The sequence below is a fragment of the Eretmochelys imbricata genome, chromosome 14 (assembly GCF_965152235.1).
Source record: "Eretmochelys imbricata isolate rEreImb1 chromosome 14, rEreImb1.hap1, whole genome shotgun sequence".
NCBI classification, from domain to species: Eukaryota; Metazoa; Chordata; order Testudines; family Cheloniidae; genus Eretmochelys; species Eretmochelys imbricata.
Genome location: NC_135585.1, coordinates 10,760,463 through 10,830,904, shown reverse-complemented (window position 1 = coordinate 10,830,904; position 70,442 = coordinate 10,760,463). Strand labels below are relative to the sequence as shown.

General features: G+C 42.3%; 1 protein-coding gene across 1 annotated transcript; it reads right to left on the bottom strand.

Annotated features, from left to right (window-relative positions):
- Positions 1-24,653: 24,653 nt before the first annotated feature.
- On the bottom strand, positions 24,654-55,012 carry MMD (monocyte to macrophage differentiation associated). The gene is made up of 8 exons (XM_077834008.1): positions 54,530-55,012; positions 53,328-53,392; positions 37,894-37,975; positions 32,621-32,781; positions 31,226-31,300; positions 30,322-30,423; positions 28,815-28,884; positions 24,654-27,132 (listed from the first exon to the last, which is right to left on the bottom strand). The coding sequence occupies exons 1-8, from the start codon at positions 55,010-55,012 to the stop codon at positions 26,932-26,934; spliced, it is 1,239 nt and encodes a 412-aa protein (XP_077690134.1). The 3' UTR covers positions 24,654-26,931.
- Between the last annotated feature and the right edge of the window lie 15,430 nt (positions 55,013-70,442).

Here is a 70,442-nt window from a genome sequence, read left to right as displayed (position 1 = left end):
TGGCAGCAGCCGATAACCCTACACAAGAGGCTCAGCCGGAGCCTGAATCCCAACATAGTGCACCAGCGGAGAGCGGTTCACAGTCAACAGAAACAGCTCCATCCCCTATATCGCTTCCAGAGGGACCAAGCCTAGGTCCACAATCCAATGAGGAACTGATGTCCCCAGCATCAAGGGCACAGTTCCAGACCGAACAGGAAGCAGATGAAAGCCTCCAGAGAGCTTGGACGGCGGCACGGAGCAACCCACCGCCTCTCAGCTCTTCTAATCGAATGCTGCAGTTTCCACGATATGCATCTGATGAAGTGAGCTGTAGCTCACGAAAGCTCATGCTCAAATAAATTGGTTAGTCTCTAAGGTGCCACAAGTACTCCTTTTCTTTTTGCCAATTTTTACAGGGGACTGAAAGTTACTTAAATAAAGCTATCAGTTCTTGAGCGCTTTAAAGAAGTAGATACACATCCTAAGCTCTTTGTGTTCCTCAGTAGGGCTCCTAACACCCGCTTCCTGCTGCCCCCGGGGGAAAAACAAGCAGCCATGGTAGACTGCAAATTGTTTATACTTTCCACTGTTCTAGTAGGACTACAACCAACAAATAAAAAAAATGTCCCGCTTGCCATGACAGACTGAGAAAAAGCTAAGGGAACCTAGTTTTCTTCCTTACCTTAAAAAGAAAAGGAGGACTTGTGGCACCTTAGAGACTAACCAATTTACTTGAGCATGAGCTTTCGTGAGCTACAGCTCACTTCATCGGATGCATAAAGTGGGAAGAAGTGAGCTGTAGCTCACGAAAGCTTATGCTCAAGTAAATTGGTTAGTCTCTAAGGTGCCACAAGTCCTCCTTTTCTTTTTGCGGATACAGACTAACATGGCAGCTACTCTGAAACCTTCCTTACCTTAGTGTCTCTGCTCTTTCTTACAGTAGTGACCAAATTACCCAGACTTGCGGGCCTAGGGGCCTAAGGAGACAGCTTCTCAGATGACCAGTAACTTACGGATTGAGCAACAGACACGAGGTTTAGGGTCAGAACTTAACACATCCCCTGTGCTTATCCTTTACAAAAGAGAGGGCTTGATATGCAACCTACTGTCCATTGGCAACATGGCATAGTCACATCAGCGCTGGTTCGCTTTAGCTGGCAGTAGATACATGGGACCTGCACTGGTTTTCAGACTAGTTTAAATGCATTGCTTTCACCCTGCTGTACATTCTGCTGTCATGCTGGTGTAAATGCTGAGTATCTCCACTGATACCGTCAGCATCATGCTGGGGTAAAATTACAGGTGAAGATACCACGAGGCCCTTCAAGTCTGTGCAAATGCACAGGAAGAAAAGATTATCACCCAATATTTTGAAATGATATTAAGGATTTGGGGTTCCAAATTGGCAACTGTAAAAGGGCTTGATTTTCAGCAGGCAGTGTGGTTTGAAAATTGTGCCCCTAAGTCATCAGTCACTTTTTTGGGGGAGGGGAAAAACCCTTACCTCATAACCTTTGAGTCCACAGTTGCATGGTGGTGACGTGAGACCATTAGCGTGTGATAAGCTACAGCTACGTTTCCTGAGCAAGCCCAGCACTAGAGCAAGTGGGTAATTATTCGACCAACCGTGCCAATTAGTTGCAACCAAAAATGTTTATGGAAACACATCATGTGCAACAAACCTTTTGTTTGGGAAGGTTTCTGAGGTCGGGATGGAATCTGGGGTGGGGGAAGGAGAGGGAGGAAAGCGAGCAAGTGGAATAGCTAGTAGCCTGGTGATTACAGCACTCACCTGGGACCTGCTTGACGCAGAGCAGCAAATTGAACCTGGTCGCCCACATTCCAAGTGAGTAGCCTAACCAGGAAACGCTTGGCTACAAGGTTTCTGTCTCTTGCTTCTCCATGAAAAATGTCAAAAGGTCTCAGTTTCAGCCCCATGCAGACCAAGAGCAATTTGTGAAAGCTTGAAAATTTGCAGCAAATCTGTTTCCAGCCAGCTGTACCTCAGGCATACAGTGTACTGACTACTCTCATGTGTTTTGCAATTCACTCTTAAGTCAATGAGAGCGAATTTGGTTTCCCTTCCCCCCCACACCACAAAGGTATAGCTAGGCTAGATTTGGAGAGGACAGAGTAGGCCATAGAATCTTATTGAGATTGGCACGCAAAAGACTAATAATATTCCTAAATAATTTTTAAAAGTGTGCTCATTGGGGCAGGGACCGTCAGCTACTACACATTTGTACAGGGCCGAGCACCGTGCAGCCGAGACCTGTCTTAGACCTCTGGGTCTTATCACACTATAAGTAACAGTAATACGGAGACATAAAGCATTATTGATATAAAGTGAGACACTTCTTCCAGACAGCTAAAAAGATTATTTTTATCAGGCATGTGGAGTTATATAACAGGGGAAATCAAAGCCACTGATTTAGGGTGTGGAAACACTCTTGCATTATTATGACTCAGAAGTGGTGTATGACATAACCTGAAATGCTAGGGTGTCTGTCTGAGTTTACATCATCTACTGCTCACTGCTAGCCATACCATGGATGACAGAGCCACTAATAGAAACTGCTTCTGGTTTGCTGCGTCGCCACTAAAACATGAATAACCCCAATGTCATCCCTAGCTTTAGAACCATGTTACTGTTCCAATTTCGCCTGCCTACCACAGGGGGCGAGCCAGGAGGCTCACGTGATCAGGATGGTGGAGCCATTCAGTTTGGGGTCATATGAGGATTAGGTCACCTTGCCCTATAACAGCGGTCCCCAAACTTTTCCTCTCCTTAACCCCCACCCCCCACCAGTAATAGACTGTGTCCATGCCGGCGGAGGCTGAAAGCAGGGACGGGGCCTGAGCCACCGCCAGGAGCAGGGAATGGGACCAGTGCGGAGCGGGGGGAGCCCAAGCCTGGCTGGAGCCGAGCTGGGAGCAGAGAAGGGCTGGGTGGACCTCTGTCCCCTTCCCCTCTTGGGGGCTGGCCCAGGCCCCGCTACACATCCCACCCCAGGACATTCCTCCACTCCCCCCTCACCCCCCCGACCCTAAAAAGGTGGTTTCAACCTTTTTTTTTTTTTTTTTTTTTTTTTTTTTTTTTTTTTTGTGGAACTCCGCCTCCCCCAAACAAATTTCAAATGGCAGCATGGGCCCCTTTGGAAATCTTAGACATGGTCTGCGGACCCCCAGGTGTCTGTGTACCACAGGCTATAAACTACTGCCGCAGGGTCTGCTATACCTTGGTCAGAGGCAACATCCTAAACTCCCATTGAGCCGTACCTTATTCTGCACCTACTCAGAGCCCAGCCGGCTCGTCGCGATGCGTCTGGGTGGCAGAACCGGCTTCATGGTGTGTCAGGGGATTTGAGAATTATAATGAGCATGTTTTCCCAGGGGTTACACATGGCTGTAAACTGTATAATCTTTGTTAAAGGTTGGCCCAGCCTTTGCCTTTCTAACAGTCATTCAGCACCTAGTATCATAGCAGCTCAAAGTGCTTCATAAAAACGGCATCCAGCAACTCCAACTCATGCAAACGGGCCACATCTAGGATGTCCCAATGAGGGCAGTGGGACTCCTCACATGTGCACTACGCTTATGAATAAGGGTTGGGCCTTCTAATTTATTAAATTGCAGCACATCAATGAGACCGGTATTATGCCCATTTTATAGATGGAAAAACTGAGGCACAGAGTGGTTAAATGACACATCCAAGGTTTCAGCCAACACTTATAAAAGTCAATGGAAGCTTTTCCATTGACATCCACTGGACACAGGATCAGGGCATTACTGAGTCAGTGGCAGGGCTGGATCTGGACTCGGGTGTCCTGGGCTCCAGCTGTGAACGTTGGGGAACAATGGATTGGCAACGGGTGGAAGAGCCAGCATTGGATGCCCGGCTCTCTCATTCAATTTCATCACATACTAGAAAATAGTCTTTTCTTTCAATAACTGTTTTATCTGCAGCAAACATCGAAAGGCACTTAGGAAGACAAGGTGGGCAAGGGAATATCTTTTATTGGACCAGCTTATGCTGGTGAGAGAAACACAGTTAGCATTCAGTAATTTCACACCCCCCAACCCCCCAATCAAACGTCTTTGCCTTTCAAAGACTTGCTTGCTGTCTAAAAAAACCAGCATGTCCTTGACATCCATGTATCTGTTCACACTCTTGCTTGCTCAAATAATGTCCTTGAGCAGATATACTAGCTTAACAATTTACCATGCTTCCAATATACCACTGTAGCTGTAGCTTTAGAGAATATATGGCAATTTAAGTCAACATGTGTCTTAATTTGTTTGAGCTTTGTCATTTAAGAGGGAACTTAGCATCTAGTGTGCACTGGGTGAGGCTAATTGTGACAGCATGGGCCATTTGATTTGCAGAAGGGACCTCCCTTTCTGGTTGCAAACTGAAAGCCTGTTTAGACTTTGTAGTTTCAATGGAGATTACTCATTCTTTGTGAAATTAGCATTGGGTTCCCTGGGTATCAAATCGACTGTCTGTGCATGATAGGAAATCAATTGGCAGTCAAAATACTGTCATCACAGAAGCACTACGGAAAAGGTAAATGCTTCGTACTAGATTAAGTCCAAGAGAGGTTTCCACCACGCCTAAAACAGTTAGCCCTTCGCTTTTGATGTGCAACTAATTCTGAATGTACAGCACCTGTCTACGCTTCTGCAACTGGGGTGTTCTTTTCTAGCCCATAACTGTTACTGTTCCTCTTCTGCCTGCAAGCTAGAGAAAGTCATCCCTTTGCAGCCTGCCTCCTTGCTGATTAACTGAGAGATACGGTATGGTTGGTGCCTTACAGCATCAAATGTTTTTACAGGTTTCATCTAATGGGCATTAAGACATCTCTTTCCTGCATGCAAAAAAAAAAAAATCCCAGCAACATTATAATCAACAACAGACGCTGCTACCTCATTTCCAGCTAAATGGAGCAGTGATCAAGGACGAGAAAAGCTATAATTCTTGAGCCACTGCAGCTGCAAATAAAATCAAAGAGGGGTTGATTTAAAATGAAAGTGGAAAGGGATTAAAAATTCATTTGGAAGCACAGACTTTTAAAATGGTGACATAGGGCTAGATCGTGACTTGGACAGTGGACTACATGCCAGCACAGGGAAGTAAGAAATAGCTTATGTCTTGTGGGCTACGTAGACCGTGGATCTAGAATTGCATGGGTCAATGGGTGCCATCCGCAGAGGAGGTGGGTAGAGCATGGAGACAGATGGGCTGAACCTGAACTCCACCATTTGCACTAGTAATATGCCTGTCTGTTAGATGTCTGCAGACTGGGGAATGGTCTGATGTTGTTTTCCCATGAGGTCGGAGTTAAGGGTTAGCATTAGAGTGTGCTTGTGAGGACTGCAGCATGTGTGTGTGTGTCGTCGTGTTACTGTACATGCTGGATAGGTATGGGACTTGCTGACAGAGGGCAGTGTCTGTGACTGCACATGAGAAAAGTGATGTAGTGGGCAGGGCATAGTTCACGTGCCCTCTTACCTTAACTGCCCATTTTCCTGCTCGTGTGGATTTCTGTGGGTGGATGTTCCCCTTAAGCATGTGGGAATATACATACACATGTCTATATGTTGTATGTCGTTCCCCTACCCTCTGTCTGTCTTTTGACTGTGATCCCTTTGGGCAGGGATTGTGCGTTCCTGCTTTGGAGAGTTTGGGCTCTATCAGAAACAGGTATATTATAACAATTTGTGCTGCTCTGTGCTGTACTTACTCTGCCTTTGCAGCATGTCCTGTGCAGGGTCCGTGTTGGAGAGACCCAGATGTGCAATGAGGTGCCCCATCCAGGGGAATTTGGACAAAGTGGAAGGAAGAGGAGGAATCCATCAACGTTTCACCTTCAGCTCCCAGTCTCTCCTGGCCCAGAAATCTCTCCCCAAATTGCATTGTCTATTTTTGCTGTTACATCACATTGCAGACCTATGTATACTTTCCTATCAACCCCTCTTGTATTGGTAAAATATTACATTGCAATGTATAATCTGATTTGCAAACTCCTGAGTTGTTAGTAGCTTTGCCATTAGCTCAGTATCCTGCACGTAACCCACATTAATTCTGTATAGCTCTTTGTCTCCCTCTAGTGGCTACACCGTGACTAGAGTTTTATTTATGCTTCAGATCAAGAGGTTCTGGACTCTCTTCTGGTTCCTGCAGACCACCAGCCCCTGGGGCATCTTTGGAAGTATCAGCCACCAACCTACCTTCCCTGCCTCAAACTAAATAGGGTAGTGTTACATGCATACAGAGTACAATAAAACATTTGTAGCACTATCTGCTAAGAAGAATAATCTGCACTGAGATTTGCCTGCAAGCAATACTTGTTTTGGGTACACAGTGGTCACAAGTTTGCTCAGCAGCCACTGGTCCCTTTAAAGCTGTTCAGTGTGTAATTGTAAGTCTTAGATACTGGAATATCCCATGACATGCCACAGTTTCCTCTTAGTTATTCTTTCCCATTACTGGAAGGTAAAGGAGCTGCTGAAAGGGCCTGTAGCAACAATTTGTTGTGCTGTCTGAGTAGCTCACAAGAGACACTGAATCCCAGAGGGAACTCATGTGAAATTCATGCTAACTGGCCGTCACATGATTTTGTGATAATACCATTATCACAGTGGTCACCTGATGGTTAGATATAGTGGCAATCCCAGACCAGGCTAAACTTCATGTTAGTTATGTTGTAAGTACAGCAGCTTGGTGCACAAAGAGAAACAGCAAAAAGTGCATGTTAGCCCGTAAGTGAAGTCAAAGCGACAGGCCAACAATATGATCAGCTGCTGTGGATCTGCTCTTAGGACCAAACAGGCAGAGCGATTGGCCTGGAATAGGTGAACACACACGGCGGGAGAGGCAAACGCCCCACTTAGCCATGCAGCGACTGGCTGTAGTTGCAACTTCAGGCCAGCATCTGGGGTATCCTCCAAAGGCTCCTACATTCACCTTGCCCTACAAAAGCGGGAGGGAAGAACAGTCTGAACAGACAAGACAGACAAACCGTAGGAAGGGATTCAGAGGCCCAGAGCGGAGATGTGATTTGCCCAAGGTCTCACAGAAGTTCAGTGATATCACTGAGAACCCCAAAATGACCAACGCCAAAGTAAGGAATCCAAGAGAAAAAGGAGTGAAGGAAGACAAAGAAATGAACAAAGAGGTTTAAGATGCAGATGTCCTGCCCTGCTCTCTTTGGAAATGATGATTATTTTTATCCAGGAATGTAGATTGGTCTGAGGGGGGAATTAAAGCCATTAGCTCAGTGAGTGGAAAGGATGGTGCATTCTTATGACCAAAAGGAGAAGAATGACATCATCCTTAATTCAAGTTCATCCCTTTTGGCTTGCATCAAAGGTGATTGCTGTTTTGTGACAGAATGTACCCCTGTGTCCCCCACACCATTCACACTATTGTAATAATCTTTGTACAAAGTATGTCTTGTAAGGTATCATCTGAAAACTCATAATTTGCTTGTCAATATTGTCCTGATAAAATATGTGTGGCAACATTGTATGTGAAATTATAAGATTCCACTGTAAGGTGTTATTAACTCATGTTCCAAACTGTGATTGGCAAACAGGTCTGTCTCCAACAAAGCAATGTGTGATCTGATTAATTTGCATGTAAGCAGTAAACAGAGTCATCAAGCAGGAAGGGGAGATAAAAGAAGCTAAAATAGGTGAGAAAAAAGCCAGAGGGAACATCCTTCCCTATAGACCTTTTGTCTCCTGGTACCCAGCAGGAAATGTTTTTCAGAAGGGAAACTGAAACTATAAAAAAGGAGGGGCAAAGACCAAGACACACTCCTCCCTGTCCATTGCAATCGCAGCACCAGAAGCGACAAAGGAAGCATTTGATGGAACTCTGGGAGAAGGGGTCCCGACCAATGTTCCCTCTCATTTTTAACAGGCCATGTGCGCAAAAAATTTCTTCTGTGCTGCCACCAAAGCAAAAAAAAACCCAAGCCGGAGTGCCGCAGCAGAAGCAAAAAGACCCAACAACCGCTACCGAAGCCGAAGTGCGCGTGGCGTTTCGCCGTGTGCGTGGGGTTTAAGATCTGTGTGTGCGTGTGGGAGCTGAGCGGGAACAGTGGTCCTGACTGCTGTAAGCACATGGTGAGAAACTTATTTGAATCTGAGTTTGTTATATTAGGTCCCAGTAGTGTTTTAACTTTATTTTCTACAAACCATTTCTGACTTTTATGTCTCATTACTTGCACTCACTTAAAGTCTATCTCTTCGTAGTTAATAAACTTGTTTTACTGTTTTATCTAATCCAACGTGTTTAAGTTGAAGTGTTTGGGAAAATCCATCTGGCATGGCAAGTTGTGTGCATATTATTTCTATTAAAGAAATAATGGACTTTATGTAAGCTTGTATTGTCCAGGAGCGGGCTGGGAAGTACAGGACATACATTTCTAGGGCGAAGATGTAAGACTGGGAGTGTATTGGGGTCATCTGAAGTATAACCGTTGCTGATAAGAGCCAGGGTGTGTCTGGCTGGCTTCAGCACATACCCAGACATAGCTGGGAGTGACTTGCACGCTGAAGGCTCTTTGAATTGCATTGCAGCATTGCAGTCCAGAAGCTACAACAGCAAAGTATTGTAAAGGGCTCCCCAGGTTAGATGCCAGAGTTGACACAGCTACTTATTAGTCTGGATTGTACCCTGGTATGTCACATCTTTACACCCGTGATGGAGATAGTGTACATGCTCTGGGGGAAATTGGTCTACAGCAGATCTATGCATCACTCAAGTCCCATTTGAACTTTGATGGTGTAATAAGAGACACTATTAGAAATCTTTGTGACTGAATTGAATCTTCAATGAAATGTGCCAACGAAGCTGCTTTCAGTAGCTATGTCTACACTGGGATTTCAGTCACTGTTGTGCACTGTTGTCTGTGCACTAATGCAAACCCCAAGTCCAGGCACGATTTATACAAGTGTAGTCTTCACCAGTGTAGTTAACCTTCGTTTCAAACAAGGGCAAGCTGCACCAGTTCCGATCACACCGCTGTAGTGTAAATCATGGCTGCACCTTTGCAGCTTAAGTCCTACATTTCGCCCTACTGCAGTGCCGGAGGGAATGGTCTGGAGAGTGGGTGAGCCAATGGGAATTAGTCACCTAAATACAGTTCAGGATCTGGTCCGTAGTCTCTCTCTCCTCCATCTGTAAAATGAGAATATTAGCACTGCCCTACCTCACAGGGATGCTGAGAGGATGGATACATTCAAGACTGTGAGATGTAAAGATATAACGGAGGGTACCTACAATAGATGCATCAGACCTGCTGGCTTTGGAAGAGCTGTGATTTGCACTGTTTTGCACCAGCCCATAGTAGTAATTTGGAAAAGCCCAGTAACTCTGCCTACAGCTTTTCCCTCTGCCCTTTTCTCTTGTATCTACTAGTCAAAAACTTATTTTCTATATAAATACCACTAATCCACCTTAGGCAGCAGCTCCAAGTTGACTTGTTTACCAATGCTAACTCGTAATGCGGCTGCCTTCCTGGAAATCAGCAGCGGGCTCAAGGCCTGTCAACACACCTCAGGCTTCCTGTTGATGCTGGCTTCTAGCAAACCTTTTCTGGTTTATTTTTTAAGTTGGTCAATAGTTCTTCACACTCCATTTCTTCTTCTGTAAACCTAGATCTTTCAAATCAGCATGTTACTTAATAAATATGCAAAGCAGTGGCAGTCCCAAAATACTTGTGAGTTTTATTATCATCTGCTGCCTCTTATTTTATTTATCTATTTCAGGGCATGGAGGAGAGACGGAAAGATGGATTTTGTTTTAATGGATGCGTTTTTGCCACAGGTGTTTGAAACACCTCTGTGGCAGAGCCCTTTTGGGTTGAGTTTTAAGTAGAAAAGTGGCAGCTCTTCAATTATATTTTATTGCTTTCACTTGCATGCGGAGGCCGCCGATTGAGTGAGAACTCACAGGAGATTTGAGCCAAAGTTTGTAATGGGTTTGGTTTGTAAAGGAAAATAGCCGCAAACTGGTTTCTGATCCTCCAAGGCATTTAGACAGTGAACAATAAAAGTCCCCCAGTCACAAGCAGAAGGCCAAATTCTGCTTCAAATCTTGCTAGTGTAAGTCTGGCCTAACTCCACTGGCATCGATGGAATGATTCCAGATTTACATCAGTATAACTGAAAGCAGAACTTGGCCCAGCATGTGAAGACAAACTTTTTACAATCTAGGGAACCAAACCTGTGATCTTGTAAGGAAGAGACGAGCCCCTTCGTATTAAGACGAGCGTATTAAAGGTGACGTGTGATTTCATGCATAAACCTCCCAATAGCTAGTGCTACAGGCTGCTGTTTGGAGAATGCAGCCATTAGCACAGCAAGCTGGACCCTCGCCAGCTTTTAGAAGCTACACAGGTCCTTGTCCAAGTCAGGACTTGTCTGGAGGCCTGCAGGGCAGTGGCACTGGTGGTTCAGTAGGGGGCAGTCTTTGCTCAGAGTCAGTATTGAGTCAGAGTCAGTCTGTTCTGTTCCCCAGAGTTTTCCCTCTGCTCTGGTACACCTGGGCTGGGTTACTCTGGTACACCTGGGCTCTGGTACACCTGGGCTGGAGGGGACTGAAAGGGAGATGAAACTGCTTCGAGCTGTCTCACCTACCTCCACACAGCCATCTGGGGACTGTGCCACTGGGAGTGGGTGGGTGCCTGCTCTCACACCCCAGCGAAGTCCCCTCCATGCAGAGCTCCGGGGCAGCAGTGTGGTTTTGACCGGGGGGACAGTTTCACCACTTCCAACTGTGCTAGGGCCCCAGTATGTTTGTCCTGGTGGCCCATACTCATCAATACTCTAGGGGGCGCTGTATAATCGTGGCCTAAACTTTACCACAAGAAACCCAACAGCAGCAGAATCAGTCCCCTAAAACTACAAATTACAAAGATCTGATAGACCAGAATTGTACACAGGAAGAAAAGGGAATGAGGATGGGAGAGACACTGGCAGAGAGAAAGGCTGAGCTTGTGGGTAAGGCATTGGACTGTGGTTCTGCCCCAGACTCCATATGAAAGTTTGGCCCAGTCACTCATCTCTCTATTCTTCAGTTCCACATCAGTATAATATGAAAATAACCCTTCCTTTCCCTGTCTTAACAGCTGTAAGCTCTTTGGGGGAAGGGTTTGCCTCTAACTATATGTATGTACAGAGCCTAGCACACTGGGCCTTCTTGGCACTCCTGTAATTTAAACAATGATTTATAGAGAGTCCATTCTTACAAGCTTTGGCACTCTCTGTGTAGCCACAGCTAGCAATCCATCAGGCTTTTATAATGTGCAAAAAGACAGAGAAGAGACACCTACATGTCTGAATAATATCTAAATCCATACTCCTCCCTAATCAGTCATGTTATTTACACAGTGACAGCACAGATAACAGACAGGAAAGGATCCAAACACTTTCCCCTGGGGAAATATATAGAAAGCAGATTATGGATCAGGCAATGAGATTTTATTGTAGATCACGAAAGGGCTGAATGGGTGCAGTTTGGCAATATCTAGGTTAACCTAAATCCAGAGAAACACAAATTATATTTCTGTTGATTGATTTGAACCCACAGAAGATATCAGGTAATGCTGCAAGCAACAACCTTATCTACTGCATTGCTCATTATTTGCAGAATTAATGGGATTTAGAAACTAAAATGCACCTTCAATGATACCAAAGGAGAAGAAAGCACAACTCCTCCGACTCACAAGTTATGCCGAGTAATAGTAACATTTTGGACTCCACTAGCATCTTCAATCTCAAAGAGATTGCACCTCCCACCAAACCTTTTCAGCTACTCCTTTCTGCTAGTCCTCTGAAGCTGATGCAAGTCAGCCACACAAGCAGGCCGCAAAAGGAGAAAGGGATGGTGAATGGAGACACGGAGAAAGGCAGGAATCCCTACTGCTTAGAGCAGAATACTGACAGTGTGGCTGATACACAAGCACTTTAACCAGATGACTCTCAGTAGGATCAATGTGCTGCGGAGTGGACTGTGGGTGGGGCACTGCTAGCTGAGGCCCCAATCTCCCCAACGTAACCCACTTGTGAGAGTGAGGTACAGTCCCCTCTGTGCCCGAGCCACAGAGGATTTGAGCCGGTTACAAGTCCAGCTAAGAAGCTGTAGCTCAAGCTTTTATCTCTGCAAGGCCACAGTTCAATTCCTGGGGTGTCCGCCGAGACGACAGCCATCACATCAAAATATAAGGGGATGTTTCAAAAGCAGCAAAACTTTCACTCCTGTTCCCGGTTTGACTTCTCATTGGACAGCAGCACACAGGGACTTCGGTGGGAGCAGAAGTTAGGCCAACACCAAGTGTTTTGAAGATCCCACCTTTACCCACATGCTTCTCTTTATTCACGTGAGCTTCAACAGAGCTAGTTTTATGAGTCAGGTTAAGTGTGCACGCAAGCTCTGCAGGGTCAGGTCCTTGGAGGATAAGGCAACTGATATTCCCTTTCTTTGCCTCCTTTCCCCGTCTTCCTTCCCATTAATCGCTGACATTAACTTGGCTGTCTGAGTGCAACCCCCTTCAGGTTACAGTAATCACAGGAGAAATTCTGATACTTAATTGAATCCTATTGTCAGTTGTCATGCAGGAAAGACACAACACAGTTGCTTCATGATAGCAAGATTATTTCTCAGCACATCTGTAACACTTCTGCCTGATGCTGTTGAGAGCAAAAAGGGCTGGGTCCAGTTTTCTAGGGATTCTTTCCAAAAATCTTAAACAACATTGGCTGGAGCCTGCACCCAGAAACCTGGGAAACTAGAGACACTGCCCTGGGCACCCTGGATGGGCTTCTCTACTCGCAAGCACTGAATCCAAGGATTTGAACAAAGAGACAACAAAATAAACTTGGAAAAGCCATCAATTAATCCATTAACTATTTATTCAGTACGATGCCAACTGCCAGGGTTATCTGATGACCTCAGTCCTCGTCTTGCAGTTGTGAGTGTTCTAGCCACTTCCTTCTTTCCCGGATCCCCACTCACACTTTGTTGTCCAGGGTCGGTGAAGTCCAAGGATTCTTTCTGGCAACTCAGTTTCCAGCCCCTAAGGGAAGTGCTGCTCTGGAGGCTTTACCACCTGACCCAGCTGAAATTATTTCAGCTTTGTGTGCTGAGGAGGGAGGAGCACACTGGAATCTCTCAGGTAAGTCATTACTCTCTGTGGCTTCAGCCCTAGTTACTTCAGTGCCATCCACTGCCACCCTAGATGCCACATCAGCTCAGCTTCACCTCTTAGCTGAGCTCTATCTGCTCACTCAACACTGTCTCTGTGCTGAGTCTTTGGAGAAGAATCAATATCGCAGAGGATCTTTGTTTAGAGTCCTTATCACCAGAAAGGCACACCCTCCCCAAAAAAGGATAAAAGTTTCTCCTGCATTAACCTTTCCCAAGCCCCCTTACCCAGCTTTGCCACTGTGCCTGACTGCCGTCTCAGTCAGGGAGACCCCTCATCCGAGTCACATTAGGTATAGTTTTCGTGTTCCATCATTTCCAAACAGGCATAATAGCACTTTATTGTTCACAAACTCAAAACGTACCTGTCTTTTAACCAGAAATAACCCAAACTGCCACATAGCTGAAATGCAAATGAGGCCTGGCCCATTCACTCATTTCCCTTTGCACACCAAGTGGTGCCAGCAGAGGGCTCCCTCCTCTCTTGACCCACCCTGTCTATCTGAAGTTCTCAAGCAGCTCTGGGCTGCCTTTGTCCCTGTTCACCAACAGGAGTCAATAGTGAGTCAGCTCCCTACTTAAGGGCTTCAGGCCCCAGGAGTTACACATGGACAGCCAGTAGATTGCACTTGAACAAGCTAGTAATGGCCCATAGCCAATCTGAGTGCAGTGTAGTGACTGTATGGTGATGTCACAATAGCCCTATGCTCATTATGAAAATACCTCCACTCTGGCTACTTGCTCACAGAACTCCCTAGCCACATGCCCACAATAGACAGGGCTCACTCCCCATTGCCTTCTAACTCTTTGACCATTTGCCAAATAGTGAGTCGTCGTCCCCATGTGCACACATGTCTGTTGCAGATAATAGTAGTTTACCTTAGTCTGGCATGAGTGAAGAGTGAGTGGGAGTCGAAGGGCTTGGCCCCTATATGAAGCCATTTGCCTCATAGAGTTTCTCTTTTTGTTTTCTAATATTCCTGGTAGTTGGTGCCCTCTTGTGGCAAATGGTGGCTCTGCTGTGATTATAATATATATCACTAACAGCAGTCTGGCCTGGGCTCTCCTTCAAGCTAGAGGGGATCAAGGTGAAGGAGGTTATCCTTGGGGCTATTTCCCCATGACCGTTCTTTTATATGGTACTTCTCTAGCAGAACAGGCTGTTGGACCAACCCACAACCCCTCGGGATCATGCAGGGTAGGGAGGGGGGATGATAGATGAGCAGGGAGGCCACAGTTCTCCTATAGTGACCATACGTCCCAGTTTTACTGGAGCAGGCCCAGTTATTCATATAGCATGCCCAGAACTTCTTCTGGGACTTCTGGAGTATCCGGGGTTTTCATTTCATCAGTCAAACTGTTTTGGGTTTTTTGTACCTGCAAAATATTGATTCAAGACGTGTCACTATACAAGATGGTCAGGAAGGAAGCGTTGCCTCGGAGTTGGGGTACTAGCCTAGAGATGTGGGTTCAATTCCCTGCTCCACTGTGAGGTTCCGTGTGTGACCCTGGTCAAGTCACTCTGTGCCTCTGTCCACCATTGGTAAAATGAGGATAACAATATCTCACAGAGGTGTAGTAGGATTTAAATGCACTGGAGATTGTGAGGTGCTCAGAAACTACAGCAATTCGGACGCCAGGAGTACCTGGGTACCTAGGAACAAGCAGTCCATTGGAAGGCATGTTCAGGGTGCTGATCAGCCTTTGGGGTGAAGAGAAAAGTCAAATGAGCGGCGGTACGTTTTGGAGCTGTTCTTTCACTGTCAGTGAAGGTTACGGACACTTGTTTAGAGTTCTTTGATAGACGCAGTTACTGGAAGAAATCCCACACACTGAGAAACAGGCCCATGTTGCTGCTGAATCAGAAGCATGTTTAGGAAGAGGAGAGGGCTAGGGTAGCTGAAGGGGATGATGTCTAATGCCCATTTGTTAATTGTAGTGGTTGCTAGGGCCCAGTGGAAAGGAGCCAGATGGTTCCCAAAGGCGCGAGCAGACTCCAGATGGGCTCCTGTGTGACTCTTGAGGCTCCATCAAATCGGCTGCCTCTGGCATACCCAAAGATGTGAATGATGGGCATCCCTTGGAGAACCTGGGCTTCTTTCTTTGAGAGTACTCTTGTTGTGAGCCTTGGGAGTAGGACAGTGTTCTCTCCTTGGGCTGATACTTGTGTGATTTTCTTAGCGGGCTGGTGTCTAAATCGCTTAGGACTTGAGGGTTATGGTACTGTCCTTGAGCGAAAAGCTTTGTCTGTCATCTGGCTGAAGAACTCAATTACCTCAAAGGGCAAGTCCACCAGTGCCCCTCGAGCATGTTGTCAGCTATTCTGAAAGCTTGGCAGCTGATTGCAGAACATTTCTGAATAAACACAACATTAGGCTTCCCATCTGCAATATAACTTCCCACAGCCCTTTTTCATTCTTTTATTCTTTCGTTTTTTCTTTCTACAGTGACTGACAATCCTGCTGTGCCGGACAGGATTCTTGCTACGTTTCAGAACTGCTGAGCTGAATTTTTACTAGAACTGGGAACCATAACTTCAGATGTAGATGCCTGAGCACATTGGGGGATGTTAGTATTTGGATCCTTTGCTTCTTAAACTTCCCTTAAAAATCTGTGCCACCAAAGGTATGGCTTTATCAGAATTTTGAGTGTACTAGCAATGTTGCAGTGTCAGCCCTTTAATGTCCCAGAGGCGAAGTAATGAACTCTTAAGGGGGGGGGGGAATGTGCCTTAAAGAGGTCTGTATGGATTAAGGTGGGGACACACTGATGCAATAGGGAGAGTAAGGTAGCAGTTACTCTGTTACGGCTGTTACTCTGAAACCTCAGGTAGCAGTGACGCTGCCCGAGCTGTACCTATTGTGTGGATTAAGCACTCGCACTGGAATAAATGCCACTGCTCATGTGTTTATGTATATAGACCTCAATCCTGTAAATGCTTAACAGAAGCTGTCAGATTCGAGCTGTCGGTCAAGCATTTTGCAGGAGTCCAGAACTGACTGAAAATGCACAAAATATAATGAAGGAATAAATGAATACTTTGGCATTGCATCCATCATCTCTGAAAGAAACATCGGGAAAAATCCTTCAGGCAAGAGAACAGAGCTGTAAATCTCTGGAGAGGCTGATAGTGGCCTCATTCTTCCTTAATAAAGGATAACACACATTATTACAATCTTGGACCTGGTTATATTTATAGTTTAACTCCTGTTCTTATCAAGCCACACAATCATGCATAGAGTTCATTCATCCACTTGATTTATGACTGGAATATGAGCCATATTTTTGCACATGCCATTTTCCAGTTGTGAACTGCTTTGGTACGAGTCCATGAGCGCCATCACCTGGACAGGATCCAGCCAAACATCTGATATCCAGGAAGCTTGGAAATTCCAAAAAATAGTGCTAGAAATTCCCTGTCACACTCCTCCCCGCGCAGAAGAGATATACCCTCAGAATGTGTATAGGATATGGCCATTATTGATTGCACCAACAGATTCCCCTCAATCCAAGGACATACTTTGCATACTCTGGCTGACTGACAGTTAGTCTTGCAAGCCCTTAGGAACATTTGAAAATCCTATGCGATAACATAGCTATGCGCTGAAGAGTGAGGAAGGACGCTGAAGGAGAACAAAATGGATTGGCACACTGGAAGGGCTCATGGTCATGAACAATGAAACAAACAAACAACCCAGGTAGAGCCCAAGTCTGTGTCTTTTAAAATATAAGTACATTAATGATGCTGGTGTTTCTTTCTTTTTTCTCGATGGGCAATTTTAGTCAAAGACACCGAACATGGGTCAAAAGTTAACTCTCTCTTTGGATTCTTATATGGCTCATTAGTCTAGTATCTGAGTGCACATTGTAACTAATGACTCTTTGCACTCATTTGTATTGTACACTCTGTGCACATATGGTTCATTGTTTGTATCATAGCTAGATGGATACTTGTATCTGTCTCATACATCAACCTTCTAAAACAAGGGATAATGTAAGAACTACTTAAATAAGTATCATCTGTGCATATATGTATAGTATGTATTTTTCTATTGATGTAGAGAGACTAATTAGAACCGTATCACAGTTTGAACACGTACAAAAGATTTCTACAGCACCTATTCATGACTGTGTTTTGGAACCTTATTCTTATCTATACATTGTAAATTTACACAGTACCTGCAGGACATGTGTTTTGCAAAATGGTACTTAAAATAGCACTTGCCTAACATCTTTTTGTTAGAAAGGAGACTTGCTTTTATGGCTGGAACACAGGGTACCCATCTAAATTTCATATGTATAGTTCATGCTTTAAATGCTGCGTGATGTGTGTGAGAAATATGTGAGATTTATCCATCTCGCTGTCTGTCTATAATATGGGAACACACAAAGTTAGACGTTTATGTGTGTGAATGTGGGTATACTACAATCCATTTAGATAACTAGAGAGGAAGCTATACATAAATAAATACTGGTATACCTGCATAGATATATATGTAAACGCCTTTGTGTGTATAGATATATGGGTGGACTGACAGAGATGAGAGTTTCGTGTATATATCTCACCTCACATCAAAGTATTAGATATGTATTTAGTGAGATTATCTCCAGTGATCTAACCCTGGCAGCAAATGTTTTCAAACACAAGGGGTCATACTAGAGCTAATAAGTACCATCTTGATCCTTCAGTTGAACATATAACCTGTCACTCCCCCGCCAATTATTATTGTATTAAGCTTCAGCAGGAAGGAAGACACGCAGAGAGGACGTTTTAGCTCAGATGTTCATATTACTATTACAGGTGGTTGGACATGTGTGTTCGAAAGCACTGAGACCACAGTATGGTGGCTGAGGAGACAACACCCGCCTAACTAATAACTCTGCAAAGCTTGCCAGGCTTGACAGCACAGCAGTTCAAGCAACGTAAAGACCAGGAGTGATATGATCTTTTGGAACAGATCAAGGTTTCCATTTCCCTTCTAACTACTTTACCGGCTTGTGCTATGGTATCACCGTGGATCTGCCGTGTTTAAATTCTTCAGTGCCCATGCAGGAGCAAAGAACATATTTGGCCTTGAGGGGCTAACGATCAGTTGGTTTGTATCCTGGTAGACAGTTTTAGTATGACTTTTTAAGGAAGGTGATAGCCAAAGCAATAGCCAAATTTAGCCCTGGATAGTTTCATTGACTTCAGCAGAGTTTCCCTAATGATGGATTTGCCCTTTTATCTGTAATTCAAACCCTATATAACAGCTACTTCACTGTCCTTAATCCACAGTAGTCTCAAGCCAGGTATTTTTATTGCATTATAACGGAGCACTCCATCACTCCCCATTGCTGATGGAACCTGGCTGATGCATTCTGGAACCTGACACAGCACCTACTCTTGAGAACGACAGTGGTACAATCTATCAAAACAAATCACTCTGAACCCATCTGCGGGAAATAGGTAAGCTCAGAGAAATCTGCATTTGTTCCATGAATCTGTATCTTAAAAACAGATCAAGGGGTATAAGCTGGGCACTCCCAAGAAGGTTATGTGGTACTGGAAGAGCTACAGTTGAATTAATTAAAACCGGTATATTTGGAAAGTTAGCCTGATAGATTCCTGCTTCCAGACTATATGTTCCCACATGAAAAAGCTTCATGCGTTGTGAGTTCAGTTTGCTTGACTGCATATACCCCGCCCCCTCCCCATGCAAATAATAAAAAGCAAGGGAAAAAGCAGTTGCTCACCAACCCATCCACACCCCACTCACCAGCAACCCTTCTCAACCTCAGCTCCCTCCCCTTCCACCATCCACAACCCACATATCTCCAACCTCCTCCTGAACAATTAGCATGACGCCTTGACTCCAACCATGGTTGCTGGTTACATGGCCCCGAGATTCAGTAATTAATATAGACTTTTGCATGTTTCCCGATTACACAATAGGTGTTTTTGAACTGGTGGGTGTGAGGCATGATGTCAGATGGTATACGGTGATAATGCAATATAGATTCTGCTGTGTTCAGGAAAGATCTCATAAATGGGTGATCTACATCAGGGATCATGCTCCCGGGGGTAGTAGTTTTTATTTACAGAGCAGAAATCGGCATGTGTGTGCTCACTGGTATTTTAAATCTATGGCTGAGGTCCAGCCAAATTGGGTCTATAGAGACAGGATGGTGTGGTGGTTAGAGCAGGGAGACCTGAGACCTGGGTTTTGTTGCTAACTCTGCCAGTGACTTACTGTGTCACCTTAGGCGAGTCATTTAACTTTTCTGGCTGCAGGTTCCTCATCTGTAAACCAGGGCATTGATAGGACTTACACAGCTTTGTAAAAGGTTTCAAGATCCCTGGGGAAAAAGGGTAATTTGCACATTCTTCTTATTTGCACCTGGAAAATAAGTCCCTTTGGTTGAGGGCTCCTTAAGCGTGTGCAAAGGCAGGGATGGAGCCAAGCACATCAATCCCTTAATAAAAGACCTAGGATTAATCAATAAAAACAGTCAAGGAGTCAAAGTCTAACGCCCATTAGAATCTCTCCACTGACTTCAATGGGAGCTGGATTAGGCTCCTGAGGGTGCATTTTATTACAGATACTATTTCATGGTTTACAGAGAGAGTCAATGAATCCCTCCCAGGCATTACAAAATAGGACCATAGGGTAGAATCAAATATAAACTAATATAAAGGGGATAAAACAAACATATGACAGTGAAATGGGTTATTACAAACACACCAGAAGGCAACTCACCTTTTGATCGAAATAGAAAGGAGTGGTTTGACAAGCTTACCAAAGCCAAGACAATGACAGTTAATAATAACTGCAAGGCAGCCTATTGGAGACAACAAGATAGAAAGAGGCAATTCATGCACAGACAGATGGAACCATGTGAAACTGTCAGCATACATGCCCCTGGAAAGAAAGATGAATATTTCTGGAACTGACCGGGCTATACAATGCGGTAAGTGTGACTATTGAACTGTGACTCAGTGCCAGCTGCCAATTTCTCTCTTTAGAAAGAGAAACAATGCACTGCTTGTATCTGAAGCTAAGAGCCAGATCCCCTCTCCCTGCTGCATGAAATGACTGGCAAAGCTCCCACTGACTTTCTGGGTGCAGGATGTGACCCAAACTGGCACAGAATGGCAAGTATCTGCGTCAGTCGGTGCCTCTCTGTACCACTCTACATTAACTGCCAAAATCTCTCCCACTTTGAGTCACCAGGACAGAGATCCCAGGAGCCTGCAGATGCTCTTGTGCTGAGGAAGACTGACCTTATTTTTAAATGGAAGAAATTATCTTAGACTAATAGGAGATGAGTCCCAGTTTAAATCCATCTTGAAATGGATATTGGGATTGGATTTTGGCTGCAGCTGGCTTCCATATCAATCATGTATTTCTTTACATCTTGCCCCTCCACTTCCTTCCCTCTCACGTCATGGAAACATTTATAACTTTCAACTCCAAATGCAAAGGATACATTTTAAGAAGGGGCCTTAATCTAGCCTCTAATTTTGCAGCTTTAATTAAATGTGGCCACAGATAGTAGCATTGAAGCAGCTCACTACCCGATTGCTCCCACAAATAGGAAATCTCTACCAGTTTTCACACAAAAATGTGTGTGAGAGAATCAGGCCACCAAGTTTGGCCTTGACTGAGATATAACTCATCTGAGAACAGGTCCAAAATGTTAGTGATAGTGTTTCTAGATTCAAGAGAAGCAATGTTAACATTTGCGAAGAGAGGATATGAAGATGATTGTATAGTCTTTCAGCAGATGGCTATAAAGCTACTGTACATTCTGTAAACACCAGCTGCCTATATTTTAACCCAGGTTTTCCTCAGCTAGACTCGTGGATAGCAGAGAAAAAGATGAGACCCCAAACCCTATCCCCTATCCCCTCCCCCCCCACCCACCCACCCCCCCACCCCTGGATTTCTGCGAAAGTCAGAATTAGGTTCATTAAATAAACTATGCCAAGCTCCTCAGAGTAATATTCCAAAATTCCCAGCCACTCTTCATAGGGTTAACACATCCAATCTTTTTACATCAGCACAAAGCATAATTATTTTATTTAAACACACATTAGGAGTCCATAGTTTGAAATTAATTTCCAAGCAGGCTGCCGTAAATATCAGGATGTAAGAAGTGGAGCGATGAGGGATTTTTGAAAATTACATTTTGTCTGCATATGAACATAAAATTGTGCGAAATCACAGAAAAGTTCAGTCCAACAGTTGCTAACAGCTGATGCTCAAGTGAAAGGTGAAATACTATAATTGCTTATTGACCTCTGCAAATATTAACGTACCCCATCAAACCTGAAATTTGATTATCCTTATCTTAATCCAGCCACAGTGCATGACACAATCTTATGTGGTGTTGAGTTCTACATACAGACACCATGCTAACCAAAGTACTGTTACCATGTATTTAGATGCATATTGTCTTTATTAAGCTTGACTTAGTACGAGGACAACTTTCTAACACATCTGTTGACGGGGGAGAGAGACAGACACAGTGAACTTTTGCTCTGATTAGCAGTGATTATTTATGAGGTAATTTTATTTATGAAAAAAACCCAGAACTCAGCCAAGCAACAACAAAAATGCCCATTTTGCAATATTAGTGAAACAGCTGACTTCAGAAAGGGGCACACATTTAAGAGCACTATTTTTTTTTTAAACAAAAGCTAATCTTACTTTATATGAAGGTTTTAGAGTCATAGAATATCAGGGTTAGAAGGGACCTCAGGAGGTCATCTAGTCCAACCCCCTGCTCAAAGCAGGACCAATCCCCAATTTTTGCCCCAGATCCCTAAATGGTCCCCTTAAGGATTGAACTCACAACCCTGGGTTTAGCAGGCCAATGCTCAAACCACTGAAATATTCAGTGAAAACCATGTCCCTGGATTTGTAACATTTCCCTGGAAGTTTGATAACACTAGCCCTTAGCCACTGCAAGGGAATCCAAAACTGAAACTGACCCAAGTAATGTTGACTATGTTATTTTCATTTCTCAGGCTGAGTGAAGTGGCCCCCCCTCTCCCCAACCCCCCCAAAAAATCCCCAGAAAAGATCATAGTGAAAAATATTATCTAATTTTAATACATATCTGTATTAGTAACATGTAAAGAATTTAGTTTTTGTAAGTTTGTGATTTTTAGTGGAATGACCTTTTAAACTTCCAGAGCAAGAAATTTCAGTGATTTAAGCTTGCACTGTATTACTCACTGTGCCCATGTAGTTTATGATACATTCTAAGATCATCACACTATTTAAAAGCAAGAAGCAGTGCATGATTGTTGGAATAAGCACCATTCTAAATGTTCTTGCTTTTGTGGGTTTGATTCTAGTGTCATTTTAACATCGTGTTGAATAAGCACAAACCTTTCTCCAGCCAAGCTTCCTGTGATCTGGTTTGAACTTCCTGTCTGATAGGAGGCTTGGCTGTCAGTTGACATTGGTAACACTGCTCACGTCAGGGAAGCTGCAAGAAGGTCAGCGTCTGTTATAACATTCTGGCAGATCAAGAGCTTTATACCCTGCCACCCAAACCTGTGCGTCATTGTTCTTAAAATTGAACAGGATGCATAAGAAAGCAAGAACTCTTTTTCCAGGAACTAAAGGCTCAGTAATTTAGTGGACTAGAATCAATGACTTTTTGTTTATATAAAAAAAACTAAGGGGGAGATTTGCAAATCTCTCCCACACCATTTAAGAGCACAAATCCTTTTAACCTGTCTCCGAATTCATTGAGGCACATGTGAAAAGTATTCCCGTAAGCGCATACAGCTTTAGGGTAAAGTCAATGGTAAATCTTCCACGGCTTCACTGGGGCCAGGATTTTACCCCTAAATTTTGTAAGAGGACTCTGGTTTCCTCTGGTTTATCCTTAGTCATCGTAATAAGTGTCCTCATTTCACAAAAGAAATATGCAGCAATACTCTCTTGTATTCAAAATAAGCTGATGACAGAGATACATCGCTCAGAGAGAAAGCTAGTTTCTATGCCAATTATCTTGGCAAATACTACATTCAGGTGACTAATGGGAATATCAACTTTGTGCCTGCCTACTAGAGAATAGCATCTCAATAGAAACTCAGAAAACTTTTAAAGAAACCACCACTTTCCAGTCTGAGCCCCTTCCCTGAGGCTAGGCCCACAAGACCTAATGTTTGAATTAGCTGACTAAGGTTCCAATCTTGTGAGGAGATGTATCCTAAACCCGAGTGGAGTTGAGTGCTCATCACCTTGCAGCTCTGGGGCTTATAGGACCACTTAACTTCCCCTCCTAAACAAAAGGAGTGGTTGATTCCAGCTGTGGGAAAGAGAAATACATTGTGAAGTGGTTGCTGGGAGATGAGGGTGGTACGATAGGCCTGAATGTATTTCAAGTAATTGTATGGCATGAGTTACAAGTGATTCATATTTATGCAGTATATAATGTACATTTACTAGCACATTAAACAACTACGAATGAGTTACGAACTTATTTAAGATTTTACTGCATGAGGAGAGAGGTTCTTAATAGAGCTAAAGCTGGAACAGTTGCAGGTTAAGTGACCTGCTCCACCCTAAATGAGACTGAAACAGGGATTTAATAAAAAGGCTCCTATATCAAGTAGGAAGGCATTCATCCTGGGCATTCTTCTGGTAACAGGAAATTCTAACTATTTTTAGCTTTAATCTTACTGCACCTCTCACTACTAAAAGCAATTATCTAGCATAGACTAGCATCCTGTATTCCTTTAAAAATAGCAAAGCCGTGAGAAAAGACGTAGTCAAGCACCTGATGTCAACATGATGGCCACAGTCACAGGATTCCTCTGGAGGTTAAAATAACCTGGACCTAAATAAAGAATCCTGAAGGTGACTCATAGAAAAATGTTCCATACAGAGGTAAAGTAAGACTCCTGTATGCAGCGGTGCCTGAAAAAAATATTAAACATTAATTTTAAACCAAAATTGTACAAATATCCCCAGTAATTTCATTTAATTCAGTCACTGATTACTATGGTCAAAAAACTTCTAAAACAAATGTGTATTATAATTCAAGTACCAGCTTTCAGCATTCAAATTATTGGCTACAAAAAGCAATTTGGTTAATGAATCAAAATTCTGAATACAGAAGACAGTCCAAAGTAGATCCATGTAGCAGGATTATCCATCTGTTGTGTCTTGTCTTACATTGTAAGCTCCTGGGGGCAGGGACGGTCTTCGTACATTTTGGACTAGTGTTTTAGGGTATGTCTACACTACAACCAGAGATAGGATTGCGGCACAAGTTCGCATACCTGCACTGGGCTTTGGCACTCCATTTGGGTACAAAAAAAAAACAAAAACAAAAAACCCCACACCATGAAGTTTCCAAATTCACAAAATATTTATTTATTTATTTTACAGTCTAGTACATTCAAATTCATGTAGACTAGAATACAGTAATTCAAAATAGTTTTGGCGAGTTCAAATATTTAAAAAACATTTTCACTATTAAACACTCCAAACAACTGGCCATGAAAATTAACTTAAAAGATAATGGAACAAATCCAAGCTAAAATTCCCATTTTTGACAAAAAAGCAAACTCTTACCTAGATTTTAGTGGTTTAACAGTGCTGCATTTGAACAGAATAGATGAACCCACAGAATTGAAAAACATGGAAACAGACGGTAAAAAAAAACGCAGGCATCCACATGTTTAAGTCTCATACAAGGGAACGTCTGCCCAGATGTTCCATTTTTATGCTTTTTAGAGATTTGACTAGGGTGCTTTAGTGGTGCCGTTTTCCAGTCATCAGCTAACACTGTATGGCAACTCATTTCCATGCCTTGATTTTTTTTTTTTTTTTAAGTGTCCCTTCCTGGAAATTTTATAGAAATGTACAGATTTGATCATATGCGAACAACCCACTGGCAAGTTCAGATGAAATATTAAATAGTACCTTGAAAAACATCCCTATTGTGCTAGTCTATTGTTTGAAGACAGGCAATACCCAGAACAAAATCTGAAAAAGGCAACATGTTTGTTTTTTTTAGTTTTTAAAACACTGACATGAAAAACTGAGTAAATTAGAAAAAAGGATCGAGTCAATCTTAATATAAGACATTGATAATGTAGCGAGACAGATACTATAACCGGAAAACAGCATTACAGTGAGGCTTCTACATCTAGATATTTAATGCACGTGTTCTACAATCATGTTTTGCTACATTTTGTTTTCCTGTACAGAAAATAGCAATATGATATGCCCAGTTTTGCTCTTTTTAAGGTCCCAAATTGATGAGAGATATTGTATCAAGTTCTTCAGGCTTTCTTCACTAAAAGGCCAAGTGTGTGAAGACCAGTAACTATAAAATACTCTAAGTTACCAGCAATTGCAATGTACCAGTTTCAGCTGGGATTCTGAAGGGGCCTAAGGGAGTTAGACATCCAACACCCACTCAAAGCCAGGGGTCACTGGTACCCAACTCCACTGAGATCCTTTTGATATCCCAGCCTTAATGTTTCAGCACCAATATATGTTAACTTTTCTGGACAATTACTGATGCTTCCTCATTGTAATTTGGATACTGGGATATTTAATAGCTGGTCACCTGCATTGATACTGCCAAGTTTTGAAAAGTCTGCTCTAATCAATTCAACTGTCTCTATAGATGGCATGTGTGGAGGTGTCTTAAAATGTTTGACTGGTATTAACTACTTGTCTGAAACACTTTGTTTCTTTCATTGATAAGCCAGATGGTAAAGTGGACTATGGGGGTATGCTGAACATTAATTGGTTGATATAGACCCTGCTGGTGTGCACTAAAGGCTCCCTTGTGCACTTTAATGTAGTGCTATATAAAACAGTATTATGTTAAAGTGCATTAGGGAGCCTTTCATGTGCAGCATCTGGGTCTATATGGACCAATTAACGTGTAGCATGTTAGTGCACTTTACAAATCGCACCCTGCAATCTGAACTACTCCACTATGTAGACAAGCCCTAAGTAACTAAATATACTATAGTGAGCAGCATGTTTTCACGTCCAAGCTTGGCAGAACCACGTTTCGAAATTCATAATTTTTAAAAACTTGTACTTACAACCCCACTTGTAATAAAACTTTTGGAAGAGGTATAATGTTTGCTTATCAGTACAGTATATGGAATGTAACATTTTCTTGCAAGAGTTTGCAATATGAATAACTGCATAGATGACAGTTGTGTGTTTTCATTTCAATAAATGTACTTTTAAAATTTACAAAAAACAATTTAAAATTTCTATAAAAGTCATATTATGCCAAGATGACTGGTGGTAAAACTAGATCTATCCCTCCATGATTTATGTTTATTAAATGGCTAGTGGAAAAATGGTAGAAACCAATTTTAAAACAAAAGAAGTTACAGTTTTGCTATTGCACTGACTTTCACAATTTGAATCACTAATTTAGAAAAATTCATATAGTAAAAACTGTAAAATTAATCTAGAATACAAAAATTCTGGTTAGTAAACATCAGGAACCCAGTTCTACTAATGTGGAATGGACTATCAGTACTGTACTATAGTGCCTTGATTATTTACAGTGCTTACTGTATGAAGGGCAATTCCAGGACACATTATTTAACGTCAGTTCACAGTAAATGTACTCCGAGAACTATCGACTTCAGTGCAGTTTTTCCTGTGCAATTTTTCAATTCCCCAGAATTCCTTACATCAAATAATACTGTTATGGAGGCCTAGTGCAGATTATTTTTTTTTAAATCATAAGTGACGGATAATGTCTGCAGGGCTTCTGTAAAGGTACTTCCAAATGGCATAGTAATGAACTGCAGCTGCAATAGCTACAAACATGTGCCAGATGGCATGGGCAAATGGAATGATTCCATCACTCTTGAAGAACACCACTCCCATGCAATAAATTAAGCCTCCCCAGGCAACTTCTTGAAGTCCATCGGTGTTGTTCTGTTAATTAACAAGGAGACCAAAAAAAAGTTAGCCTTCAGAAATTAAAACTGGAACAGAGAGTTAATAAGTCTCTAGGTCTTGTTATTGGGGCTGGGAGAGGGGGTGGGACGGACGACTTATTTAATGACGTTTAAAAGGCCAGACAATATTATTCTGAGACATCACTTTGGAGTACATAGTATATTGATCCTAATTGTGGGTGAGTTTCTAAACCTTTTCATGTGACAGCTAATATGAACAGAACAAACAGGGCAGCCAATCCTAAATGCTTACGGTTCAGCTTGGAGTTTCAACCTCAGTTTGTCTGAACACTAGCCTGGCCTTGTGATCATTGTAAGATGTTACGCCACACGTGTAAAGTTAGACTGTCACTGTTTCTGCTGCTATAGTTTTGTTTCCGATTCATCACTTCACAGTTCTAGCAGTTTGAACAAGCTGTAATGTACTTAAATGTATTTACAGTATAATGGCTATTCTTGATTTTGTGTGTGGTGACATGTTCGACAGGTTACTATTATCAAAGCAATATCAGGTGACGTGTTCAGAGTTGAGCAGGTCTGACATTCTACCCAGTTGAGAGTGGAGTACGCACATGGGAGATCACAAACACATAAGGATGAATGTAACGGGCAAAAGAGACATGATTGGATACAGCTTATCTCCATGAGTTACGGACAACATTCAAGACGATAGAATTTGAAGGCATATTTTATGGCTTGTATTCAGGTTTGCTGCAGGAACAGTGATTATAGTTATGCATGCTGCAAAAAGTTGATAAGCAATTCTGAATATACTTTGACTATTGTGTCTATTGCTATTGTCGAGACATTTGAGCTGAGAATGGGCTATTTTGATCATTTTCAAACTATACTGAACAGACTAGGAGGATGTAATGATTTTTTAAAAAAATACATTTCCCAATGGCATGGTATAATGGTCACTAAATAATAAATTCTTGTAGAGAAGTTAATTAGTTCACTAGGGGTGGTTCTGAGTAGTGACACCTGTGATTCAATCTTTAAATACATTATATCCATTAATCTGGAGATGCCTCTAATAGGAAGAGTAGGACTATTCTCCAGCCTTCTTCTAAGGCAAGTCCTTTTTAAAAGAGGGAAGGAGTAACCTATTTGTAGATTTTGGGCCAGAATGGGGTGGGGGGAAAACCAACCAAAAAAACCTTACAAACAGTCAGCGAATAAGTCAAACAGGACTACAGGAAGTCTTATGCCACATTTCTAAATTAAAAGCTTCCTTCTGAACGTCCAAGGGATAAGGAAGCAAGTATTAAACGGAGTCATAAATATTACAATTCAAACACTTTGCTTTGAAATACGTGGTGTTTGGATGTATGGAACTGAAATGCAATATTTGATTCTTTCTGGCTCTAGTGAAATAGAAGTACTATCCCTACATGATTCTTTTAAGCTTCTTTTTTTTTTTTTTTTTTTAAAGAAACTGAATCTACATAATGGATGGAATTTCATTGCCTTATAGCTTAAGGACCATTAAACCCAAACAGATGGCTAAACACTTTCAGTGCTTCTACAACTAGCATTTATAACAGTGTGTTGAACTGAAATTAACAGCTATACAGACAAAATGGAACTTCACTGGAACTCCCTTTTAAACTACTTAAAAAGGAAAGGTATTTATTACATTAACAGCATATTCCTTACCATGGATATCACTACCAGAGCAGGAGAAAATCCCATTGCTAAATAGAAAAGGAGTTCAACAATCTTATACCTAAAGGAATAATTTAAGGAAAGGTACAAGATGAATTTTTAATGCACATTTAATATTTCCTTAAAAGACAAAACAGCTAATGCAGGGGTGGCCAACCTGAGCCTGAGAAGGAGCCAGAATTTATCAATGTACATTGCCAAAGAGCCACAGTAATACATCAGCAGCCCCCATCAGTTCCCCCCCCAGCTCCCAGTGCCTCCTGCCCACCAGCAGCCCCGCCAATCAGCACCTCCCCTTCCCTCCCTGCACCTCCCAATCAGCTGTTTCCTGGCATGCAGGAGGCTCTGGAGAGGAGCGAGGGCATGGCAGGCTGAGGGGGAGGGGCAGGAAAGGGTGGAGTGGGGGCAGTGCCTGTGGCAGAGCCAGGGGTTCAGCAGTGAGCCCCCCGACACAATGGAAAGTTGGCACCTCTAGCTCCAGCTCTGGAGTCGGTGCCTGTACAAGGAGCCGCAGATTAACTTCTGAAGAGCCACAGGTTGGCCACCCCTGAGCTAATGTATGACTTTTTAAACTAACAGATCCACATCAACCACCTAAAGACTTTGTATACAGATAGATCACATTGAGGTTTTATTTACTTAACAGAGGGCTGATATTTTTCTAATTAAGGGAAAGAGGATGACACTATGCTAGAAACATTGCCGATACACTTTCTATATATGGCTAAATATATCAATTTTTCTCCATACTTTTGAGATGTACCTGTAACTACAACTGAGTCTCCCACCAAGTGGGTCAATGCATATGGTTTCAACCCTTCTTTCTTACTAGGTGGGGAAAGGCTTATGAAGATTAGTCGCTCGCTCCTTGGGAATGAGGTATGCAATGAGAGGCAGTCACATCGGCTCAAGAAAACAGTAGCGTAAACTAAATAGACTGCCCTCTTCAAATAGCTCAACAGGGGCGTTGTAGAAATTTCCTGGGTTAGTAACCTCTCTATTTGCAACTTAATATTGCACTGTAATCCTATAAGGAATATTGTATCAATTAACTAGCATAGTATAATATGGAAGCAATGAAGACATCTTTATTATCCAGACATTTCCTTCAACTCCCATCAACAGATTTAATAGGACAGTAAAGACAAACTACTGAATGAAGTCAATAAAGATACTACTCCTCTCCTTGCCTACTTTCCACCAGCAAGATTTATGTATTTATTGGGCTGTGTCTTAGTTTTCCACAGAAGACATATAATAGCATTTATAAATTTGTTCTAAATGTGAGCTATACAAGTTACTGTACATTTATGTGTGATAAAGTGGGTGCAAATATCTGTTCACAAGACATAAGCTTGCATCCTTCTATTTATGTATTTCTGCTATTTTGAAGTTCTTAAGTCAATATGCAAGACAAGCTGACATTTTATTACAGGAGTATTTAAAAAGCAGCAAGTTCAAATGCAGTTTAAAGTTTAATGCAAATTAGAATTCTTACTTTTCATGGTAGAGAAATACATAAATGGTTCCTCCAGCTGCCATTAGCCAGATAAACCAACGCATATGAGATGCCAGAGGTCCAAGCTCACGAAGATTTAACCTGAAAATGTGAAGATTACAATAGACAACAGAAGTGATGACTGAATGGAACTTACTGACATACAAAGATTTTTCTTTACTTTAAAACATGGGCTACACTTTATTTAGAACATGGGAAGGGGAAATAATCTTAGGACTTCTTGTAGAGGTAAGAAAACTTATCTGAGAACCTAAACTAAGTAGCGTCTAGGTGTGTTGGGACAGATGTGAGGAAGAGAGCGCGCTTTTTTCTATTTCCAAATCCTTTTCTAACATTATCCCTAAAAAGGGATGGTAAGAGTATTTTCCATAACAAGTCTAAGTTGAAGTATAGCATTTGGCTTATGATAGCAGAATAGTGAAAAAGACAACTCTAGTACTTGGATAACTTAGCAATTGCTCATTCAAAAGGAGTATCACTGTAACCTAGCTCCCTTTCTTCTTCAGTCCAAATTTTAAAACTTAAGGTAAAAATTAGGGGCCCTGTCACATTCCTTACATGACCTGATGTCCTACTGAAGTCAGTTTGAATTTTGGATAAGCAGGAATGAAGGTTATGGCCCATAATTTCTAGTCATGTAGCTCAGAATTCATTCAAAATTACAAAGAAAGTGACAAAACCAGTTTGTTCTTCTTGTAATACAAAAGAGGGAGGAGGCAGCATAGTTAAATCCCAGGGGGATTATGCCATATTTCATTTCCCAATTCAACAATGTTGTCAATCAACTACTTCCCAAAGCCTTTGAAAAGATTATTTGGGAATCATATTGATAATACAGTGTAGGAAGTTTTAATCCCTTGAAAATATACATTTGATTTCTTACCATGGTGCATATGATGCTGCAATAAAGACATAGATCACCATTCTGTCACACATGTGAAAACAATGCTCCATTGTCCTAACAAAGAAAAAACAAGCTGCTAAAATACAAGTTTTGGAAAAACTTCATGATTCCTCTCTGTCAAGAAAAAGCAGAAGATTTGTGTTCAACGTGAAAGTTTCCCAATTTTAAATGCTTTCACGTACACTAGCAAAGCTTCTTGGTCTTTGAGACATTAGAATAGGCACCAAGTGCTCAGGTCTGGCTCTGTGCTCCCTTATTTCAGGGCTGGCTAAGCCTTCAGCAGCCTCCAGGCTGATCTGCGTTGGGCCAGTTGGCTCAGGCAATAGAGCACAGCAGTGCTCCTGTCCTGTCTTTTCCCCAGCCATGACCCCATGCTCGGACAAGATAGAGCTTGTGTAGCAGCTCCATGCTACAGTACCCAAGGACAGGCACCATGCAGGGGGAATCCTTAAAGAGGCTGTTTAAGGCAGCTTTGTGACCTCAGAGGAATCATAGCAGGATCAAGAATCTAGCCCTAGTTCGGCTATCAGAGACTAACTTTGAAATAGAACCTTCACCTGGTCAACTGTGTATTAGATTGCAAGCCACTTGGCAGCTGTCTGTGTCTAGCTCAATGTATGGTAGAATGCGAAACATCCAGCCAGCAATCACATTTCTCTATTGAGATAAAATCCACCTCACTTTTAATCTAGCAATTTTCTTCTACAGAATAACGTTGAGTTGCTTATGACATCCATTAACTGCAACAGTTAACGCCAGCATAAATTGTGTGGTTTTGTTGCGTTGCTCTGTCCTGTACGTATATAGTTAAAGTGATTCAGAGTCTTGGGATGGAAGGCAGTATATGCTATTATTTTAATAGAGACATAATCAGGAACATCGAGTGATTCATTATGTTCCGACTATAGAAAGTGATCAGAAATAATGGTAGGTGTAAGATTAGCAGAAGACCAATTTATTTTTGGTTCAGTGTCCTATTAAACACTGAGTTTTGTCTTCAAAGAAGTCAACTCATATTTGAATATGCAATGCAGGCACACAGAAATGTGACAAAAAGCGACACTTTCTGCAGTATTCTGTGTACTTTAAATAATGCATCTCGTTTTCTCTGGAGTAATTCTTCCCAATGAACAGAGTATACTGTTACTTTAGTGACCCAACCTTGCAAACAAAGGGTCTGCAGTGACAGAATGAAGGTTTCCTGGAGAACCTATTACACAGCACACAAGGTACCCCACACAATGCTCTGCAAAAGTGGGAGGGGGGGAGGAAGAGGGGGAAGTGTTCCCTGGTCTGCTTACTCAGGGTAATTGAATCTGACCACTTCAGAAGCAGCATGAAAAACATTACAGCAAGTGAGTGCTCTGTGGATACCTTAAGTGACTCTTTTTCCAGGAAACTATGTGAAACACTGTTGAAACAATGAAGAGTGCACAGAGGCCCATGCCATACATCCATGCAGTTATCTTTTCCCATCGATCATCAGAGAGCCGGTGGAGGAGGGCACTACCCACAATGGCTGGAAAAATGAGGAACTAAGGAAACAATAATAAGAACACTGATGTTATTCTCTATCCCCAGCCACTGTGTAGAATCACCCACCCATTCCTGTAACCAAAAGAAGTATTCTACTGGTCCTGACTATATATTTTTCAGGTGTTACTGGGGAAAAAAAATTAATTTAATCAATGAAATCATGGGTACAGCCTGAAGTGGGAAAACACAGGTCTTTCATGATAAACACTGCATCCTGGAATTTGACAATGATTCACCTTTTAAAAACTCTGTCATGAAAAACAGAATTAAAGGATGCAAAGTTCTTCCTTGATCTACACTGTAGATACACTGTACTTTATCCACATGCAAAACTCCCTGTAGCATAAATGGAAATTCTGAGCATGGAGACAATAGAGATCATTCAAGAAAAGTCTGCACTGTGGATTGAAAAAACAAACAGTTTGTAACTTGAAGACCAGAGATCAAAAACCAATTTAAAAGCACAGAACTGGTGCCTGTTTCAAAAAGGAGATAAAAATACAAATGCATGTACTGGATCCTTAAAAACACACAAAGAATGCAACAATTGCATTTCTATAATGCCTTTGCCTTCCATCCACAGACCTCAAGGCCCTTTTACAAAGATTAGAATATGTAAGCTAACTGCATAGCTGTAAAAATATGTTGAGTACTACACTGTTAGTACCACAGCATATGGACCAATGCACGAGACAAAGCCCTGGCTGGGATGATTTAATTGGGGATTGGTCCTGCTTTGAGCAGGGGGTTGGACTAGATGACCTCCTGAGGTCCCTTCCAACCTAGATATTCTATGATTCTATGAGACATGTTTACCTTTTAATTTGAAGTTCACACTGAATGAAACTTAGTCTTCTCCTTTCCCTCCATCCTCAGATTTAATGGAATCCACATAAACCCAAAGAATACTTGAGCCTAGAGGTATACTACTCATAAAACACCTTAAGCACTGGTGGTCACCATTAAAAAGTAAACTTTTATATGAGTAAGAAACAGTGCATTTAAGATACGAGATATTTTTGACAAGGTGGTGTCTAACTTTTATAATGACCACCGTACTTCAAGTTATAGCAGGATGAAGCAAATCAGTTTGTTTTACCATCCCTTCCTTCATGCCTTTAAAGGAGGAATACAGATACAAATCAATGCAGAGCTGCAAGCTATCAAATGCAATTTTATTTCTGCCTTTTTCCTGGCTTTTATTCTGAGCTCCAAATAAAAAATTCCACTCCTGCTATGGAAGAACTACACAGTCTACATTTCTCTTTTCTTCTAAGTGGTCCATTTGCAAAATAGCATGCCTTACCTATATGCCATTAAGTGTATCATGAGAACAATTAACTAAACAAAAGGTGTTTTATTACTTCCAGGGTATTTATGTCAGACCAGAAGTGAAATTCTGCTGTCTGCTTACCTACTGGGAAACAAAATTTTCTACTACATTAATTACACTTGACACAATATAGGTTCTAATAAAAATAAGAGGTATGTATATAAAAATGGACTTCTCATCCATCTTTTAAACAGCAAGATATAGCTTTAGGCTTAGAGCAATGATAAGCAATACAAGTTTTCCACTCAAACTTTTCATAGATATAAAGATTTCCAGGCCAGAGGGGACCATCCAGGCCATACAACTTCCCCCAAATAATTCCTGGAGCAGATCTTTTAGAAATTTAAAACTTCAAAAATTATGCAACAAGAACAGATACATCTGTTTCAGTGCTTTCCCCTTTTGAGAACTGATACTGTGTGACAGTACCTTTAGGGTTGATATTTACTAACAAACCCAGGGAATGGATCTACTTCGACAGAATCATAGAAATGCTGAGTCATCACATTCTAATGGAACAGTGCTAAACTGCCAGACAATGTCCTATTCTTGGTATTCAAATTTGCTGAAATTTATACTTCGTTCATTGTGAAAGCAAAACTATATAAACAGGAGAGACTGTACCAGGGTGCTAATTCTGTGTGCCAAATCCACCACTTTATAAATAGCCCAACTGAAATAAAATCCAGCATTGAAGTAAATCAATTTAGAAAGTATTTCATTTCTTAGTTCAAGATCAGCAATTACTTTGAGCACCTTAGCCAAAGCATACTTGCTAAATTAGAGGAAGTGAGCATTGAGCTTTGGAGAGGCAAGGTGGGGTCGGGGAAGTGACAGAGTATTTTAGAGGAGATATAGCAGAATTGTTCTTTCAATTTTACTGAGATATTTTAGAATAAATTTGAGAACCTGGTCTGATAGAAAGTAAAGAAAATGACTCTCTGTTAAGGAAAGGACAGGAAGGAGTTAAGATTCATTAACAGCTTATGCAGCTTATTTTTATGGGCTGGGATTTTCAAATGAGCCTGTTGAATGAGGAGCTGAATGTCCATTGAAACTGGCTGGGATTTAGGTACCTAACTCTCTGTTAGACCCTTGGAAAAATCCCATTCATTCAGTTATGAGACAGTCACAGTCACTGCTGGTAGGAATACCTGTGGAAGGAACTGAAAGGTGGCAAATACACTGGGGAAAGTTAATAGCACTTTGCTATTACTACACATAACAGCAACTTTAACTAAGGCCCATAGCAGAATGAATGATGCAGAAATAATAATCCCTAAAGCTGACTGGAGAAGTTTTGATGGAATCATATGCCATTGGAACATGCAGAGCTGTTGAAATCTTGGCACTCTGTGAAATCCAGTCATGTCCCTGGAATTTCCTTTTGGAAGAAAACCAGAAGAAAATGTTTAACAGTGTCAGAGCATTCTGTTTGGACATTTTCAGAATAAATGTTCTGTTTTGTTCTGACCAACTTTCCATTTGGAAGTTTTAAAATTTTGTACCATCTCATATTAGAATGCAAAATAAGAGCGTCACAATCAAAACGAAATGTTGTTGAAACAAAACATTTTGATTAACCTGAAACAATTTTTTTAGAAGTTTCTTTCTCACAGCTTCAAATTTTTCAGTTGTTGTTTAAATTTAGAAGGAAGCCAAATTTAAAACAAACAAACAAACAAAAAAATCTTGAAATCCTTCGTGAAACATAATTACATCCTCCACACAATTCTAATAAGCTTCTTGCAGCACAAAATGAAACCCACACAACTTATACTTAAGGCAACCACTGAAATCTTATATATTGCAACATCAACGTTCTGTCTGCTGTCAAACTACAGCAGCACAGTGTAAACTTCCCATCAATTTTCTCAGTTTACTAGGGTGGTATATAGACACTACTTTGCCTCAACTCCTTCCACATTTCACACTGTTTACGTAGCACCGTTTTGCTCTTTATACGGTAGCTACGTTAGATCACTTTGGCTTATGCACAAAGTTAAGCCAAGTTGTGTGTTAAGTTACTACCCTTTTTGTTGCACAGGCCATGGCAACATAATGTAAAGTTATTCTCTTGCATAAGGTTTCCATGGGAGAGGCAAAAGTTTGCAAAACCCCAATGCTTGCTCTGTGTATGCAGACAAGTGGAAAGACAATGTAAAGCAGGTAGAACCATGTGGAACCCAAGTATTCACAGGGAAACATGCAGCAGTCCCGGCTTCAACAATGAAGATCTTGAGGCATTCGATTTGATTGCCTGCCCCTGTACATGGCTTTCAGAGATGACTTCTCCACTGGCAGTGCAGCATGATCAATGACCATGCTACATTGTCTACACACCGAACATTGTTTCTCTCCACCCAACGTTAGGGAGTACAGAGGGAAACAGGGCCCTCACTCCTTTAGCTCTTTCACAGTCTACACCTTTGAGGATCCTCCCTCTCATCCTCCAAGGAGCTGGCAAACTCTCCACTGCTCCCTTCTGGGAATACTTGCAGACCTTTGCTCCCTACTGCATGATGCAGCATTGGGGCATATAGACCATGACTCATATTTTGAAATACAGAAAGAAGAGAGCCCCTTATATGAAAGCAAGAGGGAAGAGACTTTTTAAATTGTTGCAAAGACAAGTTGTTTACACTTTGTTAGTTTTACTTTACTATAGTACAGCACATGCTCTCTACACAGATATAAAAAACCTTGTATTTTGGATAGTTTCAGACTGACCCCTCCATCCCCATATGAAATGGAGTTTACTTTATAGCAATTTAACTGTAAATGCCTCCCAGCTTCACTCATCTGCACTGTTTCTTTCCCATTCCTGCAGCTACATAAAGAGCAGTGCTGAGTGTTGCTACATTCATCCACTAGCTGCCCTTCCTGCATCTCACAGTTAGTGCACTCACCTGTGGAAGTGGCAGATCCAAGTTCAAATCCCTGTTCCAAATCAAAAAGTGTGTGGCTTTGAACCTGGGCCTCCCACATCTCAGGTGAGTGTACTAACTACTGGGCTAGAGGATTAAAGGGGGCTCCACCATCACCCGCAGGTTGAACAGCAATCAAGTTCCCTTGTAAATCCTGCCTGAACTTTTTTTTTTTTTTTGGGCCAAAACTATTTGCCAAATTAGTATCAAATTCATAAACAGTTTTAGTTGACCCGAGATTGCATTTTTTGGTGAATAAACTAGTCACTCAAAGTATTGTGTCCCGGGTAAGATGTGGATATTTATATATGATTGTTTAGAGTTTACACTCACCTTAATTATTAGTGTCTCTAAAAATGTCTAGACTCTAAGCAATTTAGAAAAAGAGAAGATTTATCATTGCAAAGCTGTTCAGTTTTATTTCTATCCTAAACGCAGCCCTGTATTTAAAGGCTCAAAAGTTTTTAAACAGTTAAATCTTCCTTGTTCTTCCTGTACTGAAAAATAATCCACCTAAAAGGATTATAGCAATCATCAGGCTAGCAGAGATCCATTTTCATGATGCTTTAGTCATCCTTCGATTGGGCAAAATGAAAATAGATGGGTCAAAACCTTTAACCTGCACGACTTTTCCAAAGTAGGACTCCTTGGATCCTTCTGCGCTCCCAGAACATATGTTTATGATCACTACTTGTATTTACTACTACTTTCTAGCAGTAGTGTACCATAAGATTGATTTTAGAAGTTGCAAACATAATATACTGAGGAATTCAAAGCTAAAAATAAACTTAGGGTTCCAATACCATAAAGGGTTTCACTGAAAGAACTGGTAAAATAATGAATTTACTTACTGCATGTGTATAACAGTTAGCAGCATGTTCATAGCAAGTGGGTTTGTAGCGGCTGTTTGCTGGAGCTGGGTGGTTCATGAACCTGTTCAGATAATCATGGAATTCTTTTAGAAAAGTTAACACACTACCACACACAGTAGCACCTAACTTAAATCTGTTAACATGTTAAAAATATAAGCAAAGTGATGTTTAAAATATCTGTAAGAAAAACAATCTTGAAGGTAGAATATACAATTGAAAGCTGACCTAATGAAGGAACTCATTAAATAATTTTTTTCTGTGTCTCAGTCTATAGAAGACCAATCCCCTACACATGGGGAACAGTTAATTTAGTAGTAGTTGCATGCAAGATCAGACCTTTTTATTTAAACAAGCCATGGGAAAAATTTACTGTTTCTTTTCTGTTTTCTTTAAACGTACACATGATGTGGCGGCTCTGAGGAATGGCCACGACTCAAGGGAATACATGTTAAAATAGGAGTAATCCTGTAACCAAGATTTCTTTTATCTAAAGTTGTAACAGTTTTCTCTAATTCTATGTAGATACAGGAGACTAACCCTTTGGATTAGGACAGCTGAGATACTGGTGTTTCTGTTCCTGTAAGGGGCCTCAGCATTTGCCTCGAGTGTGCCTAGTCTTTTAACCTAGTGTTTTAGCTAAGGTCAAAACTTTGGGTCTGCCATCCAAGTCTAAGTGTATGTCTCCACTACCCGCCTGATCGGCGGGCAACGATATATCCAGCAGGGATCGATTTATTTTGTCTAGTCTAGACGTGATAAATTGACCCCCGAGCGCTCTCCTGTCGACTCCTGTACTCCAGCGCCACAAGAGGTGTGGGCAGAGTGGAAGGGGAAGCAGCAACAGTCGACTCGCCGTGGTGGAGACACCACGGTAAAATCGATCTAAGTACGTCGACTTCAGCTACGTTATTCACTTAGATCTACACCCTCTCCGCCCCCCCCCCCCCAATGTAGACCAGGGCTAAGACTTTTTTTCTTTTTTGAATGACGGTTTCATCACAATCTCTTCCCCAGGCCATATGGACCCACAGTATTCAGAAGATCCTGGAGGAAAACTGGGTTTATTCCAAATTAAGATTAGATTAGGAGAAGGAGGAGCAGGGCTGAACTCTCTCAGCTTTTCCCAAAAAGCATGTTACTTGAGAGGTAGCTTCAGAAAAGTGAGAGCCAAAGGGGATGTCAAAGTTCACACTGTTCATGAACTACTGTTCATCTAGTTCTGAGGAAAATTTTTCACCTTATTTTTTCCAGTCTAACTTCTAAGCAAAATGTGGCATTAGGACACTAAAATAAATCATTCCCAACTGGTGTCTAAAACATGGCAATTTATACCATTTTTTAGACAGTCTAGATAATGGAGATGTTCAACTTGTCCTTCCTTGCTGCACTACATGTTTCAGCACCAAGCAATTAAAATAATATTTTGCTAGCTCTAGAGCGATAGGCATTATTTTAAAAGTCAAAAATTGTATCTATATTACAATGTACACATAGTTTTGAATACCAAGAATGAGTTGTATTTTTGTAGCGCTAGATCTCTATATAGGCATCCTAATAAGGCCAATGAACCCATTTCTAAAGACTTTTCCTTTAAGACTATACACCAACTTCTGTCTGCTTAAGACTGACATTGAAACCACTGTGATCTGAATGCAAACATACATCTAGATACCATTTCAACAAGTTGTGGCAAATATTCTATTGTATATTTAGGAATTCCCAAGGATTGCATAGAGCAAGAATAGGTAGTCCTTTTGAAGTGGATGGGAGTATAAATCTAAAATAAATAATGCATTTTAATTCTGCTTGAACCAAGAATCAATCACAAGAGGCTCGTGAATAGAATCAAATGAGAAAACTTAGGAGAATGTTAGACAAACTTGCCAACATAAGCTATATTCTTCTGAGAACAGCTAGTCTCTAATGTGCCACTAGTACTCCTTTTCTTTTTGTGAATACAGACTAACATGGCTGCTACTCTGAAACCTAGAAAACCCTGTGTCACATAAAACTGAAGACATGGGCAACAAGACCAGAACCAATATGCAAATATTCCCTGTATCATTTTAAAACCTTTTTTTAAAGCTATACACAAATAGGGAAATTTAATGCCCAAGAAGAAAAGTCATACTAACTTACTCTCCTGTCTGTCTATATCCGTCTCTTGTCTTATACTTACACTGTAAGTCCCTTGGGACAGGGATCATCTTTTTGTTCAGTGCCTAGCACAGTGGGGTTCTGGTATAGGTCCCCTAGGCACTACAGTAATACAAATAATAAATAATAATAATAGTTAGTAGTAATTATTCCAAGTAGATCATTTCGTACCAGTAACCAGCAACACCCAAATGGGTTTCTCATAGATTTTCACTGGTACCCAGCAGGGAATAGAATCATGAATTCACAGGCTCCCCGCCCCCCACCCCAACAGGGGCTTATGTGTTCAGAGCTCAGAACTGCTTTATAACATAAGTCCTGTTTATACTGCAAGAACTTTTAAGAAACCTAACAAGAAAAACAAAGAGTTCTATTTTAATACCATCCACTTAGTGTCCTGTGACGTCAGACCAGGCCAATCTTAAGCAGCTGAAGTTGTGGCATTTGGAAGCGAATTCTTTTGACCAAATATAGAGTCCTATTTGTGAAACAGAAAATAGTGACAAATATTTTGATCCGTTCCTAACTGACAATCAGAGCAAGTTAACATTGATACTGTGGGTGCCAATGTTTTTTATTCATGTAAACTAAACTGATAAATATGGAATCCTGCAAAGACTGATAAATTGAGCAAGATATCAAAATAAAAATCCCCTTCTAAACTGTTCCACTAACAAATACAATCTCTACATTAAATTGCATTTTCTGAGTTCCCTGCAGAGGCATGACAAAAGTGTAATGATTATTCACACACCAGTGAATACTGAACATTTATGCCTAATTGCAGTGCAAATTGTAAATGTTCACAACTACACTAAATCCTAAAACAATGAGGAATTTAGCAGACTTACACCTGGTCTTAGTCTCTAAGAAAACAGGAGGATTGTAATCAGAGGTAAACAGATTTCCAGGACATTTGGAAAATGGAATTAATGCTAGGTGCTTATCTTTATTTAGTCAACAACGGTTAAATATTATCTGAAAGTCGTCTACAGTTAGCCCAACAGTTCACTCAGTTTTCTTTCCAAGTTGGGAAAATCGTTAAAAATAAAGCACCTGTTAGGTTATTCTAGTGTTCACGATTAGATTACTCCTGCACAGTTAAGTGGATTCAAAACCACAGGAGACATCTTCCCATTGATTACATCTGGGATGATTTTACAAAATTTCTCCATGGACCACACTGGTACCTTTGAGGCCTTATTATACGTAGAAATAAAAGGGATAATTATATCTTGAGAGTAAACTTTAAAGCTTTGTGCATTTCAAGATTTGGAATGTTAACTACTTCAAAACAACCAAACTATTCATGATTTACAAGAGAAAGTTTAAGATGGTTAATGGGATACCCTATTGCAGCACAAGTTTAAATTAAATTATAGTTTTATATCTAAACGAAAAGAAAGATCATCATCTACACAGGAGACTGCATTGCCAGATCCTCTAAGGACTTAAATGACTTTAACAGGACTGGGTTAGATACAGACTTTCACTAAGGCCCCCCTCTCCAAGAGAGTTGGCTGGTATATCATACACCAGTGGAGACTAGCCTGGTATTGCTTATACCAGTGGGGAGACACCTTATAGCAGCAAAAGAGTTCATTTGTCAGTATAGCTTATACTAGCTTCCCAAATGAAATCAGCTATACCAGCAAACAACTTTTTTGCTGGTATAAACTGCATCTATATTAATGCTTCCTGCTGGTATGAATGTGTTGTAAAGAATCACACCCCTAACCAACATAATTACACTGGCTAAAAGCCTTATTGTAGAACTGGCCTCCAAGTTTGGAAATCTTCACAAACATGGAGTCTGTTTCTTTAGACAAGATTCTAGAAGCTCGTTTGAAGATTTCTACTTGGTTAACACATTGACAGCACAGTAGAGAATTTCAGTGCATGTTAGCAAGAATCTTCTTGGAAGAGCAGCATTACTGAGCTACTAAATGTGAACTGAGCCCTGCCCTTTTTCTACCATGGATGATTGTCCCACAGGATTGTGTTTTTAGGGAGGGGTTCATCCATATAGTGACAGAGATCCTAGTTTGTCTACAAACGCTTTGTTTAAACATCAAGGGAAACAAAGGTGTTTGGGGATAATAAACATGAGAGCTCCCCTTTGGATCTGGGAAAGGTTCTAAAAATTTGCACTTCTATTGTGCCTTTAATGGGAGGATTTCAAAGCACTGTATCACCTATCATCTTTTAGGTGTCACACACTCTCATACCTCCTTTGTGAAAAAGGATCATACCTCAGTGACACCACAATAATTACTAGGTCACGCTGACTCCCATTCTAGATTTCCAAGAAGACCAACATTTACAAGTGTTTCTTTACACTTATCAAACATAATAAAAAATACTCCAAGAAACACACAAATCAAATGTTAGTGTAAAGCTAATTTGAAGAAAATGGTGAAATAAGGAACACTAGGCAAGTACAGCAGCTAGTATAATTTTGTTTAATAATAATAATTTTGTATAATTAAGAAGGAATTAATGGGAAAGAGTCTCGTTTTTTTATCTAGTATCTAGATCTAATGTTTTTAGAACATATGCAGGTCAGCCACTTCCTTTCATGACAAGGATCTCCTCCAACTCCCATCAAAGTGCAGTGACATGTGGTCACTTACTTATTGGGCAACCGTCTGTCTTGTATCCACAAGCATTTACAACTGTACGAAGTACAGGTATGCTCTACATTGATAACTGCGTTTCTTAAACAACTAGTTTGTTGGTCCCTTAAGTGGTCATGCAAGACAGGTCTTGCTCTGCAGCAATTTTATTGTGACATATATGGCTTTTTTTTTTTTGTGCCCCCATGAAGTGCTCATAATTATCCAACCTTGACCTGTGAGTTTGTTGCCTTGTCACAAGTTTCATTATGTGCTGAGAAAGTTCGGCTATTTATTCTGGTTCAGTGTAGGAAGAAACTGGGCTAAAGAGAGAACGGGTTACTTTTAAAGATTACATACTCCTCAAAAACGAACATGTGGTTTTGACATCTACTGTGAAAGACAAGCTCAGACAACTATTCCTGTACGTAAAAGTTAAACCTATACTGTAGCACTGAGACAGATAGATATTCCTGACCCAATATGCCATGTTCAAGGTGACCTTGAGATGCCTGTTCCTTAAGCCAGTTGGGGCTGGGAACCTCATGCACAAGACTGCTCTGCTTCTCCGTGGGAATGCGGCTGGTTTTTGTTACCTAAAATCATGAATGTTGCAAAGATGATCATGATACTGGTTTTCCTGCTAACCCAATCTTAGAGAGAATGGGCCATTTATTCAGACTAAGTTGTATGTTAAAAAGTCAGGGTCGGGAGATTTGAATCTACAAATTTATACTTAGGAGAAACTTTCTTAGGCTATGTCTACACCGTGCACCTTACAGCAACACTGCTACAGCAGTGCCGCTGTAAGGTACGCAGCGTAACCACTCTTTGTCGGCAGGAGAGAGAGCTCTGCTACCAACAAAATAACTCCTCCCCCATCCCCCAAACGAGGGGCGGTAGCTTTGTCGGCAGGAGAGCATCCCCCATCGACATAGCGCTCTCCACACTGGTGCTTTTCATCAGAAAAACTTTTGTTGGTCAGGGGTGTGGTTTTTTTCACACCAATGAGCCACGAACATTTTACTGACAAAAGTGCAATGTAGGCACAGCCTTAAGCTGAACGATTAGACTTCAAAATATAAATAAAAACCTCAAAATAAAAGTAATGAATATGCCAGGCAGATGAAAATCACCAAGGAGTGCACAGTAATAGCTTACAAGAAAACCCAGCTAGTTTTAGTTATCTGTTACACCAAGAGACAATCCAGTAAATGTTTTCCAGTGTTAGACTCTCGAACAGTAAAGATACATGGTTCTTATATTAGTTCTTTCATTATTAGAGCCAATCTAGATAAGACTGTAAAACAAACAGTTTCCAGTATAGGGCACTGGGGCTCTGCTTAGACACACACACATAAAGGGGTATCATTAGTGTTAAGGTTGTTTTGTTAACTAGACCCAGGGGGCCTAGTTACTGCAGAGCACAGAAGTCATATACACCGAGGGCATGTCTATGCTACAAAACTTTGGTTCACGCAAGTTATGCCAGTGTAAAGCCACCGCGGTTAAGATATGGCTTGTGCACGTCCCTACTGAGTTCCTGCACATACTCACCAGGAGCGCTTGTGTTGATACACAATGTTGTGCACCATGGGCAGATATCCCAGTGTGCTACAAACCATTGTGCAGCCTCTTTTGGGAAATTCAGGCACTGCATGGTGGGACAGAAATGAGTCACGTAAGGGGGTCTGGGAGTGAAGGGTCAAGTTCTCATCATGCAACTGTCTCCATCCCATTATGCCATTTCTATCCCATAACATTTGTGCCGTTTGTAAAAATCCCACAAACCCATGCAGTACCAGTCACAGTCCACCATCTCTGACAGAAGCAGGGAGTCTGCACAGCTCTGCACAACTGTCATGAGTGTTGCAAACACAGAATGCACTATCCTCTAGTGTTTGCAGAGCCACAAAAAGAACCACAGCTGCGAGCAATGTGATAATTTCATGGAGGACAGCCTGCTGTGGGACTTAGCAAAAACCAATTCAAGGTTGCTGGTGGTGTTCCTGAAACAGCTACAGATGATTGAGTGTGGCTTCTGGACCTGAGAAACAAGTCTTCACTGGTAGGATTGAATCATAATGCAGGTTTGGGTTGACAAGTACTGGCTGCAGAACTTTCAAGTTGTGAACAGCCACATTCCTGGATCTGTGTGCTGGGCTTACCCCGGCCCTCCAGCACAGGGACACCAGAATAAGAGGGGCACGGACAGTTGAGAAGTGAATGGCAATCACACTGGAGAAGCCTGCAATGTTGGATTGCTGCTGATACATGGGAAATCATTTTGGAGTTGGAAAATTCACCATGGCGGCTGATGTTATTCAAGTGTTCCATTTTGTGGTGCTTGTTGTACCTTTGTAATTACAGTGTTTGTTACTGATCCCATGAGTTCTGTTGCCCTGTACAATAACAAATAGTGGGTGCTTTCAGTTATGCTAAGCATTATGTTGCGAATTAATAAAAGATACATTATGTTCTCAGAAACAGATTTTATTGGGTACCAAAGCCAGTGCATAGAAATTATATGCAATTAAAAAAACCCACAAACATTTTTTTAAAATAAATTAAAAGGAACAAAAAATTAAACACAGATAAAGAACGTTCATCTCCATTTCAGCTACACAGACAATAATCATGGCTCCCACAGGCCAGGATGTGAAACTGTGGTTGTCCTTACTGTCTCCCAGTGTTGAGTGACAATGTGTCAACTACCTAAAAGGAGAGGTTACCATCACATCACTCTCAAATGAGTCTTTACCACTCACTTTCCTCAAATACCCCTTCTCCATCAGGTTAGCAAGTCTGAGTTTTTCAGAATGTTTAACCTCACGCTCTGATCTCTGGTTGCTAGTTTGAAACGTTATCTTTTGATAGCATTGTTGAGTCTCTCGAATCTAAACATATGTGTAGCTGGCCATTACTTTTCTCCATAATGAGGAGGGAGCTCATCCATTTTGTTAGTGCCTCAATTTTTTGTATTACTTGCATTTCTTACATCCTTGCAAGCTCAGCCTTGAATTTAATCACAGAGACGCAGCCCTAATGCCATGTGGAACATTGGAGAGCAGGGGGGTGTATGAGAACTCCATTTTAGCACCTCCCATTCACTGAAAAGAGAGGCAAGTCCAGGCTGGTTGATCCTGCAGGTCCACCAGAGTTTGCAGCATCTGTGTTTTGTGCTGAAGAAGCCTCACTATGCCCTGGTGCATCTGCCTCTCCTTTTCCTGATGGGCCTTTCTCCTGTCCACTCTTTCTTTCTCCACAGAGTCTCTTCTTTCTCTTCCTTATCTAGCTCAAGCACTCCACAGGTGGGGAGGGGGACCCCTGAAGGCCACAATGGCAGCAGCTACAGCTAACACAGACAGAGGTATCATTGTAAGTATAGTCAAAACGGAAAGTTTACGTTTAGTTTCAGAACTCCCTTCCATTGCTGCCCTAATGTTTTAAACAAGACACACCTATTGACACTTCAGCATGCTTGGGCACAGCCCCACCCTCCAATTCCAGCCAGCGTGAGTGTGGCCTGCCAGAGGCAGGGGGAAGAGAAATGAGGAGGGAATTGTTTGGTTGCATGAAACAATACGAAGTATAGGGCAATGGCAGTAAATACGGCCACTATTTTCCACAGGCAGTGGTGACTTTAGCTGAACTCTCTCCCGAGGGTAACAATAGGCACAGAGCACAGCTGCGGATGGTGACCCAAAACCACCAGGGCCTATATGCTGCTAGCTGTCAACTCCAACGACGCCTGCTAAAGTGATCGCAGAGTGGAGTGGGAATGTGTCCTACCACAGAGGAAGAAATAGAAACCTAGAAACCTGCAGGAGAGGTTTGCAGAGTGCCTCCATGAATGTTCCATCAAGGTCTCTCAGGACGATTCAAAGGACATCCGTTTGTACCTAAACAAACTGCTCCACAGGTCCCCTACCCTCTGCCTATCTCTAGTGGGGAATGAAAAGCAGATCACTACCTCTTTTTGTTGTACCACTATCTCTCCTAGCATGAGTAAATTAATAAGTCAATAGATTGGTCCTGCTATATTGCGGTCAGGCACCATTAGTACATTTAAAAATTGTACAGGTGAGTCGCATCATACACTTATTTAACTTACGCGAATTCAACTATATGTGCTTGGAAAAAAAAAAAGAAAAAGAAAAACAACAAGATAACTGTAAATAGTGTGGGTGATTCCACCCACTATTCCACTCAATGAGCCTATGCCCCAGAGTGAGCGTGAGATGGGAGACGTGAATCTGCTGTTCCCTCAGTCGGTCTTGGTTCCCGCGTGCCTCTCATAGCATGAGCATCTTGCCACGCTGAGTGTGATTCTAGAGTTTAAAGATACTGTATGTATTTTTCGTACAACATGGCCCCTAAACACAAGCCAACTACCTCATCTGGTGCTCAGCCGAAGAAACAGCGATCTGTTCCAACGCTGGAGGAAAAACTGGCTGTGTTGGACTTATTGAGAGACGGCATGTCGGTCTCCAATGTGGCATGTAAATATGGCCGCAACGAATCTAGCATCCGTGCCATCAAGATTCGAGAGAGAGAAATTCGTCAAGCCGTGGCATCAAGTGCTCCAATAACAGCTAAGGTGACGAGCCAGGTGCATGATAAGACTTTAGTGAAGACTGAAAAGGCTTTAAACTTATGGCTGGAAGACATGAACTGTAAAAGTGTGTCTGTCGATGGCAACACATTGAGAGAAAAGGCTCCTAGCCTCTACGTGCTGTTCAAACCTACCGCCGAAGAGGGAGAGCCTTCTGAGGAGAAGGAATTCAAAGCCAGCCAAGGTTGGCTTAACAGTTTTAGGAACTGCTTCAACCTCAAAAACGTGCAGACTACTGGTGAAGCTGCATCTGCCAGCGGAGAGGCAGCAAAAGCCTACCCCGAACAATTAAAGAAAATCACAGAAGAAAAGGGCTATCTTGCAGAACAAGTTTTTAATGCCGACGAGACTGGGCTTGTCTGGAAAAAAATGCCCAACCGCACTTACACTTCAAAATCAGAAAGACAAGCCCCTGGCTTCAAAGCAGCTAAAGACCGTGTGACTGTGTTGTTTTCTGGCAATGCGGCTGGGCATTTAATGAAGCCGGGTTTGCTCGACAGGGCTGCAAATCCCCATGCCCTAAAAGGCAAGAACAAAAAATCTCCTGCCTGTGTTCTAGCAACCAAATAAAAAGGCTTGGGTGACAGCAGCATTATTTCTGGATGGCTCCCCATGTGTTTCATTCCAGAGGCCAAGTGGTACCTCGGAGAGAAAGGACTGGACTTTAAAGTGTTGCTGGTCATAGACAATGGTCCTGGCCACCCTGCGGCACTCCGGTTTGCGCAGGATGATGTTGAAGTGGTCTTGCTCCCCCCCACCAATACCACCTCCATCCTCTCGACCAAGGCGTGATTCGCTGTTTCAAGGCCACATACACAAGGCTTATGTTCTCACGGATAAGTAGCACTATGGATGCTGATCCCAATCTTAACGTGATGGAGTGTATACTGTACTTTATGGGCGATTTAAGGGATTTTCAAGGGTAATTTTGACTATAGGCGATTTTCGCCTTACACGCTGACTTTAGAACCTAACCCCTGTGTAAGATGAGACTCCACTGTACTGGGAAATGCATTCATACACTTACCCTGCAGCAGGCTCCCCGTGCTTGACTGGAAAGTGTGGGCCCTTTACTGAATGAGGGAGGCAACCTAGTGACAGAGGATGTGGAAAAAACTAATGTACTCAATGCCTTTTTTGACTCTGTCTTCATGAACAAGGTCAGCTCCCAGACTGCTGCACTGGGCAGCACAGCATGGGGAGGAGGTGACCAGCCCTCTGTGGAGAAAGAAGTGGTTCGGGACTATTTAGAAAAGCTGGACGAGCACAAGTCCACGGGGCCGGATGCACTGCATCCGAGAGTGCTAAAGGAGTTGGCGGATGTGATTGCAGAGCCATTGGCCATTATCTTTGAAAACTCATGGCAATCAGGGGAGGTCCCGGACGACTGGAAAAAGGCTAATGTAGTGCCCATCTTTAGAAAAGGGAAGGAGGAGGATCCTGGGAACTACAGGCTAGACAGCCTCACCTCAGTCCCTGGAAAAATCATGGAGCAGGTCCTCAAGGAATCAATTCTGAAGTACTTAGAGGAGAGGAAAGTGATCAGGAACAGTCAGCATGGATTCACGAAGGGCAAGTCATGCCTGACTAATCTAATTGCCTTCTATGACAAGATAACTGGTTCTGTGGATGAGGGGAAAGCAGTGGACGTGTTGTTCCTTGACTTTAGCAAAGCTTTTGACAAGGTCTCCACAGTATTCTTGCCAGCAAGTTAAAGAAGTATGGGCTGGATGAATGGACAATACGGTGGATAGAAAGTTGGCTAGATTGTCGGGCTCAATGGGTAGTGATCAATGGCTCCATGTCTAGTTGGCAGCCGGTATCAAGTGGAGTGCCCCAAGGGTTGGTCCTCGGGCCGGTTTTGTTCAATATCTTCATTAATGATCTGCAGGATGGTGTGGATTGCACCCTCAGCAAGTTTGCAGATGACACTAAACTGGGAGGAGAGGTAGATACGCTGGAGGGTAGGGATAGGATACAGAGGGGCCTAGACAAATTAGAGGACTGGGCCAAAAGAAATCTGATGAGGTTCAACAAGGACCAGTGCAGAGTCCTGCACTTAGGACAGAAGAATCCCATGCACCGCTACAGACTCGGGACCGAATGGCTAGGCAGCAGCTCTGCAGAAAAGGACCTAGGGGTTACAGTGGACGAGAAGCTGGATATGAGTCAACAGTGTGCCCTTGTTGCCAAGAAGGCCAGTGGCATTTTAGAATGTATAAGTAGGGGCATTGCCAGCAGATCAAGGGACGTGATCGTTCCCCTCTATTCGACATTGGTGAGGCCTCATCTGGAGTACTGTGTCCAGTTCTGGGCCCCACACTATAAGAAGGATGTGAAAAAATTGGAAAATGTGCAGCGGAGGGCAACAAAAATGATTAGGGGTCTGGAACACATGACTTATGAGGAGAAGCTGAGGGAACTGGGATTGTTTAGTCTGCAGAAGAGAAGAATGGGGCGGGATTTGATAGCTGCTTTCAACTACCTGAGAGGTGGTTCCAAAGAGGATGGTTCTAGACTATTCTCAGTGGTAGCAGATGACAGAACAAGGAGTAATAGTCTCAAGTTGCAGTGGGGGAGGTTTAGGCTGGATATTAGGAAAAACTTTTTCACTAGGAGGGTGGTGAAACACTGGAATGCGTTACCTAGGGAGGTAGTGGAATCTCCTTCCTTAAAAGTTTTTAAGGTCAGGCTTGACAAAGCCCTGGCTGGGATGATTTAGTTGGGGATTGGTCCTGCTTTGAGCAGGGAGGTGGACTAGACGACCTCCTGAGGTCCCTTCCAACCCTGATATTCTATGATTCTATGACTGCCTGGACTGTGGAGAAGTCTCAAACAGGTCCTGGCTTTCAGCACGGCTGGACTCCTCAGTCACATGTTACCTATCCTCCTCCTCCTGCTGCTACTCCTCCTCCTGGCTGTTCATCCAGAGGTCTGTGTGTCAAGCTCCTTGAAGGTACCCACGGTGCTCTGTGGGGTGCTGGTAGGGCATCCGCAGAAAGTATGGCATGCAGGTCATTTTAAAAGCGGTATGTCTGTGGCTCAGCACTGGATTGATTGCCGGCCTCCCAGTATGCCTGCTGTTGTTCCTTCACCATCACACGGCTCTGTTGTTCCCCTTCACCCACATCCCCTATGCAATCTGCTCGCAGATGATGATATTTCTATGACTGCTGCATAACTGTGCCTGCACGGCCTCTTTTCCCAATGAGCCCAGGAAATCCATTATCTCCCATCTACGCCAGGCAACAGCATATCTAGAGTGTGTAGACAGTGCGGTCAGTTGCACCCAAGCTGCTAGCTGGGCTCACCAAGCCGGGCAATCAGGAAAAGGTATTTCAAAATGCTGAAGGGTTTTTAAGGCGGGGGGGGGGGGAGGGGGCGCGTGGCTTCTGCTGTCTGCAGACCCTTGGGAAGCGGAGTTCACAATTGTGACCAAAGCGGTCAGTGTCAGGCATCGCAGGGCAGCTGCTGGCGGACTGTTATGGTCGACATAACTCACACAGCATCTACACTGATACTGCACAGATCTCAGTACACTTATCATAGCTCAGAGCTGTTCGAGAAGACAGTGTAACAGGGTGTTTACATTGGCTAGAGACAAAATTCAAATGTAGACACATGCAACTAGGCAGCTTACGTTGACTTAACTTTGTAGCATAGACCAAGCCCAAGTCATTAAAGTCCATCAGGTAAACACATGGACTTCAAAAGGAGTTGCAGGAGAGAATTTGTACCATGTTTATATGATCAACGCTAACTGCTATTGTAGGGATTTTACAGCCCAGTTAGGAAAAAGACACATAGGGTTCCTGGTTTTCTTGATTTTTTGGTGTACTAGACCTTACTGTTTATGAAAGTAATGGACTACTAACACTAATTAGAAACAGACACTGTGCAGATTGGGCTAGGGAAGCTTCCCCCAGTTAGCGCGGCTGAAGGAAATCAATTTTGACATGAGACTCCCTTAGATATGTTACCAGTCAACTGTATCAATCAAGGCAATATGAAAGCATTACAATACGTATAAACTATATTTGAATGCAACCAAGCTTTAAAATGAAGTATTCGTCAAACTAAAATGGCCTTGGACCAAAGGCAAACCAAGTCCTTTACATCTTCAATGCAGAATCCTACATGAGGGCAAGCATCTTCATTTTACAGACAGGGAAAGTAATGAACTGGGAGCAAGTGGCTTGTGCAATTCATACTAACGTCTTCATCTTAAGGTTTTCATACACACACGTGCATGTTTAAATCACTTGAACTTTGGGCCTAAAGTATCTGACAGTCTTTTAAATAAAAAACAGAGTAACCTATTAGATTAGTAAAAGGACAGAACTCATGTAAAGTTTTTAATGTAAATTCTTGTTCATTTCCCATAAGACTGCCATGTACATTGTGATGGTAGGTGAATTACATAGAATTAAATAGTCCTATGTTAAGGGAAAGATTTTTTTATTTTATTTATTTATTTTTTTTAACTGTACCATGAACCACAATGAGTTTGGAAGACAGTATGAGCGCTGTTGTAGCTAAGATGCTACTTCATGATTCAATTTTATTTTTTCTGTAATCAGCCAATGGCCCATCTAATTGTACACTCAATACTGTGTTGAACACTGGGTTACATCCAAAACTGTAGTAAGAAAAACATCCACAAGAAACCTGCCCATTTTGCAATATATTCTTGACTTCATCTAGTGATCAATGTAAGCTATGAAACATGAATAGATAGCCCTTGTAGTTCTCATCTTAGTGAATTAACTGTGTATGCCGTTATTCACACAATGGTAAATATTTTGCAGTATTTAGTTTCATAGACTAAGTTACTTTAAGCGTCACGTATTTCCTTTCATCCATTTTAAATGTGTTGCCTTTTTGTTTAACTTGGTGCCCTTCTGTTCTTGTATAACTGGAAAACCCAAGTAGGAGGTCTGAATGGCCTTTTATAAAAGAAAATAAATCCATGATTGACAGAGTATGAGAAAATACACTGGCAGGAAAAAACCAGCATTAGCAGGGGAATGGATTAAATGGAATTCCACATTTAGATACGAAGGTAATAGGTATAAGGAACCAAAGAGACACTAGACAACCCAAGAGGGGTAAGGAAAAGTAACTTCCATTGTTCCATTCATGGTTTTATTTTTCTCTAAATAAAAAGGTATTAAATACAATTTTTACATTTAAAAAAAAAATCAGTTCTGCATCAAGCTCGATGTTGATAGTCTACCGGGCAGCTATGTCTACTTCTCTCCATCCTTTCCCAGAATAAAGAGAATAAATGAAAACCCTTCACAAAATAAAACCACCACATTGTTTTAAAGCATCATTAATCAGCATTGATAACTGCTTGAGATGTTATCGACTACTACACAGAATTATTTTAGAGGCAATAGAATTCAGAATGCTTCAAATCTTGTGTCAGCACAGAATTAGATTGCTTTCATTTGTCACATTCAACATTAGATTAAAGAAATAACACCGTTCACAAGTAGTATGAACTCCGAAGCCAACATAACATGGCCGCAGAGTCTTCTTGAAATATGCAAATGCTGAAAGTTAACCCAAGCCCACACTATGCTCACAATCTCCATTATAAAAATAGAGGCCTGCTGTTTTATAGTTCCCTATAGCCTAATCTAAAATTCATTACGACATGCGCCTCAGTATCCCTAGATTTCTGGAAATTGCGAAGTAAAGGCATGTTAAGGTGGCAGAGCTCAAAATGAGAAGAAAACAACGTGGAGCAGCCGGGAAAGAACAGACGACCCTCATGTAATGCTGCAGCACACGTCTGAGCTGGGGGGCGGAACAAAACAAGTATATCAAAACAGGCATTGGGCAATGTAGACAAGCTCAAATGAATCTTTCCCCTCATGTGTACTTTAGGTTTTATTTGTTTGATCTTTCAATCTTTGCCTTTTGGGTTTCTTACTCAAAAGTAAAAAGCTATTTAATTTTGCAAGAGACTGAGACGGTGTACCTCCTTGGGGGGAAAATACACCAGAGGTCCTACTCACTTGGGAGGCTCACGGTCATTCAAAACTTCATCTTCACTGTACCTGATGTTAGAATAATGAAGCACCTGAAAGCCCAAATACTTATGTAAGTACCCGGGTTCTATTGTTCCTTGAACTGACCCATTTTTGGAAGGGAGGGGACAAGAACTAGGAATGAGGCCAGCATTCTAATTCTGTCTGCTGAGGGACATCTCATTGTTGTATGCAGTGTCATTGTACCTGTGCTGGTCCCAGGATATTAGAGACACAATGAGGATGAGGCCATTTCTTTTCTTGGACCAACGTCTGTCGGTGAGAGATACAAGATTTTGAGCCACCCTATATCTTCTTCAGGTATAAGCGACTAGTGGGGGCTCAACAACTTGTCTCTCTCACCAACAGATGTCGATCCAGTAAAAGATATTACCTCACCCTCCCTGTTTCTCTAAGAGACCTCTAAAGAAGCCTGCATGGATTGAAAATATCCCCATATATTTAAGGCTCCTCAACCGCATCAGAACACAAAAGACAGCACTCTTTGCTTGTCCCTTGCCAACCCTTCTCCTCCCACCAACCGCTCTCCATCATAAAGCGGCCAAAACAAACTGCCAGACATCATAATCCCTAAGCGCCCTATACTCTACAGACCCCATGGCCAGCCATTCACGAGAACAGATCATTTATAGGCTGGAAATTCCCCTGCCAGCGCTTGCACAGGCAGGGAGAGCTGGCGGCGCCCAACCAAAGATGAACCTGTGGCAAATCATCCCACCGGATGCGTGACCCTTCACCCACTTAAAAGGGATGAGAAAAAAAAATCTCATCCCTGCCTGCGATCCATTGCCTCTCTGGAAACACGCTGGCTCCTCATCTCTCCTCCCAGCCGGCACAGCCCAGGGCCCTTCCCCAGGAGCGACCGGACTGGCTCCCCAGTGACAGACGCAGCCCATGGGGAGGCTGGGGGAGGATGGCGGGGCTTTGCATGCAGCTGGGGGCGGGGGTTTCCTAGCCCCAGAATTTACCCCCCCCAAGACTTCAGCAATGGGCCCCTCGCCCCACCCAGGCTCCAGTATTTGGGGGTGGGGGAGGCAGGTGCCAGACCCCCAGGAGGGGGCGCCCAGACTCGGGGAGGGTGGGCTGGGGGAGGCGGGGCGGGGGGAGCCCCGGGTCCCGCCTGGAGGGGGCTCTCCCCCCCGGGGATGGGCGCTCGGCCCCTGGCTCACCTCCGCAGTCTCTCCTGGAGCAGCCGCATGGGTCCTGGGCGCCGGGCGGGCGGGGGGTCGGGCCGGGGGGCTGCGGGCGGCTCCTGCGGCGGCGAGGGCCGGGGTCCGGGCCCTCATTGGCTTGCGAGCCCCGCGGCCCGGAGCGCCGGCAGCGGCGTGTGCAGGAGAGACGGAGCCGGCGGCACCGGGTAGGGGGGGGCAGGCGCTCGGGGCGGCCGCTTTATCCGGCCCCTCGGCCCGGGCTTCCCTCCGCCCCATCCCCGCCCATAGCGCCGGCGCCGGCCCGCCCCTGTCGGCGCTGGGCCAGGGCGGGAGCGGCGGTGGAGGCGGAGACTCTGCCCCGGCGGGGGGACCCTGGCCTGGGTCCAGCGCCTGTCCGGGGGGTCGGATCGCCCGGGCTCCGCGGAGGCTGCAGCCAGGTGCAGCGGCGGCCCTCGCTCGCCCTTCGTGCCCGACACAAGCTCTGGGCCGGGGGGGATTCATAAAGGGCTCCCCGCAGAGCCTGAGCCTGCCTGGGGCGCCTTCCGTGGTACAATGGAAACCCCAAGCTGCAGCCGGCGAGAGTCCCCTGGCCGATGTTTGAAAATCAGACCCCATTTTATTCCAGCGGGACGCTGCTTTGTCACACGAACGAGCACATCCTGGTAGCAAGCTAGAGATTTCCTTTTTAAGAATGAAAGAAGAAGAAGATGAAAACCCTTGTCCTGGCTGACACGTGGATTCCCTTCGTACACACACACACACGATGTTCAAAAGAAAGCCAGGCTGGAACTGAGCACAATTTTTTCTTAGGTGAGGAGAGCAGCAGGGGTGCTGGAACTAGGGGTACTGCGGCACCCCCCGGCTTAAAGTGTTTTCCATCATGTAGGGGATTTAGTTTTGTTCAATGGCTCTCTGCACCCCCGCTAAACAATTGGTTTTAGTGCCATGTTAGAGAAGAGGCAGAGTAAAAGGAAGGGAAAATGTAAGATAGTAGACTTTCAGATACAGGGGTGCTGGACTAAGAGCCTAAAGAGAATAGTTGTGAGGGTGGATGAAAGAATTGTAGGGGAGAGTGAAAAAGGAGAGCTAGGACAGGCAGCTGAAAAAGAGGCCAGGGCTGAATCAGAAAGGATGGTGGTTTCAGTCCCTTTGTTTTAATGTAGTTGCCACAGGAAACAGTGAGCTTAAAATGATGAATCTTCTTGACTCTTAAGAACAATGTACTTGTCTATAAAAAGGTGAGATACCATAACAGAAACAATGGAGAGAGAGCACGGCCTTGGGCATGGTGCACTGGATGCTGTGCCCAGAGCAGCTTGGCTTCTGTTCCCAGCTCTGCTACAGGTCAGGTTGCTTCACTTCTCTGTACCTCTGTTTTCCCTCCCACTATATATCTTGTCTATTGTGACGATAGCCTTTTCCAAGCAGGAACTGCCTCTAAATATGTTTGTACACTACTTAGTATGTTGGAGATAGTAGGCAATGCTGTAATAGAAAACACAATATTCCATTTATGGTGTGCCAAATACCAGAGCTTGAAGTGGGATGATGTACCACCTCTCAGAAACTCCCATCTTCCATTAAAGAATCTAAGGCCTTGTTTAGGCTTGGGATTGCATGGAAAGTGATCAAGGCAACCACTGGACAACTAGGCTATGATTTGTGTTGATGCACTTTACCCTACTTTCAGGCTGGAGTGAGCTGCAGTGGTGCAGATCACACCTTTCTCATTTACAGCAAGGGTTTTCATCAGGGCAGGTACACAAATCCCCAGTGTGGATGGACAACACCTAAGCTTTCATTAAAAAAATGGGAAGGGAGAAGAATGTCAAGTTTTCCCCCCATAGTTGAAAATAAAACCTTCAAATTGCCGAGTGGGTTTAGCCACTGCAGATACATTTTCCTGTGTTTACAGAGAGCCTAAAATAATTTCAAGATATGTGAATGGCCCCTATTAATCTCAGGTTTTAACAATTTTGACATTTAATTTTGACATGAATTAACTATTTCACTGCAAATCAAAGCACATCAGAAAAGAGATCGAGGTTCAAGGTATGAAAATCTACCCAGTTAACATGTGTGACACTGGGCAAGTTGCTTCACTTTTCTGTACCTCTGTTTTCCCTCCCAACTTCTCTTTCTACTAATCAAAAAGGAGCAAAGGCGAAGGAGCGTAGCAAGGCATATTTTGAATACCTGCACAGTCTAAGAGTAAAAAGAAAAGGAGGACTTGTGGCACCTTAGAGACTAACAAATTTATTTGAGCATAAGCTTTTGTGAGCTACAGCTCACTTCATCGGATGCATTCAGTGGAAAATACAGTGGGGAGATTTATATACACAGAGAACATGAAACAATGGGTGTTACCATACATACTGTAAGGAGAGTGATCACTTAAGATGAGCTAATACCAGCAGGAGAGCGGGGGAGAGAGTAGCAGCACTGCCATCCCCCACAACACACTACTGTCTGTGGTTGTTTTTCCTCTGTTGCTTCAATATGCAAACTTGCTATGGGAAGTATGAAGAAAGTAGAGAAAACTGTCAGGACACTGCTGCATCATCAGACTGTGGCTGTGAGCAGAGCACACGCTGTGTGGAGCCCAAGGAGGGCAAAGCAGAAAGCATGTGTGAACGGTATAAAATGTATCCAGTCAGACCCTCAAATCCCTCTTGGTACGTCAGTCATGCTCGTCTGCCCACATCCTCTTTATTCCTCTTTCTTCTTAGCTGCTGCTTCTTTTATCATCTCCTCTTACAGTCTCTACTTCATCTCTTTCCCTGCTGCCTCCTTATATTTGAACTAGCCTTCTACCCTCCCCATGTGGCACCCAGACTTCCTGTCTTTCTTCAAGTTTCTCAAAACTGATTTCTCCCACAAAGTGTTGTAGCACCCACAACCTCCTTATTCCATGTTGGCCTTATTATTTACTGCAGCGCAACCACAGCCCAATCCTCTGGGTGCCAAACACTGAGCACACACAGACCTTGAAGAGCATACAGTTTAAGGAGACCAATGACTTGTGAAGGGTGGAGAACAGTGGCCTAGGGAGAGGTAAACCACCAAATATAAACATTTTAAATGTATGTTATCTATTTGTAGTTAAAAAATTGCCATAAAGTGCTAACTATCCCCATGAACTTCAACCTTTGATTGCCTGATTTGTGTATTGCAGATGCACTGGAGTTTTTGTATAATTTTATACCAATTCATTACTTTCATTGATAATCTCTGTATGGGAGAAACGTCCATCCTGCAAAGATTTACTCTTGTGCTTAATTGTATGTTACATGTATAGAGCCATTGAATTAAGTAAAGCTAACAGTGCACAAAAAGTAAGTAATGTACATAAGTATTTGCAGGATTTATGCATGCACATGTGTCTTCATTCAGTACATTCTAGCTATTTCACAGTACATAGTACACTTACCATTAAAAATCATGTAGTGTAGCAGATTTCCATGATACAACATACATTTAATTCGGTCAAATTTTAACACAAGACCCTCAGGGAGTATTTGTAGAATGCAGCTATTATAATACAATATTTCAATATTGCCCACCCTGAACAGTCAAAACAAACTAATAAATAAAAAAAAAATTATGAATCAGGCTCTCAAAAATCACAAGAATGGCTTAAAATAATGAGATTTTTAAAAATAAAATTTTGGGTTCCTTTTATTTGCCTTCTGCTGCATGAGCACTGGGGATTCACATTTTCAAGTTTTTCTTTCAAATCATGAGGATTAGAAACTTACTTCTGTGTTTTAATGAAAAGCTGACATGCTCAGAGAATAACCTGATTGCAGCATCTGAGGCATTAAGCAAAGGGAAAAAAATATCACACGACTTGTGATAAAAATCGTAAGATTTTGTGATGCTGATGTTGAGTCAAATATGTATATTTCTTTTTGAAATGAAAGTAAGTTATTCAGCATTCACATTTAAGAGCCTGATCCTGAACAATACCATACTTAGCACTTGCCACTCCCACGGAAAACACATATCTAATTGCATTTCATGTTTTAATGACTCAGACATTTTATTGTATTTTGTAAATATCAGAAGGGCTCAGACCTTATTTTGGTTGCAGGACCTACAAATTAATTTAAAAAACTGGCATCAAGCACAAAACTGCAGAAACCAAATCCCCCAAGTCTTCCAAACGCCACTATTTTTATTACACTCTTATACTTTACAAATTAAAAAAACCTAAGATGCTATTTCATTGCTTTATTACAAAGTGCTCCTGGCACTAGAAACATGTTGCTTGCCTTGCTTTAGCTAGGAGTGCATTTTTCGATGTGTCGGGTTTGCTTAAACAAAATTGCCAGTGGTTTCTTAAGGAATGAAACCCTAGCTGCTACAATGTCTTTGTCCTCCTAGAAACAAAATGGCTGCATGCTGATGATGGTTGGCCCAGGGGACTGCTAATAAGATACAGAAGCTTTCACCGTTAGTTTGGCGGATTGAATACACCTCTGCTCAACAATAATGGAAATTTGTTAGATGGGGGATGTGAAATGAACTTGATAGTTTCAGTCTAGTTCCTAATCGGCAGGTGTCCACACAGCAAACCTGCTGCTAATTGCCATGCTTAGTGGCAGGCTCATCACAGAGAACAAAGAGTGGATGGGCCACATGGAGTGACCTCTTCTTTCATTGCTATTTCAGGTTTGACACATGGGAGGAGCTGGGGGACATGCAAAGCTTGCACCGCAACTGCTCTGTGGATAGAGAACTTCATTCTCCCCGGCTGTTCATTAATCATTTTTCATGAGCTAAGTTCACACAGATATATCATTTCTTCTTTTTGGCACAGACATCAAGCACCATGGTGAGATTATACTAACAGTGACAGAAAGATGGGATCTTTGTGACAAGCTGCCATTTTCACTCTACCTCACAGCACATGCAGAACCTACATATGATGATTGGCATAGGCAAAACACACACCACAGCCAAGCCTAAATTGTAGGGTCCCACAAGAAGTCTGTGTAGACGTCTTACTAACAAAATTAAATCTCTCAGATAGAAGCTGAATCTCTTCTTGTCACTTTGACAACATAGGAATTATTGTCTTTAGTATAGGTTTCAGAGTAACAGCCGTGTTAGTCTGTATTCGCAAAAAGAAAAGGAGTACTTGTGGCACCTTAGAGACTAACCAATTTATTTGAGCCTAAGCTTTCGTGAACTACAGCTCACTTCATCGGATGTATGTCAGACATACACGATGTACCCAGTCTTGTCATTTGTCAAACAGATCAAGAGAATAACAAACATTTAGAATAAGGAACTGCAATTGTTTCTGGAGTGTGTTTTGGTAGTCACCAAACTCTTACACAATGAAAGCTAATGTTTTCCTTACTGACTGATTTACATTCATGGATACTTGTCTGAGTCTTCAGTGGTCACAGGTACACAGCTAAGGTGGCCAGTTTCCTTCTATGACTCTGGGAAGCATCATCCATTTTAACATAGCAGAGAATAGCTTAGGTCTTTTTATGAGGCAAGAAGAGACAGTTTTGACTCGTGTAACTCCTTTGCTCTCCAGGTATTGGTGAGTTGGACTTATCAGGAGGGGTGGGGTAAGTCAGGATGAAAAAAAGGACCATTGGCATGCCAATAGAATCCAGCCTTCCAGTAGAGGAGGAGCTAGATGACTGCTCTGGTAGGAGGGAATAATTTGGCCTGTTGCTTAGGCAGACAAACCAGCAACACTGAAACTGTGCTGCTAACATGAAGAGATAAAGTGAAGGATACATGAGAATGGGAGGGAGTGTGGATAGCTGACCTTGGCTCTGGGTTTCTGTGAATTTCTTGTTGGAAGCTGCTTTGCTGATAAGAAGAAATTATGAGTTCTTTGCTGTTGCTAGGGAAATTGTTGACCCATTAGAGGTTATGTGCTTTGTATTGAGCTATCTGTAAAAGAGATTTATTAGAGTGTGCACTTTGGAGAAGTTTTGGAGTGGATTTCAATGAGCTAAAGGGCTGACACCAAACTCCCCAGTGGGGAGGAGAAAGGCTGGCCACTGGAACCCTGCTACTGACTACTCGATACATCTCAGGCTTTGGGTAACTATATCTGGGGTTCTCTAGATGAGACTATTGCTATTTTAGATGTGTGCTTTGTACTTAATAAAAACAAGGATTTTGGGGTCAAAGCACTCTTGTGTGTTCCAATTGTTTATCAGATGGAGGTGTTGTGTTCCCCACTGATTTATTTCCTGTCACCACCTGGAAAACAGAGACTAGTTACCATGGTTTGGGGTTCAGAAAACCTCAGGTAATACAGTGACTTAGAGGGCCAAACCCTCTGTACTGGGATGCATTTAACCAAATGTAGTAAGTACAATTCATACTGCATGATGTTTTAGGTTGTATTCTGCCTCAAGGAAGTCTCCATTAGTGGATAAAGAACCATCACTTCTTGGGTTTATAACAATACATACTATAATTAGCTCAACAGACTCTTCCTGAGTCTGAGTCTACTGCCCTCTCCTCCTCTCTTGCTGATTGCTTTCAGTCTTATCCTGCTATGAAGGAGACATTCGCTATTAACACCTTCCCCAAAAGGAGACTGCTGACAGAAAAATAGTCACCATTAGCTGATTTGAGGTGTTGGATTCTTGAATGAGCAAGAAATAGAGTTTGTGGGAGGATGTGGAGTCAGAACCTCAGCTGAGGCCATGGAATGCTCAGCACATCAAGGGGGTGCAAAGGTGGGTTTTATGCTCTCCCGAACATGGGCTCTTGTCTGCTGGCTTGTGCCCATAACACAGATTAGAAGAACCCGAACCCTCTATTCCCACTAGTCATTAGGACCTATTAAAAAAATCCACAATTTTCCTGACTTCTATCGTCTTGTACACTCATATACTATAGTTTAAATAACATGACATTTGAAAGCCACGCCACTTTCTACTTAAAAATACAGTGTTTCACAGATCAGATGCTCAGCTTGTTAGTTGTCTGGATGGTCATCAGGGCACTGATTATCTCTACAGTCTGTAGCATCTCTGGAGCTGGATGGTTCCCAGATAAATTGGGACAACTCAATAATCTGCCCTAATGTACAACATTATACAGATAAAGGGGCAGGTTATAATACCCTTACACTGAGTGGTGTCTTACTCCACTTACACATGGTGTAAAGTGCTATTCTGTGTGAATAAAGATATCACAGTCTGGCCCAAGATACCAATCAGTTCTCTCCTCTGCAGAGCAGAAAGGTCCTTCCAAGCCAGGGTTGATGGTTCTGACACTGCAGCATGGGAGAATGACCATGCAGAGAAAAAAGTAGCTGATGTAATGCATGAGAAAGCTGATAACTTCAGTTGTCAATATGACGAGTCCTTAATTCTTCAGCCCATTAAGTGTAGGCTTTTCACAAGATTCTGTAGCTTTTCTTGGCAATGTGACATTCACTCAGAACATCTCATTCTCCTTGGCACTGATATTTGAGCAATATTTTACCTTCTATATCGTCAAAAAACAAGTATGGGATTTTTACATTTGTGCCAGCATCCATTATATAATTAATACACCTGCAAATCCCTCTTCAGTAACAAAACAGAACTAGTCTGGATTGATAAAGCAGACACCTACATGTAAAGACTTCTCTCTCACTTCCTCCCAAATATCAGATTTTTTCCCTTTGAAAAACACATTGATGATGAGCCAGATTCTGCCATCCTTATTCATAATAAGGAATACCTTCCTTTGACATTGCAATGAATGGGACTACTTAGTGGAGTAAGGTAAATGGGTCTGATCTAAAGCCATGATCTATTGTCGAGAAAAGAATAGAAAGACTACCCCCATTGAATCCAATGGGCTGTGGATCAGGCCTGCAGTAAATAAAGAATCTGAATACAGAATACAGAATCTGGCCCTTCATATTTACAGATTTTAATACACATTGTTACCTAACTGAAGGAAAAAAAATTGTAGTTTCCCAATATATGGTTAAGCATGGCAGAGGTTTTATTCCAAGCCGGTACTGTCCAGTTTTAGGAATTTGTAATTTTTATATGATTGTATTTTTAAAATACAAAGATATCTAAAGCCCTTTTGTTATACTTTCTTTATAAAGAGAAATAAACAGAAAATAGATAAATAAAAATGTCAGGCCAGATTCTTCTCTCACATCTAGTGATGTAAATCAAGAGGAATTCCATTGGAGTTTATGGAATCAAAATGGTATCAGTGTGTTTACATGACAAGTTATCTCTTGTTTAGTACTGGGACCAGACCCAGGATTTGCTTAGAGCTGAGGAGTCATTCATTTAAAATCACAGACCACTCTGACAGCATTATGCTAGTTATTTGTTAAAATGCTTTTCATTAGGTTGTTTGAATAATAAATTTGGAATTGAAGAACCAAAATATAGACTGAGATGCACACTTTCAAACTTGAAATAAACATCTCAGTTCTTTTACTTCTGACTAATAGATTTTAGTAAAGTACAACTTAAGAATCAAGGGCTCCTCCAGCCCTGTGTTAATGGCAAAAGTCACGGAGAAGTGAAGTGAAGCTATCATATATAAATACAAATCCAAAGTAGAGAGAACTCACCAGTTACTGTTTTTATCATGTGTGTTGGAAACAAGAACTCCTGATAGGGAAATATTTTAGAACATGTGAATGTATGGATGAGCCATCTTATTATTTGTATTATAGTAGCACCTAGAGGTCCCAAATGAGATCAGGGCCCCACTGTGCGAGGCTCTGTAGAAACACTTAATAAGAGAGTCCCTATCCCAAATTGCTTATTGATATATAGAATGAAGTCAGAGAGATTTGAAGGTGCACATCACCTTCCAGGACTGGTTCCATAGATATGTTTCATTGTGAAAAAGGCAGTTTCATGGCTTTAGGAACATGGCATTTCTTTTTCCATTTGGTCCCTCTCAACTGTTTTCACTAGATTTGTATTAATTATCTGTATTGTGGTAGCACTGCGGAGTCTCAGTCATGGACCGGGATCCTATTGTACAGGGCACTGTACAAACTCAGAACGAACAGGAAGTTCCTGCATACAATCTAAGTATCATTTAACCTTAAAATAAAATATTACCAACATTGGAAGTGGGGAGGAAGGGAATGGCCAGGCAAAAGAACAGTCATGATGTAATCATCTGATGTCAATACTGATGAGGTAGCTCTCTCCACTCAGCCTACAGGAACAATTTGTGGCACTCAGCAGGAACCTGGGCACTGGGACAAAATAATAATCATACTTGATGCTTTTATAGTGCTTGTCATCTGAATTAATTGATCCTCGCAACATCCCCTCAGCAAGGTAGCAAAGCATTGTTACATGCAATTTACTGAAGAGCAAACTGAATCATTTGAGAGGTTACGTGACTTGCCAAAGGTCACACAGTCAGTGGCAAAGAGATATCAGGAGACCAATTGCCTGTCTCACTGTTCTAATTAGTAGACAAACACTGAGTGACTCCCAGACAGATGCTATTACTATTAATAATGACACTTACCAGCACTTCTTATCTTTGCCATCTAGTTAAGTCTCACAACAGCCTTGCCAGGGCAGTATTACCTAACAGTCATCTTTTATAGATGAAGAAACTAGGGGGGAAAAAGAGGGTAAGGGGTAAGTTTTCAGAAAGACTGAGGCCTGGCTTCCCTTTATGTGGATTTAGCTCACACCTGGGGAATAAACCGAAGCAGAAATCTGAATACCTGTGCCTCACTGACTGCCTGATTTGTACCCACAACTGGATCCAGGGGCCAGATCCTCAGCTGGTTTAAATCAGTGTGGTTCTGTTGACTTCAGTTGGACTGCATTGGTATAAATTCCAGGAATAACGGTTCCACCCACACGGTTCTTATTTGGAGGATTGAGGCTTTACACTGCAAAGTCTCTTTCTCAGGACTGAATCTTGAGGTTAGGGAGAGGTGCTTACAACAAGATAAAATCATTCAACATAAACAGAAAATAAACTGACAGACAAACTCCCTAGAGGAAGGTTCAGGCCAGTTGTATGATACCTGGGTGTGGATTGAGCAAAGCCATTGACACTTTCTCTCTTACTTCTACAGCACTTTCCTCTGGTTGCCTGAGGAAGGGCATAGAGAAGCTGATCAGGAGTTACCTGGTCCCCAGTGAATTGGGAATTAGTTTCCTTGCACTCTGTGACTTGTGGATGCAAAAGATGCAGCTACATTTTGGGGAGTGCAACTTGCAGCCTCAGAACTGAGCCCACTCTTTGAAAATGTGCTTCTCAGTGACTTTCTCACAGCCCAGAGATAATCAGTACTGGAGCTAGATCAGACTTCAAGAATTCCTGCCTCTGATTTTAACCACACCTCCAGGGTTTAGGTCACACCTTTCTCTTTCTTCTGTTTGTTTTAGCATCATCTCTCTAATAAAATATAATTTTATTTACAGTATATAGCATAAATATTTCAATCACCCTTACATATAATGCTGGTTTCTGCAGTATTGCCAACTCTTGCAATGTTAGAGTGAGTCTTGTGATATTTGGTATTTTTCTTAAACTCTCAGTTTTCATTACAAAACAAAACCCAACACTAAGATTCTAGTCGTCTTGGTTTTGGATAAATGTTGAAAAATTTGAATCCTAATGGTACAAAAGCTAGATGGCAAATAAAAAAAGACTCCAAATGTATTATTTTAAAATCTCATGATTTTTAAAGACAGCCTCATGATTTTGGGTTCTGTTTCACAAGTTCTGAATTCTCTGGATTGGCAACACTGTGTTTGTTGAATGTACTCTAAATCGGTTTCATGATAATCCAAAGCACCAACGTGATGGGATACTGTTACTGTGAATAATTTATTTCTGGAAATCTCAGGGTATGTTTACACTGCAATGTAAGCCCAGGGTAAGTAGAAGTCAAATCAGCAGCTCCTGGGTTTGTTAGGGCTAGAGCATGTACATTTATTTGTAACCCCAGGTTAGGAATAGTTGAATCCTGGGTCCCAATGTGGGGCTCCAGTGTCTACACTGCATTATGCAGGCTTGAGTCAAAGCACCCACATCCCAGACTTCCTAGCACCCTCCCAAAATGTGGCTGCTGTAGCCTTTTGTTTGTGGTATAGATGGGAAAACTTGACAGTTCACCAAACATGACTGTCCAGAGAACAAAGAAAGTCAGCCTGTAGGATCGTGGGATATTAGTGGCAGACTGGCAGAGTATGTCTACTCTGCAATAAAAATGTGTGAGCTGACCCAGGCCTGCAGGGTTCAGGCTGGGGGCTATAAAACTGCAGTGTAGACATTCAGGCTCCAGCTGGAGCCCAGGTTCTGGCAGCCCAGGAATGGGGAGGTTCCCAGAGCTCTAGCCTGATCCCAAATGTCTATGCTGCTATTTTATAGCTATGCAGCATGAGCCCCACAAGCCAAAGTCAGCTGACCCAGGCTGGCTAGCCACAGGTATTTTATTGCAGTGTAGACATACCCCCATAACACGAGTCCAGTGGGTCTATGTCTACCCTGAAAATCAGTGACTCTGGTTTGGACCCTGCACCCGCGTGGAGTCTGGGGACACTGTGTGTGAACCCTGGGTTAGTGCAATGTGTGTGTAGATGAGAAGGGAGTTAGGCATGAGCCCAAGTTTGCACCCTGGGTTTACATTGCAGTGTAGACATACCCGTAGTGGTTTAGGTATGAAGATATTATGGGCCTAATCTTGAGTTGTTGTAAATTGGAAGAATTTACCTAGTCACATGGTGGATCCTCACTCACATGATATTGAATATCTTTCTAAAAGAGATGCTATTGCTCAAAAAGAAGTTATGGGTTAGATGCTGAGGTTCAGTAGCCCATGGTCTGCACAGTTTAGATGATTGTAATACTTTAGTCTAATCCAGGCTTTTGGTCTCATTAAAGGGAAATAGTAGTCTGTGATGTTCAGAAGGTCAAACAAAATGATCTGGTGATCCCTTCTGGCCTTAAAATCTATTAAGTTGATTGATATCAATGGAGCTTCCCCCATTTACATCAGCTGAGGGCCTATGAATCCTCCTTTACACTAGCCAGCGAGTAACTAGCCTACTGGTAAATAAGAGCTCAGATGGACACAGGCAGCTAATTAGAACTGAGCTTTGTCTAACACAACTCTTTGTAGAAGCTCCTGAAATTGAAACTAAGACAAAGGAATTATTGATGTGGCCTGGAACAAATGGATACATTAAACCCATAAGGCTGTTCGTAATCTGTCAGAGTCAATTGACTAAGGAGAAGCCAGACTAACCACAGCACTTAAATTTATACCCCTACTTAGTAGGTCTTCAATTCAGTATCAGAGCAGTCTCAAGGAATAATAGGAGAGTATAGGAGAATAAAAGGAGACCCTTTCCTTAAAGTGGGTTTAGACTTGCACTGGAGTGTTCTTTGTGACTGTCCCACACTATTTTTCCCCTTAAAGAAAGAATACTTAGAAATTGTCTTTCAGTTAAGGGGCTATGGACCATTCTTCACAGGGAAGTCGTAAAAAAGCCCCATCATTTTACATATTGAAGACACGAATGGAGAAACAGGAGAAAACATATTGTAGGAAATATATTGTAGTGTTGCCCTTTTTGGACCGGAATGGCTAGTCCAAAATATTGGCTGAAAAACAATTTTTTTTGTCTAAAACCCCAAAATTTCAGTTCAGATATGCCACCATGGTGCCTAATGGGACTTGTAGTTTAGGTGCTTCAGGCTCCCCTCCTCCTCTATGGACTGGGATCCCTGGTTGGACTACATCTCCCATGATGCATCATGAGCTCTCAGCGTGGTGAGCCACCATGGAAGTCATAGGGCTGTGGTGCATCATGGGAGATATTCCAGCTGAAGAGTCTGGCTTATAGAGGAGAATTGGAGCCTGGGGAACTGACTCCTTTGGTGCCATTTCCAAACTGAAGTTTTTGACCAAACATTTTCTGGTTTTGACCCAAAACTAAAAACTTTTCAGATATTTGATTTTTTAACAAAAAACTAACTTGTCTGTGGAAAGCAGACATTTTTTGTGAAAACTTCTGAGTCAGAACTCCAATTTTCTACTGAAAAACAGTTCTGATGGAAAATTTCCAAGCAGTCCTATTGATCACAGTTTTGGAAATCTCCAGGTATCTCTCCATCCACACAGCAAGAAGACATTTCCTGGTGTTAGACAGAGGAGTATTAGACTCTAGGGGTCTGCTTCATTACTGAACCACACTTTTTGTAATAATTTACACTAATGCAAAGTGATGTGATAGTTTACTCCTACCTCCTACTTACTTTGCATTAGTGTAAATTTCCTATTCACATTGCATTAGTGCAAATCACTACCCAAAGTGCAGGGCAATAGTATACCAGGTCTCATAACCTCATTCCCATTCTTGAAAAATAGAAAGCTAAAGTAAAAAGTCCCAGGAACACTGGGCACTGATATACAGTTTGTGCTGCTCTTTGTCATGAATCATCACTGCTATTTAAGGGTGACTGATCCTCTTAAAGCTCCAGATTATACATGCTATAAGCATAACTTGCCTCTGTTTGAGATTTCATGCTACAATGCAGACGCCTCCACAATTAAATATCCTCTTGAACCTTCTGTCTCCAGCTAAATAGACAGTAATGAGGAAGTTATTAAAAATAATTAGGTAACTTTACTTGGGATCTCAGAAATCTTCTTGTACTTAAGACTCAAAGTTAATATTAAACTACATTAAAGATACTGGTCTGATATGTAGCCAGAAATGGAAAGTAAGGCTAAAATCCTAGCTCAGGGTGTGCTTTTACCTCACACATGCCTAGGTAACCATCAAGGGCGTCACTCAAGTATATTGTTATTATTTGTATTATAGTAGCTCATTAAGCCCCCAACCAAAATCAGGGCCTCATTTTGCTCAGGTCATACAATAGATATAATCACACACAAGAAATGACAGTAAAAGAACATGGTTAATGTTGCAAAACGTCCAGCACTCAAAAGTTAGGAAATGCCAGGATTATGGTTGCCCAAGGAACCTTAATTCAGCCTCCTTGTGCATATACATCATGATACAGTCTTTAATACATAACCACATTCTATTTTTTCTACACAACCCCTGCCTTATTCAGTGCCCAGGATGGATGGTGCTCACTTAATTAGCAGCTACTCAGTACTGTGTTTTCTCATCATGGTTCAATGGGTGGCCCTCGGATTTATTTTCCACACACTATTCAAACTCACCTCTAAAGATGGAGTTATTCATTTCCGCCTGGGCTTTTCTATGATGCTCATTGCTAGAGCATCTGAGTGCTTTGCAAATATGAGGTGAGGGGGTGTCATTATCCACATTTTACAGATGGGGACCTGAAGCACAGAGATTAAAGTCAAAAGTTTCCACTAATTTTGGGTGTCCAATCGGAAACCACTCAGACCTGATTTTTCAGAGTATTTAGCATTATGTAGCACTTTATATGTTCAAAGCACAGCTCCCTTTGACTTCAGTTGCCAATGAGAGTGCACAGCACTTCTGCAAGTCAGACCCCAGGGTATCAAGTTGGGCATCCAGAAAATGAGGAACACAGAGTTTGATTTAAGTGACTTGCTCAGCATCACATAGGAGCTCTGTGGGAGAGATAGAATCCCGTTTTCCAGGGTGATATTCCACTGCCTTAACCACTTAATGCTTTCTATTCCTGCAGTCCCCTGCTCATTCACTACATACCTTCCACGTATTAAGAGACAGTCCCTGCTCCAAAGAGCTTACCATTTAAACAAGATAATGTGAGAGGAAGAGACACAGGTCACGCAGCAGAGCTGGGAACAGAATTCAGGTCTCACAATGCTCAATCCAGCAGCCAATGCACTGGACTACACTCTCTCTCCTTTGATGCTATGGCCATTTTTGAAGTGACCAACTAGAAGGCCTTAAAGGTCCCATTCCAATGCAGTGCTTGTGCACAAAATCCTAATCAAGTCACAGCCCATTCTCCCACCTGCACTGACCAGCAGAGGTGGATTGTTATGGGGAGGAGCACATGCTGCTCTCTTTCAAAGGCGTGGCTAGTCAGACTCAAACCTACTCTACTGCAGGCTGGTGCTCAGAGCCCCAGTGAAGCCTTGTAAGCAAAGTGAAGCGTATATAGAATCACTGGGGAATAACAAATCAAGGGCCGTAAATCCTGCAGATGGACTTTGGCCCCGGGGGTCTGCTCTTAGGCTCCAGCATCTACCCATGCAGATTTGACTGCAGGGTTGGAGGCCATGAATCCTCAATGGTGTCATTCAGATTTGGAAAACCTGACCTGTGCAGAAAGGTTAAAACAACTGGGCACATTTAGCCTGGAGAAAAGACCAGTGAGGGGGGACCTGATAGTCTTCAAATAGGTTAAGGGCTGCTCTAAAGAGGATGGTGAGCAGTTGTTCACCAGGTCCACTAAAGATAGGACAAGTAGCAATCAGCTTAATCTGCAGCAATGGAGATTATTAGGAAAAAATGATCTAACTCTAGGGGTAGTTAAACTCTGGAACAGGCTTCCAAGGGAGGTTGTAGAATCCCCTTCATTGGAAGTTTTCAAGAACAGGTTAGGCAAAAACCTATCAGGGACAGTCTAGGTTTACTTGGTCCTGCCTCAGTGCAGGGGGCTAGACTAGGTAACCTCTCAAGGTCCCTTTGTGCCCTATATTTCTATGATTCTTTACAGTCACTGGCTGGAGAACAACTGCACTTTGCATAGAAGAAAAGATCTTGCTAAAACTGGTTAGCGAAAATATTTGAATAAGAAGAAAGAAAAAGCTCGTGCTTTGCACAGCTAAGGGTATAGTTTCCATTGTTCAGATATGACTGTTATAGAACTGTAGCGAAAGAACTGTGACTGGCATTGGTTTCTGAGCCACTGCTTTTAAAGTATTACATAATCCTTGTTCCTGCAGAAAGCAAAACAGGAGGTCTGTAATGAAAGCAAAATTGGCTTGAATTGA

Excerpts from the sequence above, each read along its gene's own strand:
- MMD (XM_077834008.1), bottom strand. The coding sequence starts at position 55,012 with ATGAATCCCCCCCGGCCCAGAGCTTGTGTCGGGCACGAAGGGCGAGCG. Across the intron at positions 53,393-54,529 it reads CTCCAGGAGAGACTGCGGAG|GTGCTTCATTATTCTAACAT; the intron begins GTGAGCCAGGGG and ends TTGGGCTTTCAG. Across the intron at positions 27,133-28,814 it reads CTCTGGTAGTGATATCCATG|AACAACACCGATGGACTTCA; the intron begins GTAAGGAATATG and ends GTTAATTAACAG.